Raw genomic sequence first — 70282 nt, 5'->3', positions numbered from 1 at the left:
GCCAACCCCTGCTCCCAGCAGCCTTCTCGCCCCCCAGCCTGCCTGGCACTACCCAGCTTTGCCCGCCCTGCAGGGCCAGCTGCCCACTGGCTAGTGGAGGACACGCCCTGCCTCTGCCCCACTCTGGCCCTGGAGACCCCTCAGCCCAGCCCCATGGGAGGAGTCCTGTGACATCACCATGGAAGTCACTATGATGTCACATGCACTAGGCTGTGATGTCACTGAACAGAGCTGAGGGGAGGGGCTGCATGGCCAGGCCCCAGAGCATGTGTGTGTCTGTCCCTCTGTGCTGCTGCAGCATCCCCAGAGCCCAGCCAGGATGCAGGTCTGGAGCCACCCCAGCCTAGGAAGCCCCCTCTGGCTAGTGACTAGGGCGGTGTAGGGAGAGCTGCTCCCAGCCCCCGAGCTCTCTCGGCACTGCTCCAGATCCTCACCTGCAGCAAGGGGGCTGGGGACGCTGGGAGCTAGGGGGCAGGGGCCAAGGTCGGGGACCCTCCAGGGGGAGGCAGGACTCTGTGCGTGAGGGGACCCCATTGAAGTCAGTGCGAGCTGTGAGTCCCCTCCCCATCTACCTGGGGGGTCTGTGGAGTCATCATGGGCTCTGGTTCCCAAGGGCAGCTCCTGCCAGGCCAGAGGGGGGCACAGCAGTCTCCTGGGCAAGGCCTTGTGGCAGCTGTCCTGGTTGCCTGGCAAGGGCTCCCCGGCGCGTGGTCAGAGCAGGAGGTGCTGGCCCAGGAGCCTGTGTTGTGGGCATGGAGGCACAGGGTGCTGTGGCTCGAGTGTGCCCGTCTCAGCGCTGCCTGCACCGTGCGGTGGCTGGGGTGCGTGGCGGGCAGGTCACTGGGACACTTCTCAATCCATTCGTGGGCGCCACCCATTTCCCTGTGGCTCCCCCTGGTCGCCTGGGTGCCTCTGCCGTGGCGCTGAGGTTCCCAGGCTGGGCGAGGGCTGGCGCAGTCCCTGCAGGGTTTGCAGCAGCAGCAGTGAAATGCAGAGCTCCAGCCTCGGCCCTGGTCCTGTCGAGGTCTCCTGCCCACCACTTCAACGGTAGCACAGCACCCGTGTCCCGTAGGCAAGGGCAAGGGAGGGCCCTTGGCATCACACACAGCAGAGTCCCATGCCAAGCTGCAGTGGGGCGGACATGGCTCAGCCCGCCTGGCTTCCCCGCTACGGCTGCCGTGCTGCATGCCCCCTGCGCCCCACCCCTGCCTGGTCTCTCCGGCCCGCAGCCGGCCTGGCTCGCTCTGCCAGCCCCAGGCCCCTGTGCTGCTCTCAAAGCGTGCCATGGCCTGCTGGAAACGGTGGTTGTGGCTCCATAGCTGCTGCAGAGAGGTGGAGGCGGTGGGGTGGCTGGGGCGACAGGCTCCATGCGGGACGTCCCCCTGCCCTGGGGGGCTACCTCCATCCGTGCCAGCAGGCAGGGCGGCCGGGTCTCTCGCTTGGGCCTTCTGGGTCAGGAACTCCTCCAGCAGCTGCGCCGCAGTGCTGTTGGCAGTGGGGGATCTGTCAATGCCGAGGGGCAGGGCTGCTGCCCCAGGGCTGATGGCGCAGCAGCCCAGCATGGAGCTGATGATCTCCTCGGCTGAGCCCCCCAGGTCTGGGGCAGAGGCCAGAGCCCTCTCATCTGCTCTGGCTTTGCCCTCGCAGAGGCTGGGGGTGCTGAGGAACGAGGTGGCAGTGGAGAACCCACAGCTGTCCAGGCTGTCTGCGGAACGTGACGGTACCCCCAGGCCGCGGGGCAGCGCTGCTTGGCATGGGCACGGCTTGGCACCCCTGCCATCACTGTCCACTGCTGCCTCCTCTTGCTGCTGGGGGGCCTGGGGATGGGTCAAGCTCGGCCAGACCTTGGCCCAGCAGGTGTCTCGGTCAATCCTCTCCGCTCCGGCGCGCCAGCTGCAGCAGCCACAGTGCGCCTGGCCTGGCTGGAGATGCCGTCCCTGGGCTGTGCTGCAGGACAGTGTGTCCCCTGGGTACGAGCGCCCACTGGGTGGAGAGACCCCTGCAATCAGAAAATGAGAGTGAAGGGGTGTCTTGTGCCTGGCCACCGCGCGGCCCACAGAGCCCTCGACGGGGTGAAGCCACATTGCCCGCAGCACCCCGGGGGAGCAAGGCCTCATTGCCTGCAGAGCCCCCGACGGGGTGAAGCCACATTGCCTGCAGCACCCCGGGGGAGCAAGGCCTCATCGCCTGCAGAGCCCCCGAAGGGGTGAAGCCACATTGCCCACAGCACCCCGGGGCAGCAAGGCCCCATTGCCTGCAGAGCCCCCGACGGAGTGAAGCCACATTGCCTGCAGCACCCCGGGGGAGCAAGGCCCCATCGCCTGCAGAGCCCCCGACGGGGTGAAGCCACATTGCCCGCAGCACCCCGGGGGAGCAAGGCCCCATTGCCCGCAGAGCCCCCGACGGAGTGAAGCCACATTGCCTGCAGCACCCCGGGGGAGCAAGGCCCCATCGCCTGCAGAGCCCCCGACGGAGTGAAGCCACATTGCCTGCAGCACCCCGGGGGAGCAAGGCCCCATCGCCTGCAGAGCCCCCGACGGGGTGAAGCCACATTGCCTGCAGCACCCCGGGGGAGCAAGGCCCCATCGCCCACAGAGCCCCTGACGGGGTGAAGCCACATTGCCCGCAGCACCCCGGGGGAGCAAGGCCCCATCGCCCACAGAGCCCCCGACGGAGTGAAGCCACATTGCCTGCAGCACCCCGGGGGAGCAAGGCCCCATTGCCTGCAGAGCCCCCGACGGAGTGAAGCCACATTGCCTGCAGCACCCCGGGGGAGCAAGGCCCCATCGCCTGCAGAGCCCCCGACGGGGTGAAGCCACATTGCCCGCAGCACCCCGGGGGAGCAAGGCCCCATTGCCCGCAGAGCCCCCGACGGAGTGAAGCCACATTGCCTGCAGCACCCCGGGGGAGCAAGGCCCCATCGCCCACAGAGCCCCCGACGGAGTGAAGCTGTGCCTAGGGCCCTGCTCTGCCCACATACAGTCAGGGGGCCAGGCTCTTCAGGGATGTTGGAGCAAGGCCATGGTTCAGGCAGGTATGGGGGGCTGAGGAGTCCCCTAAAACTCAGGGCTGGGAGGGTATTACCAGATCCAGTGGGGTCCTGGTTGGGCTTGGGACAGCTTCCGCCCCAACCCATGCTCTCTGGGCTGTTGTTGCAGCTCAGAGAATGTGCCCACAAGGTCCCACCCATCCAGCCCCAGCCCCAGCCCCTGCCCCACGGAGCTGGCAGAGCCAGCCAGGATTACACAGCAAGAGAGCCCTGGGGTGGGCTATCCCCAAACCTCAACCAGACCAGCATGGACCAAGAGGCTCGACACCTCACTACTCTGCCGCCCCATACTGACTCCACCCCTGCCCCACCTCCATCCCAACCCCTTCCCCAAATCCCTGACCCACCCCGCCTCTTCCCCTGAGCGCGCCACGTTCCCACTTCTCCAAGTCAAAGCCTTCTACAGCTGTTTGGTGGTGGCAAGCACAGGGAAGTAGGCAGAGGAGCGGGGACACGGCGCGCTCAGGGGAGGGAGGCGGAGGAGCAGGGATGCAGCGCGCTCTGGGGAGGAGGAGCAGGGATGCGGCGTGCTCGAGGGAGGTGGAGGAGCGGGGACACGGTGCGCTCTGGGGAGGGAGGCGGAGGAGCGGGGACACGGCGCGCTCTGGGGAGGGAGGTGGAGGAGCAGGGACACAGCGCGCTCTGGGGAGGGAGGTGGAGGAGCAGGGATGCAGCGCGCTCAGGGGAGGAGGAGCAGGGATGCAGCGTGTTCGAGGGAGGGGGAGGAGCGGGGACGCGGTGCGCCCTGGGAAGGGAGGTGGAGGAGCAGGGACGCAGCGTCCTCAGGGGAGGGAGGTGGAGGAGCAGGGACGCAGCGTCCTCAGGGGAGGGAGGTGGAGGAGCAGGGATGCAGCGCGCTTAGGGGAGGGAGGCGGAGGAGCGGGGATGCAGCACGCTCTGGGGAGGGAGGTGGAGGAGCGGGGACATGGCGCGCTCTGGGCAGGGAGGCGGAGGAGCGGGGACACGGCGTGCTCAGGGAGGAGGAGCAGGGACGTGGCGCGCTCAGGGGAGGGAGGCGGAGTAGCGGGGACGCGGCGCACCCTGGGGAGGAGGAGCAGGGACATGGCGCGCTCAGGGGAGGAGGAGCAGGGACGTGGCGCGCTCAGGGGAGGGAGGCGGAGGAGAGGGGACACGGTGTGCTCAGGGGAGGAGGAGCGGGGACGCAGCGCGCTCAGGGGAGGAGGAGCAGGGACACGGCGCGCTCTGGGGAGGAGGAGCAGGGATGCGGTGTGACGAACTGGGAAAGTTCTTAATGTTTTCTCTGAATACTGTGTTGGTGCCTCAGTGTCCCCATGGCAGTTCTTAAGTATCTGGCAGAGCAAAGGGCCAGTGCACTTAAATGCCTGACACTCTGTCTCCTAGCAACTGATGGCCTGGGCCCCTCCTCTGCAAAGGTGCCAGCTGAAGGTGTTGGAGATAAAGAGATCAGGTGACCTCCTGGCCCGGGAAAGGGGCTGAGCAGAGAGGAGGGCCTGGGGGAGGGTTGTTAGTCTGGAGCTGGCTGGGGACGAGGAGTGAAGTGCAGATGTGGGGGTCTGGCTCACTGCCCCCCAGAATGGACCCGGCCAAGGGTCTGGTTCGCGGTACCTACAAGCTCTGTTTTAGACCCTGTTCCTGTCATCGAATAAACCTCTGTTTTACTGGCTGGCTGAGAGTCACGTCTGACTGCAAAGTGGGGGTGCAGGACCCGGTGGCTTCCCCAGGACCCTGCTGGGGTGGACTCGCTGTGAGAAGCGCACGGAGGGGCAGAGGATGCTGAATGCTCCAAGGAGAGACCCAGGAGGTGAAGCCGTGTGAGCTTCTTGCCCTGAACAAGTCTGCTCCAAGGGAGAGGAGGCTCCTCAAAGTCCTGCCTGGCTTTGTGGGGAGCAGTTCCAGAGCATCGCCCTGACAACTGGTGGCAGGGGTGGGATGCACTGCACCCCGTGAATGGCACTTCTTGCAGTAAGTGACTGGGGAGCAGTAAAACAAAGGAGGGATAATGAGGACCAGGTGTGCTGAAGGCTCAGAGAGGGACGGTTTCAGGGGGCAGTTAACCTCTGGGAGTGTGTGACCAGCGAGAAGGACTGTTGGAGTAACGGGGTCCCCCTGAGGACTGCAGCGAGCAGTCTCAGGGGCAGAGGAGCTTGCCGCTCGACCCTGGGAGAGAGAAGGATTTTTGCAGTAGCAAGGTTCCCCTGAGGATTGCAGGAGCAGTGCCAGGGGCGGAGGAGTCTGCAGCTCGACCCTGGCAAAGAGGTGGTGATCACGAGAAGGGCTGGCACACCAGGGGTTCTTCCTGGAAACCCTGGGGGAGCCAAGAGCGCACAGGCCTGTGAGTCCAGAGCCACTTGGGAACGGTGAAGTGATGGCCTATCACCATCTCCTTGAGAAGGACATTGTGATGCTGTGCACAAAGAGAGGGTTACGCATGGGGAAATTCACCAAGGCACAGTTTATCGTGCAGTTGGAGGAGGAGGACCACTCTGAGGAGCAGATTCCTGGCCCAGATGGGGCTACAAGAGGATCTGGGAGCAACTGGAGCATCAGCCAGGCATCTCCGAGAGTCTGGTCCCCAACCAGACGACAGTCTTCATGATCGGGTTCCCCATCAGGAGATCAGAGACGGATGGGACTGGAGCAGAGCCCGAGAGAGCAAGAGGACCGTGAGAGAGAGCAAAAGCCCGAGGAAAAGCTGCAGGAGAAGCAGCAGCAGCATGGACTGGCAATGGTGGAGCGGAGAGACATAGAGGGCTGCCTAGGCGTCAGTGGGGAAACACGCCTGCGGGGGCGAGACCCTGGGACAGAGAGAACTGTGCTGGTGCAGCCCCAGATGCTGAGGGACTGTGGGACCTGGGTGAAGGTCCCCGGGTTGAAGCCCCTCGCCCTGATTATGGCCCGGATCCCTGTGAAGACCCAGGAGGGGTTGGGCTGGCTGGTAGTTGGGGTTCTCCAGGATATCGGCTGGGAGGCCCTGTTGGGGGGTGACTGTGTCTTTTTGGGACAGGATCCAGGCCCCGCTCCTGTAACGGCTGAGGGTTTGAATTCAAATCCAGGGAACCAATTGGCTAGGATGGAAATGGTCAGTGAAAATGCAAACAACCTGGCTGGCAGGGGGCAGGGGTTGCTGGGCTCAGGATACCTGCCTACCTGTAACCAGCCCCCTGGGGCTGAGTGGGAGGGAGAGATGCTCCCCGCCCCCCTGCACACCGGAGAGGGGGCTCATGCTGGCTCTGATGCTGTGACCAGAGCAGAGAGCTCGCTGCCTGCCCCCACTGGGACAGCAAGGGCAGCGCTGAGCACGGGGGGAGCTGAGATCCCAGCTGAGTGGGGGGACACCCAGGCAAGGCAGGTCAGCTGCCAACCAGGTTTGCCTGGTCCAGACGTGCTGCTGGGAAGTGATTACACAGCAGGGAGGGAGCTACCAGGGACAAGGCTCAGGGGGGCTGTGACCCCAGGCCCAGCCAGCGAGAGGGAGCAGGTCCCACTCCCTGCCCCAGCAGCTGAATCCCAGACCGAGCTGCAGAGGGATCCCTCCTTGGAGAAGCTGAGGGAACTTGCTGGCCACAGCGCTGCAAACCCCCTTGGGGAAGGCTGCAGGGACAGAGTCCTGCAGGAGGAGGGATTCCTGTACTGGGAATGGGCTCCCCAAGGGGAAGTAGAACTGGGGGGAATCAGGAGGCAGCTGGTGGTGCCCCAGAAATCCACAGGATTCTTCTCATTTGAGCTGCTGGATGGGAGGAGAGTGAGGGGACCCCTGGACCTGAAGAGGAAGGATTGGATGGAGAAGGGGGAAGACCCCCGGGGGATCTCTTCCCTGAGGTGGGAGACAATCTCCCCATCAGGTGTTCCCCGTTCAGTCACTGGGAAAGCAACCCAGAACCTGGAGAGAGAGGTCAGGAACATGCTGGCTTTAAATGTGATCCAGCCGTTTTACAGGCCATGGGCCTCACTCGTGGGGCTGATCCCCAAGGGAGACAGGATGATCTGGTTTTATGGGGGCTATCAGAAGCTTAAAGCCATCACAGTGTCTGATGCCCACCCCATGCCTAGGCCTGGGGAGATTCTAGACAAGCTGAGGGGGATGGAGAACTTGGCCCTGGCAGACACTGATAACATGTGCATCTTTAGCCAGACCTGGGAGGAACAGGTGTCCCAGGTGAAGAAGGGGCTGGGCTGCCTCAAGGAGGTGGTCAGGTATCAGAGGGGTAGCCGTGTTAGTCTGGATCTGTAAAAGCAGCAAAGAATCCTGTGGCATCTTATAGACTAACAGACGTTTTGGAGCATGAGCTTTCGTGGGTGAATACCCACTTCCTCAGATGCATGTGGTGGAAATTTCCAGGGGCAGGTATATATATATGTTAGCAAGCAAGCTAGAGATAACGAGGTCAGTTCAATCAGGGAGGATGAGGCCCTGTTCTAGCAGTTGAGGTGTGAAAACCAAGAGAGGAGAAACTGGTTCTGTAGTTGGCAAGCCATTCACAGTCTTTGTTCAATCCTGAGCTGATGGTGTCAAATTTGCAGATGAACTGAAGCTCAGCAGTTTCTCTTTGAAGTCTGGTCCTGAAGTTTTTTTGCTGCAGGATGGCCACCTTAAGGTCTGCTGTAGTGTGGCCAGGGAGGTTGAAGTGCTCTCCTACAGGTTTTTGTATATTGCCATTCCTAATGTCTGATTTGTGTCCGTTTATCCTTTTCCGTAGAGACTGTCCAGTTTGGCCGATGTACATAGCAGAGGGGCATTGCTGGCATATGATGGCATATATTACATTGGTGGATGTGCAGGTGAATGAACCTGTGATGGTGTGGCTGATCTGATTAGGTCCTGTGATGGTGTCGCTGGTGTAGATATGTGGGCAGAGTTGGCATCGAGGTTTGTTGCATGGATTGGTTCCGGAGCTAGAGTTACTATAGTGAGGTGTGCAGTTACTGGTGAGAATATGTTTCAGGTTGGCAGGTTGTCTGTGGGCAAGGACTGGCCTGCCACCCAAGGCCTGTGAAAGTGTGGGATCATTGTCCAGGATGGGTTGTAGATCCCTGATGATGCGTTGGAGGGGTTTTAGCTGGGGACTGTATGTGATGGCCAGAGTCCTGTTGGTTTCTTTCTTGGGTTTGTCTTGCAGTAGGAGGCTTCTGGGTACACGTCTGGCTCTGTTGATCTGTTTCCTTATTTCCTCGTGCAGGTATTGTAGTTTTGAGAATGCTTGGTGGAGATTTTGTAGGTGTTGGTCTCTGTCTGAGGGGTTAGAGCAGATGTAGTTGTACCTCAGTGCTTGGCTGTAGACAATGGATCGTGTGATGTGTCCGGGATGGAACTGGGTGGGACTGACGTTAAAAGCTGGGAAGTGTAAGGGGGGATGGCAGAGGTGTTGTGTCTGGGCCACAAAGTGGGGAGCAGCTGCCCAAGCCCAGAGCTGGCCAAGGCCAAGATGGGGGCTCTTAACCAAGAGAGCCCGAATCGCAGCCCAGGGTGCTGGGAGAAGACCCCGTCCCAGTTTGAACCCCAGGGTATTGGGGTGGCAAAAGGGTTCAAGCCGCATAAACCTTCCCACATGCGGCCTGCAAGTGCCATCAAGCACACCCGACCTAAGGGAGGGCATGAGACTGGACTGTCCTGGTGTAACTCACACCGAGGAATGGGAGAGATGCTGGGGCATCCATGGGAACGTTGGTGGGTTCGAACTTCCCCAGGTCACTGGCTGAAGTGACCTCGCTCAGTTCGGTCTCGAAGGGGGGAGAGATGTGACGAACTGGGAATGTCCTTAATGTTTTCTCTGAATACTGTGTTGGTGCCTCAGTGTCCCCATGGCAGTTCTTAAGTATCTGGCAGAGCAAAGGGCCAGTGCACCTAAATGCCTGACACTCTGTCTCCTAGCAACTGATGGCCTGGGCCCCTCCTCTGCAAAGGTGCCAGCTGAAGGTGTTGGAGACAAAGGGATCAGGTGACCTCCTGGCCGGGAAAGGGGCTGAGCAGAGAGGAGGGGCTGGGAGGGGTTGTTAGTCTGGAGCTGGCTGGGGTCAAGGAGTGGAGGGTAGACGTGGGGGGTCTGGCTCACTGCCCCCCAGAATGGACCCGGCTGAGGGGTCCAGTTTGCTGTACCTACAAGCTCTGTTTTAGACCCTGTTCCTGTCATCGAATAAACCTCTGTTTTACTGGCTGGCTGAGAGTCACGTCTGACTGCAAAGTGGGGGTGCAGGACCCGGTGGCTTCCCCAGGACCCCGCTGGGGTGGACTCACTGTGGGAAGCGCACGGAGGGGCAGAGGATGCTGAATGCTCCAAGGAGAGACCCAGGAGGTGAAGCCGTGTGAGCTTCTTGCCCTGAACAAGTCTGCTCCAAGGGAGAGGAGGCTCCCCAAAGTCCTGACTGGCTTGGTGGGGAGCAGTTCCAGAGCATCGCCCGGTGACTTCGTGACACGCGGCGCATTCTGGGGAGGGAGGCGGAGGAGCGAGGACGCAGTGCGTTCGGGGGAGGAGGCAGAGGAGGAGGTGAGGGGAGCTTGCCCAGCAGCCACGGGCCAACATTTTCCACCTTAGGGGCCTCCAGTTCCTAGCTTTGTAGATCCCAAGGCCAGAAGGGCCCACTGTGACCACCCAGTCTGGCCCCCCGTGTCACATGAACCAGAGCCCTGCCCCACAACAGCTCCTGGAGCAGAGCATGGAGACAAACAGCCCCTCTGGATTCACACTTTGCCAGCGCTGGAGGCTCCCCCACCACCCTGGGGATGTTGCTCCACTGGTTAGTTACTCCCACTGTTAAAAATCTAGGCCTTATTTCCTGTCTGAGTGGATCCAACTTTGGCTTCCAGCCACTGGATCGTCTTAGACCGTCCTGTGCTAGGGTGAGCAGCCCGTTGTTAATCTCTGTGCCCCACGCAGGTACTTACAGCCTGGCATCAAGTCGCCCCTTGACCTGCTCCTTGTTAAGCTGAGCAGACTGAGCCCCTGGCCTCTCTCACTCTAAGGCAGGTTTCTAACCCTTTAATCACCCTTGGGGCTCTTCTCTGGGCCCTCCCCAATTTATCAATGTCCTTCTTGAACCGTGGGTACCAGAACTGGGCCCAGGACCCCCGCAGCGCTCGCCCCAGGGCCACCTACAGTGGTACAATAACCTCTCTGCTCCTCCTCGAGATTCCCCGTTTTTGCTTCCATGGATCCCATTCGTTCTTTTGGTCACAGTGCCATGCTGGGAGCTCATGGGCAGCTGATTGTCCACCACCACCCCCACAGTTTTCAGAGCCGCTGCTTCCCAGGATGGAGTCCCCCTCTTGTAAGTACGTCCGACAGCCTTTGTCCCTAGATGTGTATATTTACATTTAGCCCTATTAAAATGCAGATTATCACAGATTCACAGAAACGGGGGGCTGGAAAGGACCTCGAGGGGCCATGGACTCCGGTCCCCCGTGGTGAGGCAGGGCGGAGGAACCCTAGACCAGCCCTGGCAGGGGTTTGTCCAGCCAGTGACGGGGACCCCACAACCGCCCCCGGGCCACCTGTTCCAGAGCTTAACTCCCCAGCTGGTTCCTAATCTCTAACCTAAACCTCTCCTGCTGCAGGTTCAGCCCGTTACCTCCTGTCCTACCCTCAACGGCCCCGGAGAACAGCTGATCCCCGGCCACTGTCTGACAGCCCTTAATGGAACTGAAGCCTGTTCTTAGGTCCCTCTCAGGCTGCTTTTCTGCCCAGGGTTTGACCCTTTCCTACAGGCCGAGTTCTCTAAACCTTGCCTCAGTTTTGTATGTCTCCTCGGGCCCCTCTTCACTTTGGACACAGGACTCCCATGGGGTCTGCCCAGTGCTGACAATAGCAGGACACTCCCCGCCTGTGTCATTCGTATGCCACTCCTGCCAGTGAGCTCAGCCTTTTCCACAGCTGCCTCAGTCAGTCTGCAGACCACTACGGCCCCCAGACCCTTTCCAGCAATGCCCACCCCTCGCCACTAGCCACTTACTCCCCGCTCTGTTGCTGTACGGTGGATTTTTCCTTCCAGAGTGAAGTCTTTACTGAATTTCAGCTTGTTGAATTCAGGCCAATTTTCCAATTTGTCAAATTTGATTTGAATTCTAATCCTGCCCTCCAAAGTGCTTGCAGCCCCTCCCTGCTCGGAGTCGCCTGCAGATTGTGTACGCATCTCCACAACATATCGAAGAGAACTGGCCCCAGGACTCACCAGGGTGGGACCCCACTAGGCACCTCTCTCATGTCTGACAGCGAACCACTGATCATTACTAAAGCTACAATTTACTCACAGGTGTTTTTAGTAAAAGTCACGGACAGGTCATGGGCCGTAAACAAAGATTCATGGCCTGTGACCTGTCCATGACTTGTACTATATACCCCTGCCTAAATCTTGCAGGTGGTCACTGTTGGGGGGATGCCCTGGGGGGCTGCTGCTGGGGAGGTGTCTGGGTGGCCGCTGCCAGGGGCTGCTCACAGCGGCTGCTCTGGCCATTCCCAGGACTGCTGCTCAGGAGGTTTCTGGGGCCAGGTGTACCAACAGCTGCTTGGTCAGCCACATTGCCCACCACAGACATCACAGAGGTTGCGGAAAGGCACGGAATCCATGTGGTGTTGTTGCTGATGGTGATTTTTGTAACTAATGTGTTGCTGTTACCAAGAACTGTAAGAATGTACAATGTGCCTAATCTTTTGGAAAAGCCCTTGAAGATGTTCAGAGTGATACATGAGAACACACTTTATGTTAAAAGGCCTTGTAATGCTGATGTTGCACAGTTAATGCCTGTAAACAGTCTTGGAACTTTTCACAGCAGAAAAGACATTCCAGACCGGATGTGCTGTATGAAAAGGGAAACTGAGGCACACTACCATATTGCTTTCACGGCTAAATGTCAAGATTCCTGTATTATGGACAACATTAATATCTACATTGCCTTGATAGTAATTGGGTTCCAAACATTTGCCAGAGCTTTTGTGGAGCCGGCCCTGAGAGCAGATCAAATCCACTATTGTTCTAACCAAGATTTACCTTGAGTTTGTAAAGAGATTCCATCATGTTACTGAACACGACTGTGATAAACCATTTCTGTTATACACTGGTACGGCCTGTAGGTCAGTGTGGTGAGACAGACCCAGGGATGGGGGGCTCTTGGGATGCAGTCAATGATGTCTGTGTCATCCCTTCCTGCATCAGTTTTGCACTGGGGGTGTGATGTTAGGAGCGGGATGTAATATCTCATTGGAAGGTGACAGGGCCAGAAAGAGTTCATTACCGCCCAGACTGACCTGACCCAGGGCCGAGCTTTACAGACTGGTTAGGAAGATCTGTAAATGAACAGAGCTTGGAAATGCAGCCAAATTGGTAGAGGCAGAAGGGGAGGTGTTTGCTCAGGGCTTGGGATGTCAGCAGGACAAGGGGCCACATGCGGCCCCCGTGGGCTCACTGTGCGGCCCGGGGGGGGTGAGTAGGCAAGCGGCGGGTGAGGCATGGGGGCTGAGGAGGCGAGCAGGTGGGCTGTGGCAGGGGGGCAGGTGAGCCAGCGGCAGGGGAGGAGCCTGAGGAAGCAAGCGGGGGGGCAGGTGAGCTGGTGGGGGGAGGAGGGAACAGGCTGTTAAGATTTTGGCAGCTCATCGCTGGCCAGGAGGGTGGGGGTCTGAGGAGGTGAGCGGGTGGGCAGTGTGGGGGGGTCAGTATGTGAGCCGAGGGGGGTGAGAAGGTGAGTGGAGGGGGCAGGTGAGCCGCGGGGGGAGGGAGGCTGAGGAGGTGAGCGGGTGGGCAGTGTGGGGGGGTCAGTATGTGAGCCGAGGGGGGTGAGAAGGTGAGTGGAGGGGGCAGGTGAGCCGCGGGGGGTGGGGGTCTGAGGAGGTGAGCGGGTGGGCAGTGTGGGGGGGTCAGTATGTGAGCCGAGGGGGGTGAGAAGGTGAGTGGAGGGGGCAGGTGAGCCGCGGGGGGTGGGGGTCTGAGGAGGTGAGCGGGTGGGCAGTGTGGGGGGGTCAGTATGTGAGCCGAGGGGGGTGAGAAGGTGAGTGGAGGGGGCAGGTGAGCCGCGGGGGGTGGGGGTCTGAGGAGGTGAGCGGGTGGGCAGTGTTGGGGGGTCAGTATGTGAGCCGAGGGGGGTGAGAAGGTGAGTGGAGGGGGCAGGTGAGCCGCGGGGGGTGGGGGTCTGAGGAGGTGAGCGGGTGGGCAGTGTGGGGGGGTCAGTATGTGAGCCGAGGGGGGTGAGAAGGTGAGTGGAGGGGGCAGGTGAGCCGCGGGGGGTGGGGGTCTGAGGAGGTGAGCGGGTGGGCAGTGTGGGGGGGTCAGTATGTGAGCCGAGGGGGGTGAGAAGGTGAGTGGAGGGGGCAGGTGAGCCGCGGGGGGATGGGGGTCTGAAGAGGCGAGTGGGGGGGCAGTGGCAGGGGGGCAGGTGAGCCGCGGGGGGTGGGGGGGCTGAGGAGGCTGTAGAACTGATAAATGAAATTGTTTTTAATTTATTAATGTAACTTCTGTTCACCATTCACTACACTTGCCTACACTGTAACTTCTGTTCCATACTGTAACTCAAACCCCATTTTAAAACACTCACTCCATTTTGTAAAAGCTTCCTCCAACCTTCGTTTTTGCAAACCCTGCTGTAATCTTATTAATTTAGTTTAGATGTGTGACTGAGGTATGTATGAATGACGGAATCAAGGAATCAACCTCCAGCCCCAGCCTGTCCTGATGAGATAAAGTTCAAATACCAACGGCTGAAGGCCTAGACAACAGCCCTAACCAAAGTAAGAAGCATCCACCCTAAAAAGAAAAGGACAACAGAACAACAGAAGGAAGATCAAAGCCAGGTTCAAGGCCGAAAGTCACGCCTGCAATTGATGGGTGATCAATCCAAACCCAGAGGCAGCGTGACACAGCAAGACCTATAGACTTTGAATCCAAACTAAAAGCCTATAAAAAAGAAGGGTGAGATGACAGACTCTGGGTAACATTCTGCTGCCAACATGGAAGGAGATCGGTGCAGGCCCAACAGAGACTCAGCTCGTCCTCGTGTCTGGCCTTCCTGGCCAGTTACTGCCACAAGCTACGAACCCAAGCTACAAAATCAAGCCATGAACTCAAGCTATGTCCAGGACTGGTAACTATGCAGCAGCTGCAGAACATCTGATGGGTGTGTGTGTGTGTGTGTGTGTGTGTGTGTGTGTGAATGTGTGTGTGTGTATAGGTATTAGGTATAATGTGTGTGTATAAGGATTAAGATATTAGTTATTAGTCATAAATCAAATTGTTATCATAATAAATGTGGCATCTTTGTCTTGCCCCCTGAAAAGATCCTGTGTACTTTTGTCTGTACAACAAGGCGAGCGGGGGGGGGCAGTGGCGGGGGGACAGGTGAGCCAACAGCGGGGCGGGGGGCTGAGGAGGCGAGCAGGGGGGGAAGGGGCAAGGGAGCTGGGGGAGTGGGGGTCTGAGGAGGCAAGTGGGGGGACAGTGGAAGGGGGCAGGTGAGCTGCAAGGGGTGGGGGGGCTGAGGAGGCGAGCGGGGGGCAGGGGAGCTGGGGGAGTGGGGGTCTGAAGAGGCAAGCGGGGTGGCAGTGGCAGGGGGACAGTTGAGCCGCAGGGGGCGAGGGGGCTGAGGAGGTGAGTGGGCAGGCAGTGGCGGGGGGGCAGTTGAGCCGCAGGGGGTGGGGGGCTGAAGAGGCAAGTGGGGGGCAGTGGCGGGGGGGCAGGTGAGCCACAGGGGGTGGGGGGGCTGAGGAGGCGAGAGGGAGGCTGAGGAGGCGAGCAAGGGGGCAGTGGCAGGGGGGCAGGTGAGCCGCAGGGGGTAGGGGGGCTGAGGAGGCGAGCAAGGGGCAGTGGCAGGGGGGCAGGTGAGCCGCAGGGGGTAGGGGGGTTGAGGAGGCGAGCAAGGGGGCAGTGGCAGGGGGGCAGGTGAGCCGCAGGGGGTAGGGGGGTTGAGGAGGCGAGCAAGGGGGCAGTGGCAGGGGGGCAGGTGAGCCGCAGGGGGTAGGGGGGCTGAGGAGGCGAGCAGGGGGCAGTGGCAGGGGGGCAGGTGAGCCGCAGGGGGTAGGGGGGTTGAGGAGGCGAGCAGGGGGCAGTGGCAGGGGGGCAGGTGAGCCGCAGGGGGTAGGGGGGTTGAGGAGGCGAGCAGGGGGGCAGTGGCAGGGGGGCAGGTGAGCCGCAGGGGGTAGGGGGGTTGAGGAGACGAGCAGGGGGGCAGTGGCAGGGGGGCAGGTGAGTCCGGGGGGCTCAGGAGGCAAGCAGGCGGCAGGGGGTAGGGTTGCAGCTGTCTGGAGGTGCTGCCTTCCACGCCTTCCTCAGTCACATCTCATTCATTCAACAGGGCAATAGGCGCTAGGATTGGGGGGGGGGCATTTTGCCACCCACAGCAGCGATTCGGTGGCGGAGAGTCCTTCCGCGCTCCGGGTCTTTGGCTGAAATTCTGCAGCGGGTCCTTCACTCGCTCCGGGACCCACCGCCAAAGTGCCCTGAAGACCGGGAGCCGCAGAAGGATCCCCCCACCGCAGAATTGCCACCAACGACCGGGAGCGCGGAAGGACCCCCGCCTAGGGCGCCAAAAACTCTGGCGCCGCTCCTGGGATTCCACAAGTTGACTGTGCGCTGCGTGAAGAACTTCCTTTTATTTGTTTTAAATCTGCTGCCCATTAATTTCATTTGGTGGCCCCTAGTTCTTGTATAATGGGAATAAGTAAATAACTTTTCCTTATCTACTTTCTGCACATCACTCATGATTTTATATACCTCTGTCATATCCCCCCTTAGTCTCCTCTTTTCCAAGCTGAAGAGGCCTAGCCTCTTTAATCTTTCCTCATATGGGACCCTCTCCAAACCCCTAATCGTTTTAGTTGCCCTTTTCTGAACCTTTTCTAGTGCTAGAATATCTTTTCTGAGGTGAGGAGACCACATCTGTACGGAGTATTCGAGATGTGGGCGTACCATGGATTTATATAAGGGCAATAATATATTCTCTGTCTTATTCTCTATCCCCTTTTTAATGAGTCCTAACATCCTGTTTGCTTTTTTGACCACCTCTGCGCACTGCGTGGACATCTTCAGAGAACTATCCACGATGACGCCAAGATTTTTCCTGACTCGTTGTAGCTAAATTAGCCCCCATCATATTGTATGTATAGTGGTTATTTTTTCCAATGTGGGGGTTATTTTTTCCAAAGTGCATTACTTTACATGTATCCACATTAAATTTCATTTGCCATTTTGTTGTCCAATCACTTAGTTTTGTGAGATCTTTTTGAAGTTCTTTGGAGTCTGCTTTGGTCTTAACTATCTTGAGTAGTTTAGTATCATCTGCAAACTTTGCCACCTCACGGTTTACCCCTTTCTCCAGATCATTTATGAATAAATTGAATAGGATTGGTCCTAGGACTGACGCTTGGGGAACACCACTAGTGACCCCTCTCCATTCTGAGAATTTACCATTAATTCCTACCCTTTGTTCCCTGTCTTTTAACCAGTTCTCAGTGCATGAAAGGGCCTTCCCTTTTATCCCATGACAGCTTAATTTATGTAAGAGCCTTTGGTGAGGGACCTTGTCAAAGGCTTTCTGGAAATCTAAGTACACTATGTCCACTGGATCCCCCTTGTCCACATGCTTGTTGACCCCTTCAAAGAACTCTAATAGATTAGTAAGACATGATTTCCCTTTACAGAAACCATGTTGACTATTGCTCAACAGTTTCTGGTTTTCTACGTGTCTGACAATTTTATTCTTAACTATTGTTTCGACTTATTTGCCCGGTACTGACGTTAGACTTACCGGTCTGTAATTGCCGGGATCACCTCTAGAGCCCTTTTTAAATATTGGCGTTACATTAGCTAACTTCCAGTCATTGGGTACCAGAGCCGATTTAAAGGACAGGTTACAACTCTTAGTTAATAGTTCCGCAACTTCACATTTGAGTTCTTTCAGAACTCTTGGGTGAATGCCATCTGGTCCCGGTGACTTGTTAATGTTGAGTTTATCAATTAATTCCAAAACCTCCTCTAGTGACACTGCAGTCTGTGACAGTTCCTCAGATTTGTCACCTACAAAAGCCGACTCAGGTTCGGGAATCTCCCTAACATCCTCAGCCGTGAAGACTGAAGCAAAGAATCCATTTAGTTTCTCTGCAATGACTTTATTGTCTTTAAGCGTCCGAAGCACTTAGAGGAGAGGAAAGTGATCAGGAACATTCAGCATGGATTCACCAAGGGCCAGTCATGCCTGACTAACCTAATTGCCTTCTATGAGGAGATAACTGGCTCTGTGGATGAGGGGAAGGCAGTGGATGTGTTGTTCCTTCACTTTAGCAAAGCTTTTGATATGGTCTCCCACAGTATTCTTGCCAGCAAGTTAAAGAAGTATGAACTGGATGAATGGACTATAAAGTGGATAGAAAGCTGGCTACATCATCGGGCTTAACGGGTAGTGATCAATGGCTCAATGCCTAGTTGGCAGCTGGTATCAAGCAGAGTGTCCCAGGGGTCAGTCCTGAGGTTGGTTTTGTTCAATATCTTCATTAATGATCTGGAGGATGGCGTGGACTTCACTCTCCGCAAGTTTGCAGATGACACTAAACTGGGAGGAGTGGTAGATACACTGGAGGGTAGGGATAGGATACAGAGGGACGTAAACAAATTAGAGGACTGGGCCAAAAGAAACCTGATGAGGTTCAACCAGGACAAGTGCAGAGTCCTGCACTTAGGACAGAAGAATCCCATTCACTGCTACAGACTAGGGACCGAGTGGCTAGGCAGCAGTTCTGCAGAGAAGGACCAAGGGGTTACAGTGGACGAGAAGCTGGATATGAGTCAGCAGTGTGCCCTCCTTGCCAAGAAGGCCAATGGCATTTTGGGCTATATAAGTAGGGGCATTGCCAGCAGATTGAGGGACGTGATCATTCCCCTCTTTTCAGCATTGGTGAGGCCTCATCTGGAGTATTGTGTCCAGTTTTGGGCCCAACACTACAAGAAGGATGTGGAAAAATTGGAAAGAGTCCAGCGAAGGGCAACAAAAATGATTAGGGGGCTGGAGCACATGACTTATGAGGAGAGGCTGAGGGAACTGGGATTGTTTAGTCTGCGGAAGAGAAGAGTGACAGGGGATTTGATAGCTGCTTTCAACTACCTGAAATTGGGTTCCAAAGAGGATGGATCTAGACTGTTCTCAGTGGTGGCAGATGACAGAACAAGGAGCAATGGTCTCAAGTTGCAGTGGAGGAGGTTTAGGCTGGATGTTAGGAAATACTATTTCACTAGGAGGGTGGTGAAGCACTGGAATGGGTTCCCTAGGGAGGTGGTGCAATCTCCTTTCTTAGAAGTTTTTAAGATCAGGTTTGACAAAGCCCTGGCTGGGATGATTTAGTTGGGTTTGGTCCTGCTTTGAGCAGGGGGTTGGACTAGATGACGTCCCTTCCAACCCTGATATTCTATGATTCTATAGCTGACAGGTGTGTCTGGACGAAGGCCTGAGGCTGGGCACTTTAAGAGAACTGCGTTGTTTGGACTTCTGAGTAACCAGTGAGGTACTATAGAAGCTGTTTTGTGCTGGTTTGGTAAATCTAAGTATTGGAATTTCCACCAGCATTTGGGGTTTGTCTGCCCCATTCTGTTTGCAGTTCACCCTAACTGAATGACTTCAGCTGGCTCCCACGGACACCATCATTACACCATGTAATTACTCCTTGAGAATTGTCTGTCAACCAGTCATTCACCCATTGTGATGAAGTGGGAATTTTTCATAATGTTTTGTATGAATGCTATGAGTGCCTCAGTTTCCCCAATGAGCTGCATGGTGAACTAGGTGGAGGGAAATAGTTGTTTACTCTTTGCAGAGACCTAGAGGTATAGATCTGACTGATGCTAGGCTATCTGGGGACTGGCCCCATGCCCATGGAGGGTCCCAGAAAACAATGGCTACTCCAATTGCCTGGAAATTTGGTACCTAGCAACTGAGGACCATGGATGACTAACCCTCCACAGGAAGCCAGCCAGGTGTGAGGAGCTGGAGAACAAAGGGCTGGGGAGGAGGTCAGGTGACCAGGTTTCCCGGGGAACAAGGACAAAGGACAAAGCAGGGGCCAGGTGCAGTTGTTACGTGGGGGCTGCTGGACTGGGACCAGAGAAGGGTCAGAGAGCTCTGGGCTCTGGACCGACCCAGCTGGACTTTGCTGTAACTTTCCCATCTGTGTTAGCGAAGGACTCACTACGCTGATTCCAGACACCTAATAAGCCCCCTGTGTTACCCCGAAGGCTGAGAGTCACCCCAGATTAAGGAAACTGGGGGTGCTTTCAGGGTTGGCTCCAGGCACCAGCACGCCAAGCACGTGCTTGGGGCGGCAAGCCACGGGGGGGCGCTCTGCTGGTCACCGCAAGGGCGGCAGGCAGGTTGCCTTTGGCGGCATGCCTGCGGAGGGTCCACTGGTCCCGCGGCTTTGGCGGACCTCCCGCAGGCTGATGCCAAATCCACGGGACTGGGGACCTCCTGCAGGCAAGCCACCAAAGGCAGCCTGCCTGCCGTGCTTGGGGCGGCAAAATACCTAGAGTCGCCCCTGGGTGCTTTGCTCCCTCTAGGTTCCCCGTGGTGTTCAATCCAGGTGGACTCGCTGTAGGGCACTCCCGGCGTGACGTAGGTGTGACCCTCTGGGGGCTGACACACCGAAAGGGTTTTCCCATGAGCTGTGACAGAGCCGTGGGAGAGCACTGGGCCAATGGACCTGTCATACCCACCTTACGGTTATTTCATCTCTGCCACATTTCCCTAGTTTGTGTATGAGAACGTCAAGTGGGACTGTGTCAAAAGCCTGACTAACATCAGGGTATCTCACGTCTGCTGCTTCCTCCCTGTCCGCTGGGCTGGTAACCTTGTCTAAGAAGGATATCGGATTGGTTTGGCATGGGTTGTTCTTGACAGATACATGCTGGCTACTCCTCAGAACCATCTTATCGCCTGGCCCAGGTGCTTGCAAATGGATTGTTTAATGATTTGTTCCAGTGTCTTTCCAGGTATCAAAGTCAGGTTGATTGGGCTAGAATTCCCCAATTCCTCTTTGGTCTCCCTTCTAAAGACAGGTGCTGTGTCTGCCCCCCTCCAGTCCTCGGGGACCTCTCCCGTCCTCCAGGAGTTCTCCCAGCTAATTGCTAATGGTTCTGAGATTGCCTTAAGTATCCGAGGATGAATTTCATCAGGTCCAGCCTGCTTGAATACATCCAGCATATTAAAATATTCTTCAACCTGAGCTGTCCAGCCTTCGTGTTCCTTCCCCCACTGTTCATGTTAATTGTGCTGAGTATCTGGTCACCATTAGTGCTTTTAGCGACGACTGAAACAAAAGAAGAAAGCTATCCGTTTCTGGATGCCATGAGTTCTTAGCTCTCCTTCCCTGCTATGCACAGGACCCACACTTACCTTCACCTTTCTCTTGCTCCTAATATAAGGATGTCTTCGTATTGCTCGTTGTGCCCTGGCTAGGTGTAACTCAGTCTGTGCCTTAGCTTTTCTGAGTTTGTCCCTACACGTTTGTGCTGTTCTTTTGTGTTCCTCCTTAGCAATTCATCCAGGTTTCCACTCTATGTCAGACTCCTTTTTGATTTTCAGGTCATTAAAAAGCTCCTGATGGAGCCAGGTTGGCCTCTTACTGTTCTTCCGATCTCTCCTTCACATTGGGATGGTTGGCAGTTGTGCCTTTAATACTGTCTGCTTAAGAAAATGCCAGCTTTCCTGCACTCCTTTTCCCCATAGATTTTCTTCCCATGGGACTTTATCTCCCAGTTCTCTGAGTTTCTTAAAGTCTGATTTTTGGAAGTCCATTGTCCTTATTCGGCTGGCCTGACTCCTTCCTTTCCCTTGGAAGCAGGAACTCTATCATTTCGTGATCACTTTTATTCACATGGCCTCCCACTTTCAGATTCGCTACCAATTTCTCCCTGTTGGCCAGAATTAAATCTAAAAGGGCTGCCCTCCACTTCTCCCTCCACTTGCTGGACAAAACATTCTCCCCAGCACATTCCAAGAACTTACTGGAAATGTTGTCCCTTGGATATAACTCAGCAGTTACAAAGCTGAAAACGGATAAGGGAAGCAAAATACACCAGGCAAACTCTATGGCTGGCAGGGCTAAAGGCCATAAGGAGTTTTAAAGTACAGTAGGAACAACCGAAACCCCAGCGATGGGCTAGGCCCGTGGCCTCTGGAGATGGGAAAATTGTGACTAATGACACAGAAAAGGTAGCAGTGTTTGATAACTATTTCTGTTCTGTTCTAAGAAAGAAGCAGGATGATGTGTTCTTATCACACGAGGATGACGAAGCACTTTCCAGTCCATTAGTCAGAGGAGAATGTTAGGCAGCATTGCCTACGGATAAACATTTTCAAATCAGCAGGCCCAGATGGCTTGCCCCCAAGAGTCAGTCCTAGGGTTGGCTGAGGTGATCTCTGCCTGGCTGACACGAATTCTGATCAATCTTGGACCATGAGGGGGATTCCAGAAGATGTTGCGCCAATATTAAATGGAAAGTAGGATGATCCAGGAGGTCATTACAGGCTGGTTAGCCTGATAGCAGTTGTCACGGATCCAGCTTTGGAACAGTCCCGTGGAGGAAGCCTTCAGTGTGCCAGACCCACAAGGGGTCCCACTCTTCCTCCAGGGCAGGCCACACAATCTCTTTCCTGAGCCCCTGGGCTCCAGCCCTCCTGTCACACCCTGCAAGCTCCACTGAACCAGACCCTGGGAGAGACGTGTACACTCTGCAGGGACTAGGGCACTCAGCCAGTGTTTGCAAAACAGCATGGAGTTTACTAGTCATCTGGGACAGCGCCAGCTCCAGGCCTGTGTCTGCCCCGTGCCCAGCCCCGATTCCTGGTGCTGACCTGGGCTAGTGGGGAAGGGGCTGGCTTCAGAAGAAGGCTCTTTGCCCCCCATGCACCCGGCAGCCCCTGTCCTCGCTCTGGAGCCTGCAGGCTCCCTGCCGCACACTGCTTTGCACCTGACAATAGATGGTACGACTGGCCCTGAAACAACCTAGTGCTGCATGGCCCCCCTCCCGTGGGGCCTGGCCCCCAGGGGCTCTGCTGGCTGGGCCAGACACACTGCTGGAAGGAGCTGTTGGCTCCGCGCTTGCCCACCATTAATGTGCAGCGAGCCCTGGTCTGGTCCCTGGGCCAGGTTTCTTCCGCCCTTCCGAGCGCAGGTCCCCGCTGCTCCCCCTTTGTGTACAGCCCGCTGTGTCCAACACCCCAGCTCTGCCCCATGTACCTGTCGCTGGCGGAGGGCTGGGCTTGGCACCCTCCCAGCCCCAGCACGCCCCTTCAGGGCACATGTCTCCGGCAGGGCACATGCTGTGGTCCTGTTCCCACATGCCCGTGTGCTGCCTGTAGGCCCAGCTGTAGGTGCCTGCTGGGCCGTGGACACAGGGGCTGTGTGGGCACTGGTTGCAGCTGTGAGACATGGTGCCCTGGCATAGGGCCTGGACGGAGCAGCCAGCCTCACACCCTGACACCTCCATTCTGGGGGGCAGAGGAGCCCGGGAGGTGGGGCCGGTTCTGGGACTCCTGTGTCCCTTTGTGATGCCTTCCATGGAACTGGCCAAAGGTTCCGGGGCCAGGCCAGCCAGGGGGCCCTGGCCGAGCCATTGGCTGCTGCTCTCCTGCAAAGCCAAAGGGAGTGGGGCGGGTTGGCACATGCTGGTGAGGGCGCTGGGAAGTGGCAGGTGCCTGTTTACCACAGGGCAGGAGGGGGCGCGGGGAGCAAGGGAAAGGGCAGAGCAGGACAGCACCTCTGTGCGCTGTGCCCCAGGCTCCTACTGGCTGGCTGGAGACGCCCTGTGGCCGGAGCCCCCTTCCCGACTCTCGCTAGCTCCCCACCACTGGCTCCCCCCCAGCCCTGACAGCACAGGACCTGGCAGGGGAGCCCCTGGGCTCTGGTGTTGAAGCAGGAGCTTACATCACAATGTCTGCCAGGTGCCCTGCTCATGTCATCACCACCGGCCAGCCACCGGCCCAGCAGTGGAAGCCAGAGGGCGGCGCATGGCCAGCTCCCAGCCCACCTAAGCCCCTGAACGCCCTTTCCCCATGGCGTCGCTGCCAGGCGCAAGCCCCTTTTCTCCAGGGATGGCCGTGATCAGCTGCTACGAGCGGCTGAGAATGGAGATCCAGGCGCTGATCACGGAGAACAAGGAGCTCAGGAAGCTGGTGGACTTGATGAAAGAGAACCAGGAGCTGAAAAACGTCCTGCGGAACCAGTCGCTGGGCGGCGAGATGTCGCTGTCCACGCTCGCCTCCACCAGGTCCAGTGAGAGAGAACAAACTGGTATCCTCGGCCCAGGTCAGGCAGGGCTCGGCGACAGTGCCATGGCGGGAGGTAGGCAGCTGGGGTCTCCGGCATGGCCCCAGGAGCTGAGCTGGCCGGCTGGTCCTGAGGAAACCCCGGTGTGCTTCAAGGTGGGGCACCCTGGTCCTCTCTAGGGGCACTTGAGGCCCCACATGCTTCCTCACCAGCTGGAAGACCATTTTCTCCAGTGACCTGCTGGTGGTTGGCCCCGAGCTGTGCACAGGGCATTGCTCCTTTATACAGCCCATACGCAGCCCTGCGCTGTGCCCTGGGGCAGCCCTGTTCTCTGGGCAGCAGTGCTGCTCAGATGTGGTCCCTGCCAAGGCACTTGCCAGGCCAACCAAGCCCAGACACCCAGTCCTGGCACAGGTGCCAGGCCCTGCTACCACAAACCCACTGCTGGCTAGATTGTCCTACAAAGCTCTGCCTCCGAAGGGCCGGCTTTGACTGAAGAGCGGCAGAGGGCTGCAGGTGCCTGGGCAGGATCTCCTCTCTGCCCAAGCCCTGTGGAGAGGATGTGCTATGAAGAAAACACTTCCCCCAGCACCCCCCGCATTTCCCCATTTGCACCCCTGCCCCCAGTACCCCTTTGCATCCCGCACACAGGAAGCCAGAGAGGGCAGGGTACACTAGGAGGTGAGGTGGTGTCCGGCAGGCAAGGACAGGCCCTTCACGGAGGAGGGAGCCTGGCATCCACCCACTCGCAGGCTGAGGGGCAGGCGTGTCCAGCACTGCCCTCCCTGGGCTTTCTCCCCAAGCAGTGGGGTAGGCTAAGTGCCTGGCCTGGCTCCAGGCCCCTGTGGTAACGAGCAGCCGTCACGGCAGCGTGAGCCAGGCTAGGCGATCACGTGCCTGAGGGTGACAGGCGTTAGCAGGAGACCCATCTCCACCCCTCCAGGCCCCGCAGCTGGGTCCCCGCTCTTCCGCCAGAGCACCTCCTTGCTGTGGGACGACTCCATTGAGGAGGGGCCGCTCGCCAGCAACCTGTTCGGCTCGGGCTCCAAAACGTCCTCCCGGGCCAGCAAGACATCCCTGTCAAAGCACTCCAGCCAGGTCTCCGAGGGTCAGGTCTCTGAGGCCAGGGCCCGAACCCCCGAGTCCTCCTACCGGAGCTCCACCGACTCCAGCAAAAAGTACATGCACACCCGGCTGCCCTCCAGCGTCAATTTCAAAGGTAACGGCGCCCCGTATCGGGGCAGGGGTGGGAGAACAAACGTGTCTGTGGGGGTGTTTGTGTGTATATGTTCACGTGGAGAGGTACAAGTGCATGTAGCATGTTTGTGTGGGGGCTATGTGTGTACGGGAAGGTATTCGTATGTACATGGGGGAGTATGTGTGTATGTGGGGTGCTTTGTGTGGGGGGGTACGTGTGTTTGTGGGGATGTTCACGGGGGTAAATCTGATGAGGTTCAACAAGGACAAGTGCAGAATCCTGCACTTAGGAAGGAAGTATCTCATGCACTGCTACGGGCGAGGGACTGACTGACTAAGCAGCAGTTCTGCAGAAAAGGACCTAGGGATTACAGTGGACGAGAAGCTGGATGTGAGTCAGCAGTGTGCCCTTGTTGCCAAGAAGGCTAATGTCATTTGGGGCTGTGTAAGTAGGGGCATTGCCAGCAGATCGAGGGACGTGATCATTCCCCTCTATTCGACATAGGTGAGGCCTCATCTGGAGTACTGTGTCCAGTTTTAGGTGCTCTGTGACAGGTTTGATCACAGAAACCCCCTTGGGACTGTCACCTAATGTGCCAAAATTACCTCTGAGCCTGTTTTCTCTGCCAGTTTGGGCCTCCAGAACCCTGTCTTGTTGAGCCAGACATGCCAGTCTGCTCCAGCACAGACCCAGGTCTGAACCACACGCCCCAAAGCTACAGACTTAATTGAAAACAACTTAAGAAGTGCTCCTGTCTCCAGCAACCAGACCCAGCTCCCAATGGGATCCAAACCCCAAATGAATCCATTTTACTCTGTATACAGCTTATACAGGGTAAACTCATAAATTGTTCGCCCCCTATAACAGTGATAGAGAGAGATGCACAGCTGTTTGCTTCCCCAGGGTATTAATCGCTTACTCTGGGTTAGTTAATAAGCAAAAAGTGATTTTATTAAGTATAAAAAGTAGGATTTAAGTGGATTTAAGTAATAACAGACAGAACAAAGTAAGTTACCAAGCAAAATAAAACAAAAACACGCAAGTCTAAGCCGAATACAGTATGAAGCTGAATTCAGGTAAATCTCACCCTCAGAGATGGTCCAATAAGCTTCATTCACAGACTAGACTCCTTCTTAGTCTGGGCCCATCCTTTCCCCTGAACAGCCCTTGTTCCATCTCAGGTGGTAACTAGGGAATTTCTCATGACTGCAGCCCCCTTTGTTCTGTTCTACCCCCTTTTATAGCTTTGGCACAAGGGGGGAATCTTTTGTCTCTCTGGATCCCCACCCCACCTCCCTCTAAATGGAAAGGCACCAGGTTTAAGATGGATTCCAGTAGCAGGTGACATGGTCACATGTCCTGTGAGACCCCCCCCCCAAGCCTCCATTCTTGCTGGCCTGACTCACAGGAAGGCTTGCAAGTAAACAGAGCCATTTACAACCAAGTGTCCTAGTTGATAGGAGCCATCAAGATGCCAAACCACCATTAATGGCCCACACTTTGCATAATGACAATAGGACCTCAGAGTTATAGTTCATATGTCTAGTTTCAAATACGAGAATGATACATTTATACAAATAGGATGAACAATCTCTCTGCAGCTTAAGGTCTTCAAACCAATTTTGAGGATTTCAATAACTTGGTCCTGGGTTAGGGGTTGTTATAAAATGGGATGGGTGGGGTTCTGTGGCCTGCCTTGTGCAGGAGGTCAGACTAGATGATCAGATTGGTCCCTTCTGACCTATGAGTCTGAGTCTATGAGTAGATTATAAACTTTGTAATGATACCTTAAAAGAGACCTTTTGCATGAAGCATATTCCAGTTACATTATATTCCCACTCATTAGCATATTTTCATAAAATCATATACAGTGCAATGTCAACCCCCCAATACAGAAAAGATGTGGACAAATTGTAGAGAGTCCAGCGGAGGGCAACAAAAATGATTAGGGGGCTGGAGCACATGACTTATGAGGAGAGGCTGAGGGAACTGGGATTGTTTAGTCTGCAGAAGAGAAGAATGAGGGGGGATTTGATAGCTGCTTTCAACTACCTGAAAGGGGGTTCCAAAGAGGATGGATCTAGACTGTTCTCAGTGGTAACAGCTGACAGAACAAGGAGTAATGGTCTCAAGTTGCAATGGGGGAGGTCTAGGTTGGATATTAGGAAAAACTTTTTCACTAGGAGGGTGGTGAAGCACTGGAATGGGTTCCCTAGGGAGGTGGTGGAATCTCCTTCCTTAGAGGTTTTTAGGCCCGGCTTGACAAAGCCTTGGCTGGGATCATTCAGTTGGGCTTGGTCCTGCTTTGAGCAGGGGGTTGGACTAGAACCTCCTGAGGTCCCTTCCACCCCTGATATTCTATAATTCTATGTCTGTTGGGGGGTGGGGGGGGTTATGTGTGTATCTGGGGGTATGTGCTGTGGGGGATGAGGGTGTTTGTGGGGGGTACCTGCGTTAGTGGGGGGAGGTTGTGGGAAGGTACATGTGTATGTGGGGGTATGTGTGTCTGTGGGGGTGTCAGTGTGGAGGGTACGTGTTTGTAGGGGTGGAGGTGTTTGTGGGGAAGATATGTGTGTTTGTGGGAGGGAAGTGTGTATGTGAGGGCACATGTGTATGTGTGGGTGTTTGTGTGGGTGTTCGTGTGGGGGGTACATGTGTCAGTGGGGCTGCTGCAGTTCCTCGGAGCCGCCATCAGGCCGGACACCACCCCCTAAGGGTTTGGCCACTGGGCAGCTCTTCGGGGCTCTGTCCAGTCAGTGATGACTGCCCCCAGGGATCTGGGGGAGGGGGAGTCCAAGGGGGTCCCGCCCACCCCAGGACACAGCACCCCACTTCAACTCCCTTCACTCCCAGAAGCTTTCTCCTGACAGTCATCCTGAATGACCCTTCCTTTCACCCCATTCCTCCTGGCCCCATGGCTCTGAATATCCCCCCCCCCAGGGCCTACACCCTCAGTGTCCCCCCACACCTCTGAATATCCCCACTGGGCCTGCCCTCTCAGCCCCCACCCCATGGCCCCGAACACCCCCACTGGACTTGGACCCTCAGCGACCCCGCCATGGGTCTGAATACCTCCACTGGGCCTGCACACTCAATGACACTCCCCCTCCATGTCTCTGAATACCCCCCCACAGGCCTACGTCTTCAGTGACTACCCCAGCTCTGAATACCCCCAACTGGGCCTGCACCCTCAGTGACACCCCACAGCTCTGATTATCCCCACAGGGCCTGCACCCTCAGCGCCCTCCCATAGCCCTGAATGCCCCCCCTTCCCCAAGCCCTTGCTCTGCCCCTTTGCCTAGGACCCGCCTCCCACTTACTCCATCCCCCCCCCATCATTCGCTCTCCCACACCCTCGCTCACTAGCTCATTTTCATTGGGCTGGGACGGGGGCGTTGGGTGCAGGAGGGAGTGAGGGCGCTAGCTGGGGGGGGCGAGTTCCAGGGTGAGGTTAGAAATTAGGGGTTCAGGGTGTGGAAAGGGGCTCCGCACAGGGGCAGGGGTTTGGGGTGCAGGAGGGAGTGAGGGCGCTAGCTGGGGGGGCGAGTTCCAGGGTGAGGTTAGAAATTAGGGGTTCAGGGTGTGGAAAGGGGCTCCGCACAGGGGCAGGGGTTTGGGGTGCAGGAGGGAGTGAGGGCGCTAGCTGGGGGGGCGAGTTCCAGGGTGAGGTTAGAAATTAGGGGTTCAGGGTGTGGAAAGGGGCTCCGGGCAGGGGCAGGGGTTTGGGGTGCAGGCTGTGGGGTGGAGCTGGGGATGAGGGGTTTGTGGTGCAGGAGGGGGCTTTGGGCTGGGGGCTGGAGCTGAGGGGTTTGGCGTGTTGAAGGGGGCTCCGGGATGAGACTGGGGGTTGGGGTGGGGGAGGAGGTACCAGCTCTGGGCTGGGGCTGTGGGTTCCAGGGTGGGGCCAGAAATGAGGAGGGTGTGTGTGGAGGGGGGGCAGGGCTGGTTCAATGGTTGGGAGCGGGTGTGGGGTGCAGGCTCCGGGAGGGAGTTTGGGTGAGGGAAGGGGCTCCAGGTTGGGGTGCGGAAGGGGTGCAGGCGCCGAGCAGCGCTTACGTTGGGCGGCTCCTGAAAGTGGCGACATCCCGCGACCCCTAGGTGGAGACGCAGCTGGGCAGTTCTGCACGGTGTGCGCTGCCTTGGCTCGCAGGTGCCACCCCCACAGCTGCCATTGGCTGCGGTTCCCGGCCAATGGGAGCTGCGGAGCTGGCGCTTGGGGCATGGGCAGCACACAGAGCCCCAGTGGCAACCCATGCACCTCGGAGCTGGACATGCCGGAGCTGCGTGAAGCCGGGCAGGGAGCCTGCCTTAGCCCTGCTGCGCTGCCGACTGAACTTTTAACGGCCCGGTCAGTGGGGCTGCTCGGCTGCTAGGGTCCCTTCCGACCAGACGGTCCAGTCTAAAACTATGGCTCTGAATACCCCACACTGGGCCTGCCCCTGCAGCGACCCCCACCCCAGTTCTGAATACCCCCCAACTGGGCCTGCCCCTGCAGCAACCCCCCACCCCAGTTCTGAACACCCCCCACTGGGCCTGCCCCCGCAGCGACCCCCACCCCAGTTCTGAATACCCCCCCACTGGGCCTGCCCCCGCAGCAACCCCCACCCCAGTTCTGAACACCCCCCACTGGGCCTGCCCCCGCAGCGACCCCCACCCCAGTTCTGAATACCCCCCACTGGGCCTGCCCCCGCAGCGACCCCCACCCCAGTTCTGAATACCCCCCACTGGGCCTGCCCCCTCAGCGACCCCCACCCCAGTTCTGAATACCCCCCAACTGGGCCTGCCCCCGCAGCAACCCCCACCCCAGTTCTGAATACCCCCCCAACTGGGCCTGCCCCCTCAGTGACCCCACCCCAGTTCTGAATACCCCCCCACTGGGCCTGCCCCCGCAGCAACCCCCACCCCAGTTCTAAATACCCCCCAACTGGGCCTGCCCCCGCAGCGACCCCCACCCCAGTTCTGAATACCCCCCACTGGGCCTGCCCCCTCAGCGACCCCCACCCCAGTTCTGAACACCCCCCACTGGGCCTGCCCCCGCAGCAACCCCCACCCCAGTTCTGAATACCCCCCAACTGGGCCTGCCCCTGCAGCGACCCCCACCCCAGTTCTGAATACCCCCCACTGGGCCTGCCCCCGCAGCGACCCCCCCCCCCAGTTCTGAATACCCCCCACTGGGCCTGCCCCCTCAGCGACCCCCCACCCCAGTTCTGAATACCCCCCACTGGGCCTGCCCCCGCAGCGACCCCCACCCCAGTTCTGAATACCCCCCAACTGGGCCTGCCCCCTCAGTGACCCCCACCCCAGTTCTGAATACCCCCACTGGGCCTGCCCCCGCAGCGACCCCCACCCCAGTTCTGAATACCCCCCACTGGGCCTGCCCCCGCAGCGACCCCCACCCCAGTTCTGAACACCCCCCACTGGGCCTGCCCCCTCAGTGACCCCCACCCCAGTTCTGAATACCCCCCAACTGGGCCTGCCCCCTCAGTGACCCCCACCCCAGTTCTGAATACCCCCACTGGGCCTGCCCCCGCAGCGACCCCCACCCCAGTTCTGAACACCCCCCACTGGGCCTGCCCCCGCAGCAACCCCCACCCCAGTTCTGAATACCCCCCACTGGGCCTGCCCCCGCAGCAACCCCCACCCCAGTTCTGAATACCCCCCCACTGGGCCTGCCCCCGCAGCGACCCCCACCCCAGTTCTGAATACCCCGCCCCTGGACCTGCCCCCACAGTGACCCCCACCCCAGCTCTGAATACCCCCCAACTGGGCCTGCCCCCACAGCGACCCCCACCCCAGTTCTGAACACCCCCCACTGGGCCTGCCCCCGCAGCGACCCCCACCCCAGTTCTGAATACCCCGCCCCTGGACCTGCCCCCACAGTGACCCCCACCCCAGCTCTGAATACCCCCCAACTGGGCCTGCCCCCACAGCGACCCCCACCCCAGTTCTGAACACCCCCCACTGGGCCTGCCCCCGCAGCGACCCCCACCCCAGTTCTGAATACCCCCCCACTGGGCCTGCCCCCGCAGCGACCCCCACCCCAGTTCTGAATACCCCCCACTGGGCCTGCCCCTGCAGCGACCCCCACCCCAGTTCTGAATACCCCCCCAACTGGGCCTTCCCCCTCAGCGACCCCCACCCCAGTTCTGAATACCCCCCAACTGGGCCTGCCCCCTCAGCGACCCCCACCCCAGTTCTGAATACCCCCCCACTGGGCCTGCCCCCGCAGCGACCCCCACCCCAGTTCTGAATACCCCCCCACTGGGCCTGCCCCCGCAGCGACCCCCACCCCAGTTCTGAACACCCCCCAACTGGGCCTGCCCCTGCAGCAACCCCCACCCCAGTTCTGAATACCCCCCCACTGGGCCTGCCCCCGCAGCAACCCCCACCCCAGTTCTGAATACCCCCCCACTGGGCCTGCCCCGCAGCGACCCCCACCCCAGTTCTGAATACCCCCCCACTGGGCCTGCCCCCTCAGCGACCCCCACCCCAGTTCTGAATACCCCCCAACTGGGCCTGCCCCCTCAGCGACTCCTACCCCAGTTCTGAACACCCCCCACTGGGCCTGCCCCAGCAGCGACCCCCACCCCAGTTCTGAATACCCCCCCACTGGGCCTGCCCCCGCAGCAACCCCCACCCCAGTTCTGAATACCCTCCACTGGGCCTGCCCCCGCAGCAACCCCCACCCTAGTTCTGAACACTCCCCACTGGGCCTGCCCCCCCAGCGACCCCCACCCCAGTTCTGAATACCCCCCCACTGGGCCTGCCCCCTCAGCGACCCCCACCCCAGTTCTGAACACCCCCCACTGGGCCTGCCCCCGCAGCAACCCCCACCCCAGTTCTGAATACCCCCCAACTGGGCCTGCCCCTGCAGCGACCCCCACCCCAGTTCTGAACACCCCCCACTGGGCCTGCCCCCTCAGTGACCCCCACCCCAGTTCTGAATACCCCCCAACTGGGCCTGCCCCTGCAGCGACCCCCACCCCAGTTCTGAATACCCCCCCACTGGGCCTGCCCCCGCAGCAACCCCCACCCCAGTTCTGAATACCCCCCACTGGGCCTGCCCCTGCAGCGACCCCCACCCCAGTTCTGAACACCCCCCACTGGGCCTGCCCCTGCAGCGACCCCCACCCCAGTTCTGAATACCCCCCAACTGGGCCTGCCCCTGCAGCGACCCCCACCCCAGTTCTGAATACCCCTCTCACCCGAGCTGTCTCTTAGCCAAGCAGCTCGATTTAGCCCCTTTCCCCCCTCCCCAGCCCGGTGCTGGCATCCCAGCCCCTCCTTGTTGCCGGTGGCTGTTCTCGGAGCTGCCCGGGTTTGCCCGTGGCTCTGTGGCACTGAGGTGTCAGCTGTCAGAAGGACACCCCAGGTGCAGCTGGGCCCAGCATCTCCCGATTCCAGGCCTCCTCTGTGTCATCCTGCTGGGGCTGCGGTGCGGGCGGGCTGGGCCAGGCCTTTCCAGTGCACCCATCCTGCCTCAGCCCCCGAGCTGATGCTGGTGGCGGGGAGCCGGTGCCAGGGCAGGGCCCTGGGCAGGGCCTGGGGAGGCGTCCATAGCAGCAGTGCCCAGGATGGACGGACAGGCATGCCCAAGGCAGCCAAGCGCTGGGGCGGTTTGCTGTGGCGGCGTGGCCCGCACTCCTTGGCAGGGTTGGGGCTGGACTGGTGCTGTCGGGACATTCACCGCAGGCTCCTGGTTCCCTGCAGCCTCCACAGACAGCGTTCCCCACAGCGCCTCGCCATGGGACACCGCCCTCAACGACACCGTCTTCAGCGACGACACGCCCTTGCTCCCGCAGAGTGCCACCTCCCCCACCAGCAGGGCCGCTCCCATCAGCTTCCAGATGCCCCCGACCCCTCAGGACCCCCAGCGCCCACCAGACGTCAGGCCCAAGGAGATGACACGCAAGGTCTTCCGAGCCGCCGATAGGCCCCAGACGCAAGGGGCCACTTCCAAGCCCAACCTGGTCAAAGGTAAGTGGCAGCTCCTATGCGGCCCGCTGGAAACGAGCAGCGTGGCAGGCCCCTGAAAGTCATGGTCATACCAAGAGCTCCAGGCGAACGTGGCATGGGCTGGGGAACCGCCAGGGGCTCCACAGGAGCAGGCAGCTGGGAATGAGGTGGCCTGGCTGTTATCTCTGCCTGTGTCCCGGGGACCCGGCTGAGAACAGCCCCGGTGCCGTGTCTCAGAGCCAGAGCCAGAGCCAGAGCACGGTGCTCTTCCAATCTTATGTATGTGGACACCAACCAGTACTTTGGTGCACCCCCGCCATCAGCTGCCCGGCCAGCCCTACAGGATCCAGAAGGCCCCCCCGTCATTCCCCACTGCACCCAGATGCTGCAGCTACCAACCAAGAGTCCTATGACTTTGCTGGGGCTGGTGCCTACAGATTGCGGTGCTGCCCACTGCAAGTGGAGATGGGGTCCGGGGACCACCAGACTACGAGTCCCATCATGCAATGCCGGCTGCCCACATGGCAAGGCACTTATGCTGGCACATTGTCGCCGCTGGCTTTCAGCATTAAAGGGACATGATCAATCTGTAACCTGGGCTCTTTCAAAGTCACATTGGGGCCTGGTCCTGCACCATCCTGCTGGGTTTGGTGGCTTTTTGTCCGTGTGGTCCTGGCTAACTTGCCCTTCCCCCATGACTGTGTGGTGGCAGCAGTGCCAACCCAGCCCTTCCAAATGCAGGAGTCTGGGCCTATGATCAGGAGACTCTTGGAAAAGTGCAGGGTCAGTTTCTTTGCCTTCTGTGGGGCACCTTTTCCAGATTGTCTCTGCACCCACAAGGGCTGGAAAGTGACTTCAAACAAAAGAGGCAGCTAGGATTCTCCCCTACCCCATCCTGCACCCAGAGCTCCTGGTAAACGCCGGAGATCTGGCTGCGCATAGTGGCCCCTGCGTGGCAGGGGAAAGCCACAGCCTACACAGCAGGAACCACTCCCTGGCTCGGCTGTGACTCTCCTTGAGTTTGACTGACTTCGTCTCAGGCCCAAGTGGCTAATGCACAAAGGAAACAAATGGAAAGAGCATTCTCTCCCCCCCATCCCACCCCCGATCACCCACCTCCGTGCCTCCTGTGGGTGCCAGCTCACAGCCAGAGGCAGAACAACTTCAGACAGACGCTGACTGAGACGTTGAGGGAGCCTCTTTAAGATGAAGGCAGTCAAAGAGCACTTGGCTGCCTTTAGCTGCCTCTGATACTTGTAAGTAATTTTCTGTACTTTCCCTGACTTTAGCATACCACATATTAAACATTACATTAAACATGGTCATATGAGCAAACCTGTCCGATTAGGGGAATTAAAATAGCCTGGCTCTGTTGCATTCATACGAAACCTTCTCCCTGACCTGTAACATATTTGTGTGCTAGGTTTTGGTCCATCACAACCGGAATTCTCAGCTGATTCTATTCCATTTACCTCCAACTCCTACTTCACATCAGCTCAATTGAATTTTACTAGCCAGCCTAATATCTAATTTCGAACACTACACAAGAAGCACATAACACCATGGAGAGACGTTCTTCCATGAATAATTAACCCCTTGGCTGGTTTCAACAATTACTTAAACAAGTCCCAAGAAACAGCAGAGGGGTGGGGAGAGAGAGGTCTGCTCCCTGTCTCTTCCCTCGATGGCTAATGCGCTCTTAGCTGATCAAGAGGTTATTACCCAGTCAGGCTCTATCAAGCGGCAAGGGGCAGGCTGACAATACACGAATCTGGGCAATGAGGGCACTGAAATAAGGTAGTCAGAACCGTACAAGTTCTGAGTTACTGTGGCCTCTTGGCAGCAAGTAAAACATAAATCAATCAGCTCTCCCACCACCTCAGGATGTGAATCTTTGGGCCGAATGCAACTGCAATTTTAAACTTCTGGTATCTTAATATTACCACAAGTCAACTTACAAAGGCCCCTTAACACACGTACAAAGATTCTAAACCCCAGTGACTAGTCAGTGATACCCAGTGAGGATTCCCTCAGCGTGCAATGGGGAGTGCTTACACAAAATCCATGGAGACCATATGGTGGGAGATGCCAAGTTAGTCTGATGGTCAAGACCTCGAGTGCTCCTTTGTGTGATGTGCGTATTTGTGTCCATGTTTACTATTTCCCCCTGGAGGACATATTCCTCCCTCTATTCCAGAATTAATCAGTTAAGAAAAGCAGTGTACGAGAGGCAAAGAAACAGAAAGGAAATAGTTGAGGGAAAAGAAGAAGTCCCTGCTGAATTGAAGTGTTTCTGATTGGCATCAAATTCTGACTGAGAGATCAGCTGAATTTCAACTTAGACTTTTACTTAGAGTTTCCTATCTTGGGTAGGGATGTTGCCCCATTTACCTCTCAGGGTCCCATCTGGGGTGCCAATCTGTAGCCTGATCTTTAGATTATGTATTAATTATATTGATTACTTAAGAATCCCCAGTTATTATTTTGAGGGTTGAGCGGTTCTTGTCCCAAGATCCGGCCCAGTATTATTTAAATTATTATATCGTTGGATAGTATAGTGCACAGGTGCAACACTCAGACTATAGGAATTCTTTTATATGTAGAAATATAGATTATTAATACATTTAGCACAGTCACAAACACCCCAGCTCAGTAAGGTAGATAGAAATACTACAGAATGTACATCTGCACATCCATATACTCACAACATCTCCTGTAAAACAACCTGAACTGTTAGCCATCATCTTCCTCATCACCAGCACCTTCCCCATCATCACCAGTGGCATCGTTCTGGCACTTCAGTTCATTGCCATGACACTTCTGTGGTCAGAAGTTCCCCTTGGCCAGCAGCCGTGTGTTAGGTGGCCATTGCTGGGACAGGCTGGCCCCTGCTAGGGCCAGCACTTGGCTAAGCCTGTGTGGTTTGCATTCCCTCGTGTGGCCCTGAATGACCTGCGGGGAGAATGCCTCAGCATCTTGCAGCATTTGGGAGAAAGGGGAAGTGAGCATGTAAATGGCTTTTGGTTCTGTCAGGATAAGATTAAAACTAAAAACCCGTAAAACATCGACATCTGCTTCCTCGTAGTTCCATTAGGCTATGTCTAATGTACACGTATAAGGTAAAGCAAACGCTGGTTGCTTACTCCCCGTCCCCCCCAAACCTGCAAGTGGGAGGTGTTAAGGGCAGAAGCGAGGGTTACACCCCTTAGGTGACATTCAAGTAGTAAGATTGTTTTGTTACTTGCATAAGCCAAACTGCAGCCAAAAAACGTGTTGGGTTTTAATTTGCAGTTGGTAATGAACATATTCCTAATATAACCAATGGAGAGGGAATCCCGCTGTCCCTTTGCTGCTGGACTCGGCTCGTTTGAGCTGACTTCCCACGGGAATGTCGGTGTGGAGGTGCATGCACCAGCACAAGGGGCATGTTCTCTCCCAGACTTGGGGCTTCAGCGGCAGTGAGGCAGCCACCCCGAACGGGGCTCTCCTCAGGAGCCATAGGGGTTACGGTGGATGCCAGGTGGGTGAGAGGAAAGGATTCAACCCAGAGGGCTGGGCAGCCTGCAGCATCCAGGGGGGAGTTACTGCACAACCGCGGCCGGGCAGACATGGGGAGGAGTCAGTGTGCACATGGGGCAAGGGAGCGGGGGGCATTGCCATAGAAATGTGGCTTGTTGGCACAGATTGGTGCCTGCCAGTGAGGGTCACCATCCAGCTGATTCCCATTGCTGGTGCTCTGGGGCGGCCAGCGCCAGAGGGTGACACCCTGACCCGCATCCTGGGGCCTTGCAGATCACAACCAGCTGACCTGGGAGCGCATCGTGGGGGAAATCGCCTTTCAGCTGGATCGCAGGATCCTCTCCAGCATCTTCCCTGAGCGTGTGCGGCTCTACGGCTTTACTGTCAACAACATCCCCGAGAAGATCATCCAGGTAGGAGAGCAGCTGAGGGGTGGGCAGGCCTGGCTCTGTGGCTGGCAAGAGATGGGCTGTGCGCAGGGCTACGCCCAGGCTGCTTCATCCCACCAGGGCAGGGAGCTGAAGCCAACGAGGCCCCCCCTTGTCTGTGCCCCAACTGCCAGGGGGTGGGGCTCATTACCGACCCTGGGCCATTTCCAGTCTGCTGGCAAACGCCAGCCCAGGTGGCTGGATCATCTCATAGCCCCAGAGCAGCCTGGTAGGGCAGGCTAAGCTTCCCACAGTGCCCTGCCCCTGGGCGAGAGGGGAGGGTCCAGCCCTTGCTCTGCGGCTCGGGCAGCCTGAGGCCCCGAGAGGGGCACATTATGTGCTCCCCGATGGATCGCGATGGGGTGCGGCCAAGTGGATGCCTGGCCACTAGAAGAGGGGCTGAGAATCCACCAGCCCATGTCACACAGGGCCCCTTGGAGGGTCAGGGCCTTGGGTCACAGCAGAGTCAGCGGGGGTTCAACAGGGCCCTAGAGGCAAAGTGCCCAGCCCAGCCCCATGCCCAGTCCCCTGGGATAGAAAGCATCACCCTGCTGCAGTCTGCGGGTGGGGAGAGCTGGGACTAGCAAGGGCTGCCCCGCGCAGACAAGGGCTGCTTGGCTTCGTAGACCCAAATGGCTGCACCAAGGGGCCGGCACCAGGGCGCGACCCACACTGCTGACGGGGCTACACCTGGGCAGACAAATCGCGGGGAAGGTTCCCCAAGCATCAGGCAGATCCGTCTGGCAGGGGGACAGATTCTCTGGGGAGTGTCTCCTAGGGAAGGGGTAGGAAGCCATGGCCACTGCATTTCCAGCCAGGGCCACCCGCCCTCAGGACGAGCCTGTGCAGGCCCTGGGCTGCATGGATGAGACGGGCGCTGACAGGGCTCTTCTCACTGAAATGTACACGACCCTTCGAACTAGCCCTTCCCGTCCTCTGGACATGCTCCTGTTGCAGCGAGGCAGCTCCCCAGCCCTGCCAGCCCCAGTTCCTGTCTCTGTGGGGCAGCCCCAGCCCAGCCAGCCCCAGCTCCCCAGAGGGGTAACCCCTGGCCCAGCTAGCCCCCTGGCCCAGCCCACCCCACCCAGGCTCCCATCTCCCTGGCAGGGCAGCTCTCAGCCCAGCCAGCCCCAGCTCCTCAGAGGGGTAACCCCTGGCCCAGCCATCCCAGGTTCCCATCTCCCTGGTGGAGCAGCCACGACCCAGCCGGCCAGGCTCCCATCTCCCTGGCAGGGCAGCTCCTGGCCCAGCCAGCCCTGGCTCCTGGCTACCCAAGGGGGAGCCCCTGGCCCAGCTAGTCCCCCTCACCCAACCACTCTGCCTGGAAGGGCAGCCCCCACCCTGACGGCCAGGCTCCCATCTCTGACAGCAGCCGGTACCCGCTGCTTCAGAGGAAGGTGCAGGAGCCCTGCAGTCTCAGTTGTGGGGTGAGCTGCCCCAGGGGAAGTTCCTCTGAGCCTGTCACAGGGGGCTGGTTCCTGCCCTTGGGGCTCGTTCCCATCTGAATTCTGAGCTAGGGGTTAGCAGTGACTCTGGCCAGCAGCCTGTCCATGTAACTGTCTCTCATCCCATTTCAGATTCCTGCTAAGGGCTTGGATGCCCTGACATGTAGTAGCAGTGAGTCCCGCAGGCTGACTGTGTCGGGCTGAATCCAGTCTCCTCTATTCTGCCCCCCCGTGATAAGTTAACTGGGGTTTCTGACCTCGGGATGCCCAACCCCTCCCCTCAAACCGCTCCTTTTTTCCAGGCTTCCACCAACACCATCTCCAACCAGGTGGATGAGCAGCAGTGCACAGCGATGACGCGGCGCTACCTAGAAATCATGAACCGCCTGAAGGCAGTGGGGTACAACCCATGCATGCACCCCAGCTTCACCGAGTACATCGTGAACACCTACGGCATTCTGCGGGAGCGGCCAGAGCTGGCCGCCTCTGAGAGCGGCTCCTACAACAACGTGGACTTCCTGCGCAAGGTGGTGCTGGAGACGGTGCCCGACCCCATCCGGGACAACGCCCTCATCCTACTCGAGTGCCTCGCCCAGCTGGCCAAGGACGACGGCAAGCCCATGTTCATCTGGTGAGCTGAGGCCGCCTGCCCGTGCACCGCAGCGAGCCCATTAAACAGTCAGCAAAAGGCCCGACGACCCAGAGCTTCATTTGAGACCAACGGGGCACAAGAGCCAATGAACTTTATGCCAGAGCTCTCCATGCCTCGTCTCCTAGCCGTGCCCCGGACCAGCCCCCTGTGGCCGCAGGTTGGGCAGGGCAGCCCCCGCTACACGTACTCCCAGCAGAGCTTCCCGGAGGCACCCTCTACCCCAAGTGCAGTGGCTAATCTGAAAGACAGAGGCACACACAACTCTGGCAGGTTGCCATCTGAACACACATACACATTCACACTCCGCAGGGCAGGCTGCCGCGGAGCGTGCCCACTGCCCCATTTCTCCCTGGTGGCCAGTGTGGGCCCTGGGCAGCCTGCGGTTCGTGTGCAAACTGCTGCCCCTGCAAAGGAGCTGGGAACTGCTCCCTGGTTGCCTCTTCCCTTTGGCGGGTGTATTATTGTTCAGCTCGGTGCAGGTGTGTGACACAATCCGGGTTAAGCAAGGCGTGCCAGGTGAATCCCCACGACCTGCTCACCATGGGAGGGCTCTTGTCTCTGCCCACTGGGGGATGTTGTCTCAAAGCTACCGGCTGCTGGCAGCACCTTGCTCTGGGCTCCACATGCCCCCCTCTTTCCCTCAGCAGGCCAGCAATTCACACACCCCACCTGGCTACAATGAGCGGCCAGTGCAGACGTCTCAGGGCCCTTTAGGTGCTCTGCCATGTGCATGGAAAGTTACTTGCCCACGATGGAGTCCAGGGTCACATGAGAAGATCACATGCCCCCATGTTTTGCTGAATCACAGGGGTAGCCATTGGCTCCTTGCGTCCGAGGAAGCCCTGTTGGGTGGGACAAGCTCCTTCAGTGGCCATGGTGAGAGTGGAGTATCCTTAACGGGCCAGCAACACACCACTGGCTAGCCCTGATGTCAGTCCACCTGGGGGGTGGTCACCCAGGCCTACAACGCAAGTCTGAGGTGCAGGTACATCGCCAATGTGCAAAACTGCCGGTACAATGATGATACATGGATTTAACCAGGATACTCCTACTCGACCGATTGTAACTTTTCCATTGATACCATACCTGACACACGAAGTACAACACTCAATGCCCCTCGTGTGTTACTGTAACTAGTGTGTTTTATACAGCATCACACCAGGCTTTTGTCTTGTTTCCTGAGCAGGGAGTTTCATCACGTTGAGCTCAGTCCTAATGGTCCCCTGTTCCAAGTTCTTCCCTAGGCTCTGTTTCTCCTTGGCAGCACTCACATCTGCATCTGGTCAGGCTGTAACCACGGGGCTGGGTTGACAGATCTCAGCGTCGATAGAGCCAGCCCGAGACCACCCCACCCCGAGTGACGTTTCACCTCCCGGAGTTTGGAATCCAGTGTTCTGTGTTACGCAACACTACAGTTTTCCTGTACAAACATCCCACAATCGCTGTGACAACCAGCGAGTTTCTCCCTTTCAGCAGGGACCCCACACAGCCCCATCGGTGAAGGATCGGGCAGAGGGTCGGACGCAGGCTTGCTATACCAGCTTCGGTCTGTCTGTGTTACAAGAAGCCGCACGAATCCCTGCTCAGGGCCCTGCTGGGCCAGGCACTGCACTCACGGGTGATGACAACAGCCCCTGCCCCAGAGCCGCAGGCTAAGCATCGGCCTGCTCTTTCCCAGGGCCTCAAGATCCTGGGAACATGGGCTTCGACTCCTTCAGACCTCTGTGCTGAGTCTCTATCCCCGGCTATCTGGGTGCTGATCCCCTGGGCCCTGCAGCCGAGGGTACAGTGAAGGGAGTCATTGAGGCTGGGGGAAGCTGTGTGTGAGCATCAGGAATGGGGCTAAGGGTCTGGGGCAGCAGCATCTGGCTTCTGTGGTGAAGTGGGAATCTTTTGCGATGTTTGGTATGAATAGTGCGTGTGCCTCAGTTTCCCCTAGCTGATGCCTGGTTACTCCTTGCAGAGACCCAGGTGTGACCGATGTTTAGCTGCTTGAGGCCTGGGGCCTCATACACATGGAGGGTTCCAGAAGACAAGGACCACTCCAATTGCCTGGATATTTGACACCAACCCCGTGTGACCAGCTGGAGGAGAAAGGACGGGGGAGGGGCAGGTGGGGTTGTTACATGGGGGCTGCTAGAGGCAGGCGATGCGCCTGGACTGGGACTACACAGCGGGGAGAGAGCTCTGGCCTTTCCTGTAACTTTCCGTTCTCTGTGTTAACTAACGACTCCCAACGCTTTGCTCCAGACCCCTGCTGTTACCCACAGGCTGAGCGTCATGCCAGAGGCTGGAAGCCGGATGTGTATTGATTCCTTCGGGGTACAAGTCTCCCTGTGGGGTCCAGTCAGGGCCGGCACTACCATTTAGGCAGCCTAGGCAATCAGAATAATTGGTGGGCGGCATTTTGCCGGCGGGGGCGGCAGGCGGCTCCGGTGGAGCCGCCGCAGTCATGCCTGTGGACGGTCGGCTGCTCGCGCGGCTCCGGTGCACCTCCCACCGGCACCACTGCGGCAGCTCCACCGGAGCCGCGGGACCAGTGAGCGGGGCGGCGAAATTGCCGTGCGCCTAGGGCGCTCAAACCCCTAGCGCCGGTGCTGGGTCCAGTCCAGGTGGACTTGCTGCAGGGGGCTCCCAGCGTGACCGGGTGGGTGAGGGCTCCAAGGGTCGGTCCCGCAGGCGGTGAAGCTGAAGGGCTGACCCCAGTGACAGAGTCAGGCGGCTGACACACTGAAAGGGTCCTCCGAGGGGCTGTTCCAGAGCCAGGTGCGAGCACCAGGCGGCCCGCAGGGGAAAGGCCGTGCTCCATGGCCTGGGGGCTGGGCAGGGCCCCATGAGGGGCCAGGCGGAGGTGAGGGTGTGGGGCCTGGATGAGTGCTGGGGTGTGTGACCCAGGAAACGATGGTGCCAGCTGGCAGAGAGCACAGGGGTACAGAGACTTTCACAGGATGTCACAGACCCATAGGATCGACGCTAGGCCCCAGCTTGAGAGCAGTCTGGGGGAGCCCTTCAGTGAGCCAGACCCCCGGGGGCCTCTCGGCCTCCTCAGCCTGAACCCCGGGGGCTCCAGCCCTCCTGCCCCACACCCCCCAGCTCTGCCCAGCGAGTCCAGCTGAGCCAGACCCCGGGGGAGACACGGCCACGCAGTAGGGACTGGTGCCCCTCGCCCAGCGTTCCCAGGGACACTCTTGGCTCTGGCACAGCCTGGTTGTTAGCTAGCTGCACCTGGCACAGGAAGTGCTCGGGTTAGCCAGGGGAACGCGGGTTAAAGCCCAGACCGGTGGGGTCAGCCCAGAGCCCCATTGGTCCAGCTTTGTCTATCCGTCCATCTGATCTCCCTGGGCAGTTCCCAGGTGAGAGGCCAGGCTCCTTCCAGCAGCCAGCACCGACCCCCCACCTCACCCCTCAGTCATTTGTTCTCGAGCTGGGGGGGTCTTTGCTCAGCCTCCCTGCAGAGGTGGGGAAACCCCTCCCTGCCCCCTCCCGCCTTGGGTGCCAGGTGTCAGTGTCCCGGTGACTGGCTTTGCCATTGTTTTCTTGGGTCCTCCATTGATATGGAGTTAGCTGGGCCAGTCCTTTCCGATGGCCCATCACGGCTCAGACAACCGGACGACATTCATAGCCAGGTCTCTTAGCCTGCCCTGAGAGCAAACAGTCCTTCCCCCTTCCCCACAGAGTAACCTGTGAAATATAGGGGAAACTGAGGCACACGCATTATCAAATGCTGCACAGAATTCCCACTTTGTCCCACAGGGATCCCTGGGCTCAGCTGCATGCAAAATAATTCACTAGCGGGTGGCATGTGAGGGCTCCAGGGAAAGCCAGTCCCATCACTGCATTACCCCTGCACTCAATATCAGAATGGTTTGCACATAAAACCAACCCAAACGGATGAGTCTGGCAAAGCAGCACCACCCGCTGTGCACATAGGCAGAGTAGGCGTCTCTCTGAAAACATGGTCTGCTCCTGAAGTCCTTCCTCCATCTCATCACTAGGTAGCAGAAGCAAGCTCGTCCAGACCCTGCTTACATGTCTTATTCGACTCCTGGGGGAATTCTGCGCCAGTGCGTAAATGCAGAATTCCTGTGCCATGCAGGATTTTTTTCTCCAGAAAATACACCAGAAAAGAGCTGCAGTTATGCCTTTTGCCCACTGGGGCCACTAGAATAGAGCAGCCTCAGCTGGAGATATGGAATAGAAGGAGGCTGCCTTCCTCTCACTATGAAGTCCATGGGGCCAGGTCTGGAGGCATGGGATCTGGGGGCACATGGGGCTGCCTGGGGGTCACAGACTGAGGTGAAGATGAGCTTGTGGAGGGACAGACTGGGGCAGGGGCTGAATGGAAGTGGGGGTGCTGGGACACATGGGGAGGGGGGCAGGGACACATGGGCACAGGGGAGGGGGATGGCTGAGGGGCAGTGCAGGACCATATGGGGATGGGGGAGGTGAGAATTTGCTAATTCATATGCTACCTATCTAGTGTGGTAATTTCACTTTGTAGTTTTGTTTATTCACTACAGTTATTTGCTTTGATCTGTTTCCTGTCACTTATAATCACTTAATAAACTTGTTTTTGTTTTGTCTCAAACCAGTGTGGAAATCATACTTGGGGCAGCAAGCTGTTACATCTCTCTCCACATTGAGAGAGGGGGCGAATTTCATGAGCTTACGCTGTACAGTTCTCTGTGCAGCACAAGACGGTATAATTTGGGGTTTATTTTCCAGAGCAGGAGTGTGCATTTGAGTAACTGGGCTAGGCAAGAGGGGAGGGTTTGGAAGAGAGGAGGCAGGAAAGCTCCCAAACTCATCCAGACCTGACTTTCCATATAGACACCTGGTGGATTGCAACATTGCATCTGGGAGCAGCATGCAGTTGGGCCAGAGACCTTCCTTGTACCGTGTCCAAGGGATTTTCACCTTCCTCTAGGGGCGTGGAACACATCAAAGAGCTGACAGCATTCCCCAGGGCGCCTCTGTTCCCACTTGCATATTAAATGTGGCAACCTAAAATCCCAGGTACTGGGGCTCTTCCAAGAGCTCGTGCAGGCAGCACAGGGCCGTGGCTCTGAGTGCACCTGCTGCAGCTGGGCCTGAGAAGCTGGCTCTCGGGAACTGTGGTCGGGCAAAAGATGCCATAGATGAAGGCCAGAAGGGACCATTCTGGTAACCCAGCCTGCCCCCTGCACCACGCAGCCAGCAATCCCACCATCCAGCCCAGGCCTCCTGCTCCTTATTTCCACTGTGAACTTACTGACTTCAGCTCCCACCCACTGGGTCTCGTTCTGCCTTTTCCTGCTGGGTTCTGCTAGCTTTGGCTTGCAGAAATCTTCACCCCTTGGAGATACTAAGGCATAAAGGGATCTTGGCTCCTAACACCCATGGATTTCAAAGGCAACTAGGAGCCTAAATACCTTGGAGGATCTGGGCCTTGGAGCCCATGATTAAATCACCTCTTCACCCTCTTGTCAATTAGCGACGTGTGGGGTGACGATGCTGATGCATTATCTGCATTACCATCACCCTAGGCGTCCCAGCTATGGTCCAGCCCCCACCATGCTAGGCGCTGTCCAACCAGAACAAAGAGACAGGCCCTGCCCCAATCTAGATGTGACAAGAGCCCACTGGATACAGCCAGACAGCCCGCCGGGGAGCTAGGAGCCACGGGACGCTGCCGGGCAGCATGACAGGCCGTGCTGCCGACTCTCGCCGTTTCATTGCCAGTCTTGCAATTTGGTTTTTTTTTTAATCAGTCTCATGAAAACAACTGGTGGCTTTTCCCTTAACCAGAATGGCCACCCTCTCCCATTGCCGTCCATGGGGCCAACACCGGCAAGGTGGCTGCCACTTCCCTGTGCTCCCTCTGCAAGGGGAAGGGAGGTGCCCTTAACAAAGATGGCTGCCACTGCCCACTGTGTTCTGTGAGACTGAAGCCACTGTCACGGGCAAAATGGTGCCACTCCGTGGCTTGGGGGCTGGAGGGGTGCAGGGCTGCAGGGAGCAGCAGAGACCCTGGGAAAGGGGGCTGGAGCAGGTGGCAGGCAGGACAGGAACAATGGGGAGGGGAGGAGAAGGGAGAAATTCCCCAGACACCACTTAGTGTCTCCGGTTTCCCTTTTGACTAACCAGGAGTCACTTTACCTTGGAGAAACTGCCCGTCACGTTCCATTGGCTGTAGCGGGTGAGCTCTGGGCCGAGCAGGCTCCATAGTAAAAATGGTATACAATGAGGTATGGCCCTATAGTGAAAGGTCCGGAGCACGAGCAGCTGGGTCAGAGGCACTAGTCGTTCTGAAGTAAGAAAACAGTGCAAGGGAGCACGTCCTGCATGAGCTAATGTACGGCCTGTGCAGGAAGGGGTGACACAAAGGTCAGGCAGCCTCAGCCCAGTTGGCTTGAGCCAACTCCGGGCTGCTTGCACGGTTATCGAAGATGAAGGCAAGTGTGTTAGTGAGCATGTTCCGTGGAGGTTAAAAATAGCACTATAAAAGAAAGTTCCAGTAGGACAGTATAAAAGGCAGACAAGCACAGCAAGAAGAGCTGCTGGAGAAGGAAGAAGCGACGCTGCCAGGGCAGCAGAGCAAGAGAAGATGCTGAGCGTGAGCAAACCAAGCTGCAAGAGTCACAGAAACAAGCAACAGCGACAGTAGCCAAAGCACCGGAATCAACAGATAGTGTAAGCTTGTTCACTGTAACTATAGTTTAACGTCCCAAGTATAGTATAGGGTTAGAGCGGGAGTGTGTGTGTGTGTGTGTGTGTGTGTGTGTGTGTGTGTGTGTGTGTGTGTGAAATGTAATTTTCCTATTTAAAACAAAGTATTTTTAAGTACTGCTGTCAGGGATCTGTCACAGACTGATCCCCCATGGCAGAGCACATCACTAAATCATTTAAACTGTATACTACTGTAGTTTTAAATGCTCTTTAACGTGCGATAAGGGATTCGTGTCTAATTCCTGCTTTTACACCCTGGGGTATGTAACCTCTCATTTAAATCAGCCTCGTACCAGACGACCGGAGAATAGCTAATGTGACGTTGTGACGAAGTGGGAGCTTTTTCCTTTATGTTTTGCATGACTACTGTGTGTGCCTCATGTTCCCTGTGTATTACACAAGTGCCTAGGTGGTGGGACAAGGGTGTGTAATTTTTGCAGAGACCCTAGTGGACAAGTGTGGCTGGCTGCCTGCACACAGACAATGAACGGACACTCTGTAACGTGGCAACTGATGGCCCAGGACCCTCAACCAGGAGCCGTCAGCTGCAACAAGCAGGAACAAGGAGAGAGGTGGAGGCCAGATGACCTATTTTCCTGGGAAAGAGACAATGGATGGAGAAGGGGCAATGGGTGTGTCAGCAGCTGGGCTGATGGAGGCTGGGCAGTCAGCAGCAGAGTGACTGAAGAGGGGAGACCCCAGGGTTTGGGGCTCAGGATGCCCCGTCCAGGAGGGACTTTGCTGAATGTTCCTGCTTTCTGTGCTAACAAGCTCTGTTCTACGCTTTGCTCCTGGTGACTAATAAAACTTCTGTGTTACATGCTGGCTGAGAGTCACTGCTGCCTGTGGAGTGGGGGGCAGGGCCTTTTGGGTGTGTACAAGGCTTCCCCAGACGTCCCACCCAGGGGGACTCACTGCAGGGAGCGAATGCAGCAAACAGGGGGCTAAATGCTCTGAGGTCAGACCCAGGAAGCGCTGAAGCCCAGGAGGCTTATTGCCCTGATGAAAGTGTGCCCAGAGGGTGATGCTGCACCAGAGTCCTGCCTGCCTTCATTCAGAGCAGTTCCAGAGCATCCAGGCTGTGACTCTGTGACAGATGTAGATTTTTTTGAAAAGTCTCCGGAAATTATTCCGGCAATTACAGGCCAGTAAGCCTGACTTCAGTACTGGGCAAATTGGTTGAAACTATAGTCAAGAACAGAATTATCAGACACATACATGAACACCATTTGTTGGGGAAGAGTCAACATGGTTTTTGTAAAGGGAAATCATGCCTCACCAATCTCCTAGAGTTCTTTGAGGGGGCCGATAAGCATGTGGATGAGGGTGATCTAGTGGATATAGTGTACTTGGCCTTTGAGAAAGCCTTTGACAAGGTCCCCCACCAAAGGCTCTTAAGCAAAGTAAGTTGTCATGGGATAAGAGGGAAAGTGCTCTCAGGGACTGGTTAAAAAGCAGGAAACAAAGGGTAGGACTAAATGGTCAGTTTTCAGAATGGAGAGAGATCAACAGTGGTGTCCCCAGGGGTCTGTACTGGCCCAGTGCTGTTCAACATATTCATAAACGATCTGGGAAATGGGGTAAACAAGGAGGTGACAAAATTTGCAGATGATACAAAATTACTCAAGGTAGTTAAGTCCCAGGCAGACTGCGAAGAGCTACAAAGGGATCTCACAAAACTGGGTGTCTGGGGAGCAGAATGGCAGGTGAAATTCAATATTGGTCAATGCAAAGTAATGCACATTGGAAAACATAATCCCAACTATCCATGTAAAATGATGGGGTCTAAATTAGCTGTTACCACTCAAGAAAGAGATCTTGGAGTCACTGTGTTAGGTAATAAAGCAAGTCCTCACTCACCTCTCCAACACCCGAGGTTGTGCGGAGTTGGAATATGGGCCCACAATTCTGTCAGAGACCAGACACAAATGCGTTGATCAACGGGCACACACTACCCCAAAAGCTTTAGAATAAGTGTGGCCCCTTTATTAGGGGTGGGCATCAATATTTATACACAGAAGTAAACAAAGTGATTAACAAAAGATAATGGTCATGCATAATCAATCAAGATTTTACAGGAAGAGCAAGTTTAAGAAGTAAATGCATAGAGATAAAAGGCTAATGGCTACTTGAGGAAGGGGGTGTCATGAGTAGTTTGCAGGTCAGTGCTTTGTTTAAAAAAGGTTCAGAAAGGATTATGCAGAGACGGCCAGTCTGGGTGTTTTTTGGCTCCAAAGTTCACCAAAAGTTTAGACCCAACATTCCTCCATTTGTAGCTTTGAGATAATTATTAATCAAAAAGCTACACCCTATTTCAAGATCTCAAGGGCCGCTTGGCAATTTCAGCCTGGGCCAATTCGAAGAGAGTAAGGCTTTTAGCTGAAGTGGGAAAAGAATAAACTGACTTACATGAGTTTATGAGGGAGGGGACACACTGAATACAGCAACACAGTATTATAAGGACTACCATGGCCCCAACAACACCCACCAAGAGGTTTTTAACCCACCCAAATCCGGGCAGCCAATTCCATAAGGCTCCCCACCAATCATAAGGTGGCTGGCCAGAGGAGTAGTTTTTAGCCATTTCCCTTAGGTGTTTGGTACGTTGAAAAGTGTCAGAGTAGGTGTCATTTACAAAAACACAGCATTCTTCATTTATGAGGGCGCAAGTTCCTCCCTGGGCTGCTAACATCATATCTAAAGCCATTCTGTTTTGCAAAGCCAACTGGCGCAGCTGGGACATTTCCCCGGCCTGGTTCTCAAATAGGGTTGCAGTTTTATTGGTCAAAGATTCTAATAGTCCCTGTAGACGGATGATAGCACCCTTCAAGCTAGTGTGACCAGCCCACCGCTGCCAGGACAAACCATCACGGAGATTAATATCTCTGTCAGTTTCACGGATGTTATGAACGTGGGGAAAATGAGGGGGGGTGAGGGAGATCCGAGAAGGCGGTGCTAGCCATGCCAAATAACATGACCCTGCCCAATTAGGGGAGAGGAAATAATAAGCTTGGGCCCGCACACCCAGTATGTTCCATATAATGCGTTTTGGGTATTCCATTTCTCAAAGTAGGAGGTAACCCACCGCCCGTTGTACCACTGTTCCCCTGGTAACGCAGAGGGGTCGTTGTGTGAACTGCAGAGGCACAATTTGGTAGTGTTGTCCTCAAAGGGCAGTGTAGTACTGCTTGAGCAGTTGTAGAAGGCAATTGTGTATCCTTTAACAATTAGTTGGACACCCTCGAGCTCTGAGCAGGGCTTTTTAAAAACTGACTCTGAAAACCTGCCCCTCCATGAAAAGTTGAAAAGGTTGGATCGGGGTGAGGGATCCACATATGGGATAAGTGGGATGCGCAAGGCTTGAAGCCAAGATTTTTACTAAAGGCGGTGCCATTAAAATATATGTTGCATTTACTTGTTCCCACAAAAGTTGACCCTTTTTCTTTAACAAAACACAGTGATCCTGTTTGATTGGTTACCCTGAGATATTTGTTAATTGGCACTTCTGTTTTGTCCCATGTAAGATTGGGTTGGACTGGATCTTTTATTCTAGTCGGTGGCATCCAAGTCATATTAGCAGTGGTTAGGGGAATGGGTGTGAAGGGGAGTCCCTGTGCTGCATTTACTGGAAATTGAGTACATACCCAGCAATCACTTCTATTTCCTAAAATACGAGTTTTAACCTCATGGGAATATCTAATAAAAGCATTATCTTCATAAGCAGAAAATAAACTGAAAAAGCATAAAAAACATACAGTTGTCAGAATAAAGGGTCCTCTCATTTTTTTCGAGTTAATTTAAGTCTAATGTCTGAGAGAGGTAAGCTGGTCCACTGGTCGAAGGCAGTGTCCTCAGTGGTGACAAGAGCTGCTGGTCCGTCACTGTGGTCCACTACGGCTGGCTTGACGTGGGAGTGGTGGATCCAAGATTTGCGTCCTTCCAGGAACACTGCAGTCTGGGTTGTCAAAAGAACCTGGTGGGGTCCAGTAAACCTTGGCTGGAGGGTGTCGTCACGAACGAACTTTTTGGCCCAGACGAAGTCCCCTGGTTGGAACGGGTGGATTTGTTCCTCCAGCGGCACGGTCTGGGAAAACTGCGAGGCTTTCCAAAGGGTACGGAGGCGAGCCTGTAGGGAGAGAAACTGACACGCAGTCATATGATCCCCTCCCAATAGTGAAACATCAGCACGTGGTAGCGCCCCGCCTTTGAAAGGGGGGTGTCCATAGAGCAGTTCAAAGGGGGATAATCCCAATGCGCGGGTTGGGCGAGTACGAAGGTGAAACAGGACCAAGGGAAGTACCTGAGGCCACTTTAATCCTGTTTCCTGACAGTATTTAGCCAATGTAAACTTAAGTTCCCTATTCATACGCTCAACTTTCCCGCTAGACTGGGGGTGGTAGGGTGTATGAAAGGAGTGTGAAATGCCCAGTCCTTGTTCTAAATGGCCAAGGACATGACCAGTAAAGTGAGGTCCGCGATCTGAGTCGAGCACAAGAGGGATGCCAAAACGGGGTACAATATCTCTAAGGAGAATCTTCGCCACTGTGGCAGCAGTACAATTAGCAGTAGGAAAAGCTTCGACCCAGGAAGTCAGAGGGCAAACCAAAACAAGGAGGTGCTTTTTTCCAAAAGCCTTTGGCATATCTGCAAAATCAATTTGAAGATGTTGAAATGGAGCAGCAGGCGGAGGTCTTCCACCCTTAATTTTGTTAAGAGGTGGAGCAGGTCCATTACGCTGACATGTGCTGCATGCTTTCACTATTGATAGGCAATAGGGTTGAATGCCTGGAGCATACCAAAAGCGAGCGATAGTGTCCACGAGGGCGTGCGTGCCATAGTGACCCCCTTTATCATGGTGCCAGCGAACTGCCACAGGGTATGTGGAGCGAGGGAGGCAGGCTCGGCCATCTGGCATAAGCCAGGTCCCTTTGACCAGAGTGGCCCCGAGGCTTTCCCATGATTTTAGTTCAGCAGTGGGTACTGGTACGGGGTGCGGTGGAGTAAAGGAGGAGGTTGCAATAGCCAATGTGGGCATGGCTAAAGGTAAGGTGGCAGCCTTCTTGGCGGAGGCGTCAGCCAGGGCATTCCCACGGGTAACGGGGCTGCTATCTTTAGTATGGGCCCGGCAGTGAACTACAGCCAGGACGGAGGGTTTTTGGAGGGCGTCCAAAAGCTTGTGGATGAGGGGGAGGTGCTGAATGGGTTTACCGGCAGCTGTCTGGAAACCTCGAAACTTCCAGAGGTGGATATGACAATGCACAACTCCAAAAGCATATTTGCTATCAGTAAAAATGGTAACGGTTTTACCATCGGCCAACTGGCAAGCTCGGGCCAGGGCATAGAGTTCAGCGGCTTGGGCTCCCCAGTTGCCTGGCAGTGAGGCGGCCTCTTGAATGTCCCATTCAGAGGTGACAGCATAACCAGTGAAACGCTTGCCATCAACATAGAAGGAGCTTCCGTCCGAGAAGAGGATGCAATCGGGGTTGTCCAGTGGCACGTCAAACAGGTTGTCTCTTATCTGTAAGATGCTGGAAACTACTTCCACACAGTTGTGCTGGTCCTGGGGGACTGGCAGGTCAGGAAGCAAGGTAGCTGGATTAAGGGGTCCACACCTTTCAAAAATTAGGTTAGTGTCTTCTAAGAGTTCGGCCTCTAGCTGTTGCTGACGATGGGCCGAAAAGACTTGGGTTGTGCCCCTACGCAGAAGGGCTGACAAGGCATGAGAGGTCCAAACCGTGGTAAAATGACCCAGGGTTAGGCTCTTTGCCTTTGTGATCAGCAGGGCAGCTGCTGCCAGAGTCCGGGTGCAGGATGGGGTTCCCTGAGCGACAGGGTCGATTTGCTGAGAGTAAAAAGCAAGCGGGAAATGGTGGGGCCCGCTCAGCTGGGTAAGGACACCACTAGCAATTCCGCCCCTCTCGTGGACAAAAAGGTGAAAGGGTTTGCTGTAATTGGGGGGGCGGAGAGACATGGAGGAGGCCACACTGTCCTTGAGTAACTGAAAGGCTTGAATAGTGTCCGGGGACCACTGCAAAGGGTCAGGAGCAAGGTTAGCAGTGAGTCGGTGGAGCGGTTTGCTTAACTCCCCGCAGGACGGCAACCAGGGGCGACAGAAGCCAATTAATCCTAAGAAACCTCGAAGTTGTTTCTTGGTGTTCGGTAGAGGGCAGTTTTGAATAGTCTTTATGCGGGCTGGGTCCATCTGTCTTCCTTCTGGGGTTAACAGGAAGCCCAGATATCGGACCTTCTGTGAGACCCACTGAATCTTTTTAGGGTCTACCTTGTGGCCTCTGGTGTGTAGGTATAATAAAAGTGCCTTACCATCGATGCGGAGGGCAGCTTCTTCGCGATTACCTAATAGGATGTCATCTACGTATAGGACCAATGTGGATCCCTGCGGACTGGTGAAACCTTCCAAGTCGTGGCGGAGGCACTGGCTGAAAATCGTGGGGCTGTCTCTGTAGCCTTGAGGAAGTCGTTGCCAGACATAACTTTGTCCCTCCCAGGTGAAACCAAAGAGATACTGAGAGTCTGGGTGCACAGGAATGCTGAAAAAAGCTGATTTTAAGTCAATAACAGTGAACCACTCAGCATCCCAGGGGATTTGGCTGATGATAGTAGCTGGGTCAGGAACTACTGCATGAAGAGGGACCACATACTGATTAACAACTCGTAGATCCTGTACAAAGCGCCAACGAACAGGGTCTCCGTCCTTTTTAGGAGGCTTTTTGACAGGCAGTATAGGGGTGTTACAGGGAGTGCGCTGAGGGCGGACTAGCTTTTGTGCAATGAATCCCTCAATAATGGGGCGGATGCCCTCCCGGGCTTCCAGCGACAGGGGGTATTGAGGGACTGACGGGGGGGTTAAGGAAGGCTTTACCTGAATCCTTACGGGCTCTGCCGAAAGGAGCAGGCCAACATCAGTGTCAGAAATTCCCCAGAGGGTTGAAGGCAAGTCAGTGAGGTCAGGGGAGAGAGAGGGGGGTGTTTCCCAATTACCCTGAGTAGGGGCCGAATCTTCTAACACTGTCATCAATAATTCTACCCCTTCAGGAGTGCAGGTTAAAGTAGCCTCAAGCTTACAGAGTAAATCCCGGCCCATCAAAGGGATCGGACAAGCTGGGGAAAAAAGAAAACGGTGAGAAAAACATTTATCAGCATAAATAACATTCAAAGGCAAAGTGAGTCCCAGAGACTGTGGGTTGCCCTCCACCCCAGTCGCAGTTTTAACCTCAGAGGATAGCCAGGGAGAGGGGGCATGATTTAAAAGAGAGAAAGTAGCCCCAGTATCAATGAGGAAAGAGACAGGCAGTCCCTGGACTGAAAGGGTTAAACGAGGCTCTTCGCTGGGAGGAGAGAAAGTGAGAAAGGAGCCGGCTAAAGACATTAAGGAAATAAGACCATCACATTGTTTGCCTTCGCCCCCGGGGTACCGTCATTGAGGAGGCTGAGTTTGCTGCGGCTGCTGCTGTTTTCCATAGTTGATCCAGGCCTGGGGGATGGGCTGAGCTGGTGGTGCAGGGGTGTATTCCTCACTTGTGTAAGCATCTGCGGATGCAGCCAGACCTTCTGGGCGTCCCCAGGGGCATTCACGTTTAAAGTGACCAGGCTGTCCGCACTGAAAACAATTTCCTGATGGCTGGGGTCGCCAGGACCCTCTTCCCCGGGCACCCTGGAATCCCCTGCCACGGCCACGGCCTTTGCCTCGAACACCACCGTGAAAAGCTAAAGCCATCAGCTTATATTCTTCCTTTTTCTCTTTCTTTTTACTACTTTCCCTTTCTTTCTCCCAGGCAAAATCAGCTACTTCCAACACTGAAGTGACTGACTCACCTCCCCAACCAGGGCGAAACTTTAAGAAGTAATCCCTTACAGGGGGCACCGACTGATTCACAAAAAATGAAATAAGAGTAGGGTGGTCTGCTTCTCTCTCAGGATCCATCTGAGTGAACATTCGGGCCCCCTCCAATAGCCTCGACCAGAACTTTCTGGGCGGCTCATCAGATTCCTGCCGAATCTGCATGAACTTAGCCTGATTAGGCGAGCGGCGAGCCATTTCCTTGAGTCTCTCTAACAATCGCTCTCTATCTGTTCGCAGCTGAGTCAGCCTTAGCTGAGTCCAGTCTAGGGGATTCCAGCCAGCGGCCAGATCCCGCCTATCCATCCAAGTAACATTAGCTGCATTGCTATCTCCCCATGTCCTTTCTGCCATCCACAATCTACTACGTTCTTCTCCAGTCAAAACTCTACTTAACAACTGATCCACATCCGTATAAGTAGGATTATAACTTAAAAACAATCTTTCTAGAAGTTCTATGATCTTTCGGGGATTTTCCCCAAAAGACCCTGACAACTGTCCCCACTCTTTCAAATCCCATTCTAGCCATTCTTTATATTCCACAATACTAGCATGTTGCAATCGTCCATCATTGCTCATATAAGGTTGATCGTGCACCTGTAAAGGCATCTCTATAACCATACTTTTATTATTCGCAAGAGATTTGACAGAGACATCCTCTAGGCTATCCTCAGGGGGGGGGCATGCACCCTGCTGTACCTGCTTGGACCTAAGCCTAGTAACTACTCCTCCCAAGGTTGGCCCCTCCAATTCCTCCTCATCCTTCTGCACAAATTCCAATCTGGGATCCTGCAGATTCCCCTCTGCTACAAGGAGAGAGTTCCCCTGCGGAGGAATAGGGGCAGGTGCAGAGGGGACCAGCTGACGAGTCAAAACACGCCGTGGTCTACACCCTTCATCGAAATAACCTGGAGGGGGTTCACTCTCGGGAGAGTACCTGACTGCCATAATTTTTAAAGATTTCCACAGCTCTGCTGCTGTGTCCCAACAAAACCAGTAACATAACTGTCCCGGATGGTCTTTTTCGATCTGGCTCTTTACTCCTCTTAAGGCAGCCTGCTCGAAAGAGCCATACGAAGGCCACCTCATCTCCGAGTCGGCCAATACCGCGGTATACCCAGTCCAATTCCTTACACATAGTGTGTACAACTTCTTCCTAGACATTCCTGTCTGTACTGGGAGTTTCCCTTCATTCCATAACTTATTTACAATCCCCAACGGACTCTCAAGAGGCACGCTAGTCCCTTGACCCATGGTGTCTGACAGGAGCCCTCCAACTGGCGTTTACCCTGCTGTCCAATACACGACCCCTCAATATTGAATTGGCTAGGAGAAATCTCCTGTGGCGCCTTGCCAATTCATATATGAGTGGTCTGACCACTGGACAGAGGTACCGCACCAGAAGGAATCCCGGACGAGCCCCCAAATTGTTAGGTAATAAAGCAAGTCCTCACTCACCTCTCCAACACCCGAGGTTGTGCGGAGTTGGAATATGGGCCCACAATTCTGTCAGAGACCAGACACAAATGCGTTGATCAACGGGCACACACTACCCCAAAAGCTTTAGAATAAGTGTGGCCCCTTTATTAGGGGTGGGCATCAATATTTATACACAGAAGTAAACAAAGTGATTAACAAAAGATAATGGTCATGCATAATCAATCAAGATTTTACAGGAAGAGCAAGTTTAAGAAGTAAATGCATAGAGATAAAAGGCTAATGGCTACTTGAGGAAGGGGGTGTCATGAGTAGTTTGCAGGTCAGTGCTTTGTTTAAAAAAGGTTCAGAAAGGATTATGCAGAGACGGCCAGTCTGGGTGTTTTTTGGCTCCAAAGTTCACCAAAAGTTTAGACCCAACAACTGTGGAGAGTTCTCTGAAAACATCCACTCAATGTGCAGCGGAAGTCAAAAAACGAACAGAATGTTGGGAATCATTAGGAAAGGGACAGATAAGACAGAAAATATCACATTGCCTCAATATAAATCCATGGTACGCCCACATCTTGAATACTGTGTGCAGACGTGGTCTCCCCAACTCAAAAAAGATATATTGGAATTGGAAAAAGTACAGAAAAGGGTCTGGAGCACTGGGGTCAGTGCAGGGGATGCAGAGTGGAGTGGAGGGGGGGTCTGGAGCAGGATGAGGAGAGGAAAGGAGGGAGGCCTGGAGCAGTAGGGGCAGGACGGGGGCAGGGACAGAGACCTGGAGCAATGGGGGCATGGCTGGGGGAGGGGAAGGAATAATAGAATCCTAGAATCTCAGGGCTGGAAGGGATCTCAGAAGGTATCTAGTCCAACCCCCTGCTCAAAGCAGGACCAATCCCAACGAAATCATCCCAGCCAGGGCTTTATCAAGCCTGACCTTAAAAACCTCTAAGGAAGGAGATCCCACCACCTCCCTAGGGAACCCATTCCAGTGCTTCACCACCCTCCTAGTGAAAGTTTTTCCTAATATCCAACCTAAACCTCCCCCAGTGCAACTTGAGACCATTTCTCCTTGTTCTGTCAGGAAGGGGTGAGGGGCCCAGAGCAGGGGACAGGACAGGGGCAGAGGGGAGCAGGGGTGAAGAAGTGGGAGCAGGGAGGAGGGAGGGAAAGTGGCAGGGGGCCCAAAGCAATGGGGGCAGGGGAGGGGGAGGGAAGGGGCAGGGGGCTTGGAGCAGTGGGGGCAGGATGGAGGGGAGGGGCTGGGGGCCTGGAGCAGTGGGGGCAGGGCAGGACAGGATGGGGGCCCAGAGCAGTGGAGGCAGGGAAGGGGAGGGGCCCCTGGAACAATGGGGGCAGGGCGGGGAGAGAAGTGAGGGGGCCGAAACAGTGGGGGGTAGAACAGAGGGGAGGGGCAGGGGGCCTGGAGCAGTGGGGGAAGAGCAGGGAAGGGAGGGGAAGGGAGGGGCCCCGGAACAGTGGAAGCAGGGCAGGGCAGGGGAAGAGGTGGGGGGAGCTGGAACAGTAGGGGCAGGATGGAGGGGAAGGGGGGTCTGGAGCAAGGGTAGGGTGGGGAGGGAAGATCCAGAACTGGGGCAGCACAGGGGTTGGGGAGAGGAGGGGCAAGGAGGGGCAGGGGCAGGGGCCCAGAGCAGTGGGGGCAGGACAGGAAGTCTGGAACCGTGGGGGCAGGAGGGAGGGGAGGGGCAGGGGGCCCGGAGCAGTGGGGTAGGGCACAAAGCGCGAGGTGCTGCTCAGCAGTGGGTGTCAGGGAACGTTGCTTCTTGCCAAAGGCCAGCCCAGCCCCACGGCAGCTGTTCTGTAGTGCTGGCACTGAGGGGCACGTTACCGTCCTGTGCCATGTGTGTGACTCGCCCGCCCGGTGCCCTGAGGGCCGTGGTGCTGCAGCGGTAGGTCGGCGGTTCCCAGCTGGTTACCATCCAGTCTGGCTCTTATCGCAGGACTAAGCAGGAGGGGAAAGCCGGCCAGTGCTGGGAGGCGGCCGGCAGCTCCCCTGGCTCCAGCCTGGGAGAGGGTAAGTGGTGGTGCCAGCTGGCTGGGGGGAGAGACGGGCATGGCTGTGGGCATTAGCTGTTGGCATTTCAGCCTGAACGTCTCCCCCTGGCTGGCAGAGGAGTGGAAAAGGCAAACGCCAGATGAAAAGACAGGCCTGGAAGGTTTATGGATTTTGGGAGTCTGTCTCGTGATATTTAATCTCTGAAGTGGTCCCACTTGCAGAGATCCCCAGGGTTGGCTTTTCTTAAAAGCGAGATGGAATGAGATTGGTGGATTGAGGATAATCAATGGGACACAGTAATACCAGGGTACAAAATATCTCAGAAGGACAGAACAGGCCGTGCTGGTGGGGGAGTGGCACTATATGTGAAAGAAAGTGTAGCATCAAGTGACGTAAGAATCTTAAATGAACCAAACTGTACCATAGAATCTCTATGAATAGTCATTCCATGTTCTAATAATCAGAATATAGCAGTAGGGATATATTACTAATCACCTGTCCAGAATGGTGCTAGTGACTGTGAAATGCTCAGGGAGATTAGAGAGGCTATAAAAATTAAAAAACTCCATAATAATAATAATAATAGGGGGGTTCAATTATCCCCATATTGACTGGGTACATGTCACCTCTGGACGGGATGCAAAGATAAAGTTTCTTGACACCTTAAATGACTGCTTCTTGGAGCAGCTAGTCCTGGAACCCACAAGTGGAGAGGCAATTCTTGATTTAGTTCTAAGTGGAGCATAGGGTCTGGTCCAAGAGGTGAATATAAGCTAGACTGCTTGGTAATAGTGACCATAATATAATTAAATTTGACATCCCTGTGGCAGGGGAAACATCACAGCAGCCCAACACTGCAGCATTTAATTTCAGAAAGGGGAACTACACAAAAATGAGGAAGTTAGTTAAACAGAAATTAAAAGATATAGTGCAAAAAGTGAAATCCCTGCAAGTTGCTTGGAAACTTTTTAAAGACACCATAATAGAGGCTCAGATTAAATCTAGACCCCAAATTGAAAAACAGAGAGAACCAAAAAAGTGCCACTGTGACTAAAAAACAAACTAAAAAAAAGTGGTCAGAGGCAAAAAGGCATCTGTAAAATCCTAGTCAGGAAAATAAAAGGAGCATAAACACTGGCAAGTGAAGTGTAAAAATGCAATTAGGAGGCAAAAAAAAAAGAATTTGAGGAACAGTTAGCCAAAGACTCAGAAAGTAACAGCAAAACATTTTTAAGAATATTAGAAGCAGGAAGCTGCTAAACAACCAGTGGGGCCCCTGGACGATCATGATGCTAAAGGAGCACTCAGGGAGGATTAAGCAATTGCAGAGAAACTAAATGAATCTTTGCACGGCTGAGGATGTGAGGGAGGTTCCCACACTTGGGCCGTTCCTTTTAGGTGACAAATCTGAGGGATGGTCCCAGATCGAGGTGTCATTAGAGGAGATTGTGGAACAAATTGATAAACTAAACGGTAACAAGTCACCAGGACCAGATGGGATTCACCCAAGAGTTCTGAAGGAACTAAAATGTGAAGTTACAGAACTGCTAACTGTAGTGTGTAACCCATCATTTAAATCAGCTTCTGTACCAGATGACTGGAGGGTAGCTACTGTGACACCAATTGTTTAAAAAGGTGATCTGACAATTACAGGCCGGTAACCCTGACTTCAGTACAGGGGAAACTGGTTGAAACTATAGTAAAGAATAGAATTATCAGACACAGAGATAAACATGATTTGTTGGGGAGGAGTCAACATTTTTTTTAAAAAGGAAATCATGCCTCACCCATCTACTAGAATTCTTTAGGCAGGGTGTGGGTCAACAAGTATGTGGACAATGGGGCTCCAGTGGATGGAGTGTGCTTCGATTTCCAGAAAGCCTTTGACAAGGTCCCTCACCAAAGGCTTTAAAGCAAAGTAAGCTGTCATGGGATAGGAAGGAAGGTCCTCTCATGGAAGGCCTAGTTAACAAAGGCAAAGAACCGATAACGCGATGGAATGGACTATAAATAGATGCCTATGATTTTGGCAAATCAAAGCCATTTATTGGTCCAGAGTCCCGTGTGGATATAGATGTGGTTTTTGCCGGCTCCCCGCATCTTATGATCTTATCCTGATGGAAGGAACCTCGAATGGCCATTGGGACCATTCTGACCTTTGGACTCTGGTATAATATGGTAGGGGTCTGAATGTGGAGTGAGGAAGGTTTGTTTTATAATCAATAAAGAGCATTTAGAGTATTATGTACTGTGACAAAGTTCCTCCTCTACCTTGGTGGGTCCTGCGCTTATTGGCAGATTTGCTCACCTCAGTGACCTTCCCCACAGTCTGGATCAACTCCTCCTGTGTCTGATCAGGAGTTGAAAGTTTTGGGGGAACCCAGGCCCACTCTCTACTCCGGGTTCCAGCCCAGGGCCCTGTGGATTGCAGCTGTCTATGGTGCCTCCTATAACAGCTGCATGACAGCTACACCTCCCTGGGCTACTTCCCCATGGCCTCCTTCAGACACCTTCTTTATCCTCAGCTCCTTGTGCCTCTTGTTCCCAGCTCCTCACAAGCACTTCCTCTCCTCTGGCTCCCCCCTGCCTGACTGGAGAGAGCTCCTTCTTAAACCCAGGTGCCCTGATTAGCCTGCCTTGATTGGCTGCAGGTGATCTAATCAGCCTGTCTGCCTTAACTGGTTCTAGTGCAGCCCCTGCTCTGGTCACTCAGGGAACAGAAAATTACTCATCCAGTGACCAGTATATTTTCCTTCTCCCAGACTCCTGCACCCCACTGGTCTGGGTCTGTCACAGTACCTATACTGTGTCCGGTATCTGCTTGCTCCCCAGCCTGTAGGGAGACCTCTATTGTGGGTCTAACAGGTGGTGGAGAATGCGGAGGGGAGAGCGATATAAGGAGTGCTGGATTTCAAGATGGGGTCTTACAGTGTTGGGGGAGTCCTTATTTAAGATTAATAAAGGTGAGTCATTTGTGAAATTTGAGAGGAAAGAAAACGTGGGGAGATACCGAGAGGTGTTCGTGTAATAATGTTTAAAACCCTTTTTAAGAAGAGATATAAAGGGGTGGAAGAGGTACCCCAGTAGGCTAAACTTAATGTCCCTTCTCTGTTAGAGAAGGAGATTATTGCATTTGGGACTTACCCTTGGATGGAAGGGGCAGTGGAGCTGGATATAATACTTGATACCTTAGAAAACACATTGGAGAAATATGTGCAGCTGTACAAGCCTAAGGCCAGTGAAAAGCAACCAGCCGTAGTGTGGCTGTTGTGGCAGGCTGAAGAAAAGGCAGTTGCATGTAAGGGGGAAATCTGTGCAGAGTTACAAACATTACAAGAGAATTTTAAAACTTGCCAGGAGAATTTGGAGCAGGAAGTGAGGCAGGCACAGACAGTGCAAGCACAGTTAGAACAAATGGGGAAACAAAACAGGGAACTGGAGAAAGGAATAATGGATTGGGAAAAGATTAAAACAGACAAAGATAAAGAAGATCATCAAGTGCTAGGAATGAAACCGTTAATTTGAGATTTGACTAAGGAAAAGGAAGAGGAGATCACAAGCGTTTCTCACAGTTGGTGGCAGAAAATTCTAGCAGCATTGAAAAAGCCAGTGAAAATACAGAAGCTGCGAGTTGCAGCTGTGTGTCAAAAAGAGAGATTTGGATTTGGATTCCAACGATATTTAGTGTGGGGAGGATCTGCAAGGGGGTCAAGAGAAAAGGGAATCTGGCCAACCTCGAGAGAGGCTTTATACTAAATTGAGGGAAGAAATAAGACACTGGCCAGAAAAGTCTGTAGCAATGATAGAACGGAGATGAACCATTAAGGATGCAGTGGGGGAGATACAGTCAGAGCAGACGCTAACAATTCCTGCGAGTTCGTCAGACTTACTGTTGATGGTAAAGTCATTGGGCCCAGTGAACGTGAAAAATGTAGCTCCATGGCCAGTACAGTGGGCAGAATTAGGAGGAACAGAGAATTTAAATATGAGTGAATCTTGTAGGTTAATCAGGGCAGCTACTGCTGGAGAGATTAGACAGGCAGTAGATCGAGTGAAAACTGCTTTGAACAGGCAGCCAGAAGCACACCGGCTGATACCGCGATTTATTACACTGTGAGAAAAAGAGAGAGGTCAAAGACCCAGGAAGGCGTTATCCAGTGCAGATTACATGAAGCCCGGAAATTCACCTAGGGATTACCTGTTAAAGAGAATAACTTTGGGACTATTGGCTGGAGAAATACAACCGGTGACTAATCCCAGGGTAGAGGTCGCCAGACATGTCACAGCTGATTCTTTGATGGCAGTTGATTTGAATCAGGGAATTTTGGAAAGATGTGTCTGAAGGACTGGACAGAAATTTATTAGCAATGTCTACTAATCTGGTAAATCAAGCAGCCCAGGATGAGGGTGTTATAACCTTATTCCCAGATTTGGACCTTAGCGTCCAAAATATGGGGGTTAGCATGAAAACCTCCAAGCTTAGTTACCAGCTTGGACCTGGTACTTGCTGCCACCACCCAAAATATTAGAGTGTTTTGGGGCACTCTGGTCCCCCTGAAAAACCTTCCCTGGGGACCCCAAGACCCAAATCCCTTGAGTCTCACAACAGAGGGAAATAATCCTTTTTCCCTCCCCCCCTCCAGGTGCTCCTGGAGAGATACACAGACACAAGCTCTGTGAATCCAAACAGAGTGACTCCCCCTCTCCGTTCCCGGTCCTGGAACAAAAGGACTTTCCTATTCCCCCAGAGGGAATGCAAAATCAGGCTAGCCACTTCAACACACACAGATCTCCCCTGATTTCTTCCTCCCACCAATTCCCTGGTGAGTACAGACTCAATTTCCCTGAAGTAAAGAAAAACTCCAACAGGTCTTAAAAGAAAGCTTTATATAAAAAAGAAAGAAAAAATACAAATGGTCTCTCTGTATTAAGATGACACAACACAGGGCAATTGCTTAAAAGAATATTGAATAAACAGCCTTATTCAAAAAGAATACAAATTAAAGCACTCCAGCACTTATATTCATGCAAATACCAAAGAAAAGAAACCATATAACTTACTATCTGATCTCTTTGTCCTTACACTTAGAAACAGAAGACTAGAAAGTAGAACTACTTCTCCAAAGCTCAGAGACAGCAGGCAGCCAGAAAACAAAGACCTCAGACACACAATTCCCTCCACCCAAAGTTGAAAAAATCCGGTTTCCTGATCGGTCCTCTGGTCAGGTGCTCCAGGTGAAAGAGACATTAACCCTTAGCTATCTGTTTATGACACGCCCCCCAAATTGCAGACAGTGGGGAATCTCACTGGCGGCGATTTTCTTCTAGAACTTGAAAATAAACAGATTAATACAACACATGCACCTTTACATATACTACTAAGTATATAACTAACAGACTTCTACATTTTAAGAACACTTTTTAACTACTGAATTCTGGGAAACTCTCACGGGAGAGTGCATCAGCAACTTTGTTAGAAGCTCCGGTGATGTGTTGAATTTTAAAATCAAAATCTTGGAGAGCTAAACTCCAACGAAGAAGTTTCTTGTTGTTCCCCTTGGCAGTATGAAGCCACTTTAGTGCAGCATGGTCAGTTTGTAGTTGGAACCGCCGTCCCCAAACATATGGGCGTAGCTTTTCCAGGGCGTACACAATGGCATAGCATTCCTTTTCACTGACTGACCAGTGACTTTCCCTCTTAGACAGTTTCTTGCTGAGAAACACGACAGGATGGAAGTTGTGATCTGTTGCTTCCTGCATGAGCACTGCTCCTATACCACGCTCAGATGCATCCGTGGTTACTAGGAATGGCTTGTCAAAGTCCGGGGCCCTGAGCACAGGGTCAGACATGAGCATTGCCTTAAGCTGGGTAAAGGCCTTTTGACACTCATCAGTCCACTTAACGGCATTTGGCTGGGTCTTTTTGGTCAGGTCGGTCAATGGGGCAGCGATTTGGCTGTAGTGTGGTACAAATCGCCTGTAGTACCCGGCCAAGCCTAAGAAGGATTGGACCTGTTTCTTTGACCTTGGGACAGGCCACTTTTGGATAGCATCCACCTTGGCCTGTAGGGGGTTTATGGTTCCTCGACCCACCTGGTGCCCCAGGTAAGTCACTCTGTTTTGGCCTATTTGACACTTTTTGGCCTTAACAGTTAGTCCTGCCTGCCTGATGCGCTCAAAGACCTTTTCCAGGTGTAGTAGGTGTTCGGGCCAGGAGTCTGAAAAAATGGCCACATCATCGAGGTAGGCAACTGCAAATTCTCCCAGTCCAGCTAGTAGACCATCTACCAGCCTCTGGAAGGTGGCGGGTGCATTTTGAAGGCCGAAAGGAAGGACATTGAATTCATACACCCCCGCATGGGTGACGAATGCTGACCTCTCCTTGGCAGGTTCATCTAGCGGTACTTGCCAGTACCCCTTGGTTAAGTCTATTGTAGAGATGAACTGGGCACGTCCCAACTTTTCCAATAGCTCATCGGTGCGTGGCATTGGATAGTTGTCCGGACGAGTTACAGCATTTAGCTTACGGTAGTCCACGCAAAAGCGTATTTCCCCATCTGGTTTGGGTACCAGAACCACTGGAGATGCCCATGCACTGGTAGATGAGCGGATTATGCCCATCTGTAGCATGTTCTGGATCTCCCGTTCTATAGCAGCTTGGGCATGAGGAGACACCCGGTAGGGTGGGGTTCTGATTGGGTGAGCATTACCTGTATCAATGGAGTGGTATGCCCGTTCAGTCCATCCTGGGGTGGCTGAGAACAATGGGGCGAAGCTAGTGCACAGCTCCTTAATTTGTTGCCGCTGCAGACGTTCCAGGGTGGTTGAGAGGTTCACCTCTTCCACGCCACCGTCTTTTTTCCCGTCGTAGTAGACACCGTCAGGCCACTCAGCATCATCTCCCTGGACTGTAAACTGACAAACCTGTAAATCTCTGGAATAGAAAGGCTTGAGAGAATTAACATGGTACACTTTAGGCTTTAGTGAGGAATTGGGAAATGCTATGAGGTAGTTTACAGTTCCCAGGCGCTCTTGGACCGTGAATGGCCCTTCCCATGATGCTTCCATCTTATGGGCCTGTTGCGCCTTCAAGACCATAACCTGGTCTCCTACCCTGAAAGAACGTTCTCTGGCATGTCTGTCATACCAGGCCTTTTGCTCTTCTTGAGCATCCTTTAGGTTCTCTCTAGCAAGGGCTAAAGAGTGTTGGAGGGTGCTTTGTAGGTTGCTTACAAAGTCCAGAATGTTAGTTCCTGGAGAAGGCGTAAACCCCTCCCATTGCTGCTTCACCAACTGTAATGGCCCCTTAACCTCGTGACCATACACAAGTTCAAATGGTGAAAACCCTAAACTGGGATGTGGTACAGCCCTGTAGGCAAACAGCAACTGCTGCAACACTAGGTCCCAATTATTGGAGAATTCGTTGATGAATTTTCGTATCATGGCCCCCAAAGTTCCATTGAACCTTTCCACCAGGCCATTGGTTTGATGGTGGTACGGGGTGGCAACCAAGTGATTCACCCCATGAGTTTCCCCCAGTTTTTCCATGGTCCCTGCCAGGAAATTAGACCCTGAATCTGTAAGGATGTCAGAGGGCCAACCTACCCTGGCAAAGATGTCTGTTAGGGCCAGGCACACAGTGTTAGCCCTGGTGTTGCCTAGAGCTACTGCTTCCGGCCATCGGGTAGCAAAGTCCACTAAAGTCAGTACGTACTGCTTTCCTCTGGGCGTCTTTTTTGGGAAAGGGCCCAGAATATCCACAGCTACTCGCTGAAATGGGACCTCAATTATGGGGAGTGGCTGGAGAGGGGCCTTGACCTGGTCTTGAGGCTTTCCCACTCTTTGGCATACCTCACAAGACCGGACATACTTGGCAACATCCTTGCCCATCCCCTCCCAGTGGAAGGACTTCCCCAACCGGTCCTTGGTTCTGTTCACCCCAGCATGGCCACTGGGATGATCATGGGCTAAGCTTAAGAGCTTCCCCCGGTACTTAGTTGGAACCACCAACTGTTTTTGCGGCTGCCATTCTTCCCGGTGTCCACCAGAAAGAATTTCCTTGTATAAAAGTCCTTGGTCTATAACAAACCGGGATCGATTTGAAGAGCTGAGAGGCGGTTGGGTGCTCCGTGCCGCCGCCCAAGCTTTCTGAAGGCTGTCATCCGCTTCCTGCTCAGCCTGGAACTGTTCCCTTGAGGCTGGGGTCACCAGTTCTTCCTCAGACTGTGGACTTGGGCTTGGTCCCTCTGGAAGCGATGTAGGTGATGGGGTTGTTTCCGTTGCTGGTGAACCGCTCTCCGCTGGTGCACCTGAGGGTATTTTAGGCTCTGGCTGAGCCTTTTGGGTATGGCTGTCGTGTGCTTCTGCCAGTTTTGGCTCGCTGGCGCCCTCTGGCGTTGAGTTTGAAGATGTGGTTGCACTTGCTGGTGCTGGTTGCTGTTCCAGTTCCGGGCCTGGTACTGGAGATGCTGTGGCTGTTTCAGTGGTAGGCATGGAATCCGGGTCCACTACCTCTGTCTGGGTCTCTGGTAACACAGACAGGGCGTCTGTGGAGGGCACAGGAACAGGAATGGGTCTGGAAGCTTGCCTGGTTTGGCTACGTGTAACCATTCCCACTCTCTTGGCCCGCCTCACCTGGTTGGCCAAGTCTTCCCCCAGTAGCATGGGGATAGGATAATTGTCATAGACTGCAAAAGTCCACATTCCTGACCAGCCTTTGTACTGGACGCGCAGTTGAGCTGTAGGCAAGTCTACAGCTTGTGACATGAAGGGGTAAATTGTAACTTTGGCCTTTGGGTTGATGAATTTGGGGTCAACGAAGGATTGGTGGATAGCTGACACTTGTGCCCCTGTGTCTCTCCACGCAGTAACCTTCTTTCCGCCCACTCTCAAATTTTCCCTTCACTCCAAGGGTATTTGAGAGGCATCCGGGCCTGGGGATCTTTGGTGTGATGGTGGTGTAATGAATTGCACTCGCATGGTGTTCTTGGGACAGTTGGCCTTGATATGTCCCAGTTCATTACACTTAAAGCATCTTCCATCTGATGGGTCACTGGGCCGAGGTGAGTTACTGGAGACTGGTGAGGTTGAAGGGTAGGGTATCTGTGGCTTTACTTGGGTGGTATGTGGGGTCTTTGGCTGTCCTCGGTTGTAGGGTTTATGGTCTGTGTGCCCCCTGTGGTAATCGTTCCCCTTGACAGTAGCTTTCTTGCTTTCTGCCAGTTCCATCCATTTGGCTCCAATCTCCCCCGCCTCAGCGATATCTTTGGGATTTCCGTCTTGTATGTACCGTGTGATGTCTTCAGGAACACCATCCAAGAACTGCTCCATTTGTATGAGGAGGTTCAGTTCTTCCAAGGTTTGAATGTTGTTTCCTGTTATCCAGGCCTCATAGTTTTTTGCAATGTAGTAGGCGTGTTTGGGAAATGACACTCTGGTTTCCACTTTTGGGTTCTGAAACGCCGACGGGCATGATCTGGGGTTATCCCCATCCTGTATCTGGCCTTGGTTTGAAAAAGTTTATAGTCATTCATTTGCTGCTTAGGCATTTCAGCTGCCACCTCTGCTAAAGGCCCACTGAGTTGTGGCCTTAATTCTACCATGTACTGGTCTTCGGGGATGCTGTACCCAAGACAGGCTCTTTCAAAATTTTCCAAGAAGGCCTCGGTGTCATCACCTGCCTTGTAGGTGGGAAATTTCCTGTGCTGTGGAGCAATAATTGGCGCCGGGTTGTTAGGGTTGGCTGGCACATGCAGCCCAGCTTTTGCCAACTCCAGTTCATGTTTTCTCTGTTTTTCCTTCTCTTCATACTCTTTTTGTTGTTTTTCCATTTCTTTTTGTTGTTTTTCCATTTCTTTTTGGTGTTTTTCCATTTCTTTTTGGTGTTTTTCCATGTCTCGGCGGTGGGCCACCTCTTCTGCTTCTAGTTTTCTTTTGTGTGCTGCCTCTCTTTCTCTCTCTCTTATTTCCATCTCTGCTTGTTTTATTTCCAGTTGTCGCCTGTGTTCAGCTTCTCTGAATTGGTCTTTGGCCTCCATTTTTGCCTTAGAAGTCATGATTCCTGTTTTCTTGTGTTGGGGTGCCCTCCGGTGTTTATCTTCTGAACTGCAGGTTCTCTGTTGCCTCCTGAAGTCTGCCTAGCAACAGTGCCTTTAGCTAATCTTCAATGTTAAGTAAACCTGAAAAACCACTTTATTTGCATTTATATAGTGCTGGTATGACTCTCAATGGGAGTGCTATTGTGTGACAAAAGACTGTTAATAGTCTGGTAATGGTTTCTTGCTTAACATGCAAGCCACAAACTGCCAGAGAGAGCAGAAAAAAAAAATTTCTCTCTGGTTCCCTTTTAAAACCAAACTGTTTCTCTCTGCTAAAAAGCCCTTAGCAGAGAAAAGAAAAATATAATATTCTTACTGGCTTCTGGATTCTGTCTATCTCCCACCGGCTGCCACCATGTTATAACCTTATTCCCAGATTTGGACCTTAGCGTCCAAAATATGGGGGTTAGCATGAAAACCTCCAAGCTTAGTTACCAGCTTGGACCTGGTACTTGCTGCCACCACCCAAAATATTAGAGTGTTTTGGGGCACTCTGGTCCCCCTGAAAAACCTTCCCTGGGGACCCCAAGACCCAAATCCCTTGAGTCTCACAACAGAGGGAAATAATCCTTTTTCCCTCCCCCCCCTCCAGGTGCTCCTGGAGAGATACACAGACACAAGCTCTGTGAATCCAAACAGAGTGACTCCCCCTCTCCGTTCCCGGTCCTGGAACAAAAGGACTTTCCTATTCCCCCAGAGGGAATGCAAAATCAGGCTAGCCACTTCAACACACACAGATCTCCCCTGATTTCTTCCTCCCACCAATTCCCTGGTGAGTACAGACTCAATTTCCCTGAAGTAAAGAAAAACTCCAACAGGTCTTAAAAGAAAGCTTTATATAAAAAAGAAAGAAAAAAATACAAATGGTCTCTCTGTATTAAGATGACACAACACAGGGCAATTGCTTAAAAGAATATTGAATAAACAGCCTTATTCAAAAAGAATACAAATTAAAGCACTCCAGCACTTATATTCATGCAAATACCAAAGAAAAGAAACCATATAACTTACTATCTGATCTCTTTGTCCTTACACTTAGAAACAGAAGACTAGAAAGTAGAACTACTTCTCCAAAGCTCAGAGACAGCAGGCAGCCAGAAAACAAAGACCTCAGACACACAATTCCCTCCACCCAAAGTTGAAAAAATCCGGTTTCCTGATTGGTCCTCTGGTCAGGTGCTCCAGGTGAAAGAGACATTAACCCTTAGCTATCTGTTTATGACAGAGGGGTTAGCTGTTATGGATGCACTGGAGCACTGGATAGTTTGCCAATGAATGATGAAAGGGGGAAGCCAGGTAGAAGGATTGAAACCCAGAGTACCTTCTGTTGAGGCAATAACATATTCAAATTAGTGTGCTTATAGATCAGGATACCGTGAGAGAGGAAGAGGCTGCGGGAGAGGACAAAACACCCAGCCCCAAGGAGGTCAAGGAGGTAGTCAATGGAATAATCAGAATGAGCCCCAGAAAGGAGTAAATGTGATCTGGAATATTGCTTGGCGGTATTTGAAATTGAGGGGAGTAGATATGGATAAGCAGAATGGGAGATGTACTAATGAATAGATCAAAGAAATGCAAAGGATGGAAGGAGAAATGTTTAAGAAGCAGAAAAAGGTTGCAGCTGTGCAAGCTGAGGGTTCACAGAAACCTGCTCTAGAGGGAAGCCCCGATGACAAGTTGCTCCCACTGGAAATGGGTCCTCAGGAGTGGGAGATGGTAACTAGATTAAGATGGGATTCCAAGGGGAGGCCTAGGACATTGTGGGAGATAATGGCCCCAAAGACGCTAGTGGAGCTGGTGTAAATATTGTAAATAGAATCGTAGAATCAGAGGAGTGGCAGGGACTCAAGAGGTCTCTAGTCCAGTCCTCTGAACTCCTGGCAGGACTCAGTATTATCTAGACCAGGGGTAGGCAACCTACGGCACATGAGCTGATTTTCAGTGGCACTCACAGTGCCCAGGTCCTGGCCACTGGTCCGGGGGGCTCTGCATTTTAATTTAATTTTAAATGAAGCTTCTTAAACATTTTAAAAACCTTATTTGCTTTACATACAACAGTAGTTTAGTTATAGATTATAGACCTAGAGAAAGAGACCTTCTAAAAACGTTAAAATGTGTGACTGGCACGTGGAACCTTAATTTAGAGTGAATAAATGGAGACTCGGCACAGCACTTCTGAAAGGTTGCCGACTCCTGCTCTATGTAAAGTAGTGCAAGAAACTGGCAAAGATTGGGATGATAAATTGCCAGTGGTGTTGGCGGCCATCCAAAGTAGTGATCGATTGGGTACTGCCTACCAGCCTTATCAAATTCTCTTTGGAAGGCCTATGAGATTGTAGAGCCCTTTACTGTACCCAGAAGAAGAGGAAGAAGAAGAGGAGGAGGCGGTATCTGTTACCCAATGGACAAGGGAGTTACCAATAGAATTTAAGAAAATGGAATTTAAACTGACTGATACCATTGAAAAAGCCAGAGACTATGTGGCTCAGAACTGTGAACTATGGAAAATCGGAGAGAGACTAATGTTTGTTAAATGACCATTGAAAAATCATGTCCTGGAGTCTAACTGGGTTGGACCATTTTCCATCATGAATAAAGTTTCACGGCCTGTAGTGCAGATTAATAAGGGGGAAAAGGGAAAGTGGGTCCACACATCACAATTAAAGTTATGGCCTAAAGATTAAATAAAGTTCCTTTCTTTTTCTTTGAGTTTATTTTACAGAGGAAAGGAATGCCCAATTCCACCAGAGATTATCCTGTACGGACCTTGGATTTGGAGTGTGGATGTGGTGCTGCAATTTTAGTAATGGGTTTATTGCGTATGCTCGCTTTGCTTTGCATTTTGTGCTTAGTAGAAGAATTGTGTCGTGTGCATTATATTTTTGGAAGAAAAAAAATGAATACCAGTGCTCGAGCGAAGATGGACAAGGTAACTGTATTTGGAATAATTCAACCGGAAGCATCAGACCTTATTCCAGTGGAATAAGGGCCATGGCTTCAATATCGAGGTTCCTCATAATTCAAAAAGGATGGAAATATGGTTTTGGGCTTTTATGTCTTTTGAATATTCAGGGGAAATATTCTCAGGGATATGGTCAGGTTTTTTATGTTTATTAATCAGATACCAGTAAACAAGATTGCACCAAGAATCATGGCAGACAAGGACCCATATAGGAAGGGAGAAGTAATCGAAGCCCCAACTTTTGTGGATTAAACAATCTGGTTGGAAGGAGTGCAAGTAGACATAAATGCACAACATCCGGAGTGTGTGCCGTATGCCTGGCCTCTATTACAAGCATGGCAACAACAATGGGGAGACAGGACTACATGAAATAAGAGCGGTATAGGGGACTATATTGTAGGTAGTATTGGTGCAGGGGCTGGAGTTTTAAACTCATTTGATATTGAGACGTTACAAGGGTAAGATGTGGGGGGCTATACAGACACATGCAATATCGGAACAAGGGATATGAAGTGTGGAACTCCAATTGAAACAAACCCAAGCCTTGAAAATGTCTCTCAATGTAAATCTCTTTGGTGTGTCTGAGATTGACAATAAAATTGTTCTAGCAATACAATGTGTACAGATGCAAACTTATGGGATACAATACATAGAGAGAATGGTTAATCTGTTAAGTCATGGGCAATGGCCTTTTGAATGGTTCAAAGATTCTCATATATGGAATCAACGAATGACAGGATGGAAGAAACATATGGCGTTTA

General features: G+C 54.2%; 1 protein-coding gene across 1 annotated transcript; it reads left to right on the top strand.

Annotated features, from left to right (window-relative positions):
• Positions 1 to 23042: 23042 nt before the first annotated feature.
• Positions 23043 to 38448, top strand: SPATC1 (spermatogenesis and centriole associated 1). The gene is made up of 5 exons (XM_030549496.1): positions 23043 to 23331; positions 24200 to 24475; positions 32165 to 32431; positions 36203 to 36342; positions 38105 to 38448. Exons 1-5 carry the CDS (start codon positions 23043 to 23045, stop codon positions 38435 to 38437), a joined length of 1305 nt encoding a protein of 434 aa, XP_030405356.1. The 3' UTR covers positions 38438 to 38448.
• The last annotated feature ends 31834 nt before the right edge of the window (positions 38449 to 70282 follow it).

The sequence above is a fragment of the Gopherus evgoodei genome, chromosome 2 (genome assembly GCF_007399415.2).
Source record: "Gopherus evgoodei ecotype Sinaloan lineage chromosome 2, rGopEvg1_v1.p, whole genome shotgun sequence".
Classification (NCBI taxonomy): domain Eukaryota; kingdom Metazoa; phylum Chordata; order Testudines; family Testudinidae; genus Gopherus; species Gopherus evgoodei.
The sequence above is the reverse complement of the archived record's forward strand: the minus strand, read 5'-3'. Positions and strand labels throughout refer to the sequence as shown.

Coding starts and splice junctions, on each gene's coding strand:
- SPATC1 (XM_030549496.1), top strand. CDS start 23,043: ATGGCGTCGCTGCCAGGCGCAAGCCCCTTTTCTCCAGGGATGGCCGTG. Junction 23,332..24,199: donor CGACAGTGCCATGGCGGGAG/GTAGGCAGCTGG, acceptor CCACCCCTCCAG/GCCCCGCAGCTGGGTCCCCG. Junction 24,476..32,164: donor CTCCAGCGTCAATTTCAAAG/GTAACGGCGCCC, acceptor GGTTCCCTGCAG/CCTCCACAGACAGCGTTCCC.